This window comes from Lathyrus oleraceus, chromosome 6 (assembly GCF_024323335.1).
Source record: "Lathyrus oleraceus cultivar Zhongwan6 chromosome 6, CAAS_Psat_ZW6_1.0, whole genome shotgun sequence".
NCBI lineage: Eukaryota > Viridiplantae > Streptophyta > Magnoliopsida > Fabales > Fabaceae > Lathyrus > Lathyrus oleraceus.
In genome coordinates this window covers 22,422,921-22,495,009 of record NC_066584.1, presented here as the reverse complement: position 1 = coordinate 22,495,009, position 72,089 = coordinate 22,422,921, and the positions used below count along the sequence as shown (strand labels likewise).

The 72,089-nt window shown below is 35.9% G+C and overlaps 3 protein-coding genes across 3 annotated transcripts; 2 read left to right on the top strand and 1 right to left on the bottom strand.

Annotated features, from left to right (window-relative positions):
• The first annotated feature begins 19,420 nt into the window (after positions 1-19,420).
• Positions 19,421-21,509, top strand: LOC127096938 (uncharacterized). Its single transcript, XM_051035464.1, has 2 exons — positions 19,421-19,654; positions 21,233-21,509. The coding sequence occupies exons 1-2, from the start codon at positions 19,503-19,505 to the stop codon at positions 21,306-21,308; spliced, it is 228 nt and encodes a 75-aa protein (XP_050891421.1). The 5' UTR covers positions 19,421-19,502; the 3' UTR covers positions 21,309-21,509.
• Positions 21,510-42,398: 20,889 nt separating this feature from the next.
• LOC127092453 (uncharacterized) lies at positions 42,399-43,093 on the top strand. The gene has a single exon (XM_051031327.1). The coding sequence runs from the start codon at positions 42,575-42,577 to the stop codon at positions 42,941-42,943; it is 369 nt and encodes a 122-aa protein (XP_050887284.1). The 5' UTR covers positions 42,399-42,574; the 3' UTR covers positions 42,944-43,093.
• Positions 43,094-43,126: 33 nt separating this feature from the next.
• Positions 43,127-47,551, bottom strand: LOC127092452 (thermospermine synthase ACAULIS5). Its single transcript, XM_051031326.1, has 10 exons — positions 47,286-47,551; positions 47,108-47,174; positions 46,836-46,930; positions 45,870-45,972; positions 44,381-44,469; positions 44,140-44,296; positions 43,975-44,050; positions 43,806-43,864; positions 43,590-43,726; positions 43,127-43,459 (listed from the first exon to the last, which is right to left on the bottom strand). Exons 1-10 carry the CDS (start codon positions 47,432-47,434, stop codon positions 43,381-43,383), a joined length of 1,011 nt encoding a protein of 336 aa, XP_050887283.1. The 5' UTR covers positions 47,435-47,551; the 3' UTR covers positions 43,127-43,380.
• Between the last annotated feature and the right edge of the window lie 24,538 nt (positions 47,552-72,089).

Sequence of the window (72,089 nt, the reverse complement as noted above, 5' to 3'; positions counted from 1 at the left end):
GTCACAGGCTCACCTTGATCCATGAGTAATACATCACCTTGATCATTTATGAGATATCCATATCTCTCAGGTAGGTGACGTATCCTGCTTGACCTACGCTGGTCTTGTTCTACTTGAGCAGGTTGGTCTTCCACAACTACTTGTGTTTCCTGCTCTAATTCCTCCATAGGTGTATCAATGCTTTGTGATTCTTGAATTTCTTCAAGCTCTACTTTCCTCCCACTGATTCCTTTGGAAATAAAATCCTTTTCTAGGAAAACTCCAGTTCGAGCGACAAACACTTTGCCCTCAAAAGGATTGTAGAAGTAATACCCCTTTGTTTCTTTAGGATACCCTACAAATAAGCATTTGTCAGATTTGGACTCAAGCTTAGTTGAAATTTTTCGTTTCACATAAACTTCGCAATCCTAAATCTTCATGTAAGACATATGTGGTTTCTTACCACTTCATATCTCATATGGTGTCTTCTTAACCTTTTTGGATGGAACACGGTTAAGTGTGTAAGCTGCTGTCAATAGTGCATGTCCCCAAAAGGAGTTTGGAAGATCGGTGTGACTCATCATGGATCGGACCATGTCTAACAAGGTTCGATTTATTCTCTCAGATACACCATTCCATTGGGGTGTTCTAGGAGGAGTAAGTTGGGATAGGATCCCACACTCTTTCAGATGGTCATCAAACTCTAGGCTTAAATACTCACCACCTCGATCTGATCGAAGAGTTTTAATATTCTTACCTAGTTGGTTTTGTACTTCATTCTTGAATTCCTTGAACTTTTCAAAGGACTCTGATTTGTGTTTCATTAAATACACATAACCATATCTACCGAAATCATCAATAAATATGATGAAGTACTGAAAACCTCCTCTGGCTGGTATGTTCAGTGGTCCACATACATCAGTATGTATGAGGGCCAAATGATCATTAGCTCTTTCACCTTTTCCTGTGAATGGAGACTTTGTCATCTTTTCAATTAAACAAGACCTGCATGTCTCACATGATTCATAATCAAAAGAGTCCAAGAGTCCATCTTTATGGAGTTTGGAAATGTGTTTCTCATTTATGTGGCCTAATCGACAATGCCAAAGGTAAGTTGGATTTAACTAATTAGGTTTCATCCTTTTAGTATTAATGTTATAAATAAGCATTTCAAGATCAAGGACATATAGTCCATTGTTCATTTGTGCAGTAGCATAGAATATATCATTCATATAAATTGAGCAACAATTGTTCTTTATTATAAATGAAAAACCAAACTTGTCCAAACAAGAAACAGAAATAATATTCCTGCTAATTGCTGGTACATAATAATAGTTCTCTAACTGAATTATTAAACCACTAGGTAAAGTCAATACATAAGTTCCTACGACTAAAGCAGCAACCTTTGCTCCATTGCCAACTCGTAGGTCAACTTCACCTTTTGCCAAATCTCTACTCCTTTTAGCCCCTGCACATTGGTACAAATGTGAGAACTGCATCCAGTATCTAATACCTATTGAAATTCTGGTATCAGATATGAGATGTCAAAGGTAATGTCACGACACTAATATCTGAACAATATAAACAGGATAAAAGATAAAGAACAGTAATGCAAGAGACACAAGCAATTGTTAACCCAGTTCGGTGCAAACTCACCTACGTCTGGGGGCTACTAAGCCAGGAAGGAAATCCACTAAACAGAATCAGTTCAAAGACTCTCAGTAAACAACTTCAAGTTACAGTCTTCTCACCTAATCTCTACCCGTGTGACTTCTACCTAAGAACTCTTAGATATGAGATCCTACTCACTCCCCCTCAATCACAGCAGTGGTATACAACAAGAATTATAATGAAAAGAAGACACTCTTCAAGAACACATACTTGATCTTGCTTAAAAGCTTTAATCAAGTAAACACACACTCATGCTTCAAAGCTTAGAGTGGACAAATTACAACTCAAAAATCAGTCCAATTCAATCATCTATGGATGAATGAATGAATGGCTCACAATACACACGACCACACAAGACTAAAACCCTTATTCTCTCTCAACATTTCGTTCGTTATTTCTTGTGTATAAAACCAGGTTTTCCATGCCCTATTTATAGAATCATTTGGCTGGGCTTGGACATCATAAAACCCTAAAACTATTTTCCATTCATATCTTCTCACGACAGTTGATTATATCTCGTCAGAAAATAAGTCAATCTGGTTGTAATTACTAATTGAGGGCGCGTTCAATCATTACATCAATCACACATAGATTAGCATAAAAAACGCAATCACACAATACATAACATTCAGACTGAATGTTCTGTATACAAATGTCATGACATCGAGTCTGACATCTCAGTAAAATCCTGCACATTCACATTTTAAACACCCTGCAGGTACATGTTATCTTATGTCAAGACAACACTTGTGACATCTTGTGAACACTCTAGGTTTTACCAAAATTGCTGCCAACACATAGAACCAACAAACTCCCCATTTGGCAAATTTTGGCTAAAACATACATCATACCATTTGTTCACAAGAGTAAAAAACACATATCAGCAGTTTAGCAGCAGAAGTAATAAACCACATATTTACTAGCTATAATAGCAACTAGTAAACACATATTAAACACATATTAAACACATATGTGCTTCTTCTCCCCCTCAATCTGTCCAACACAGACATCTCCTTCAACAACACCTGTAACATACATCCCCCATCTGACATCACCTTCAACATCACTTGTACTACACACAACATCCTTTTCAACATCATCTGTCATCTGTTTATAGCATAGTTACTTTAGCTATAGCTCCTTTAGCTACTTCTCCCCATTTTTAGCCAAAAGAGGCCAAAGAGACCAATGAGACAAAATAAATGTCTATTAATCAAAGAGAATGTCACATAGAATGTCAAAACATATTGTTAGGTGTTACAGAACCACAAATATACACAGCTTAACAAGCTGAGATAAAAAGAATCCAGAGAAATCACAAAGAACCCAAGAAATACATCAAGGCATCCAAACATGACTGCCAAAAAAAACACCATCAGAACATCCAGAACAACACATCATCATAAAAGTGGGGAGCAATCTTCAACAAAACTTAGCCAGATGAGCTAGTATCTTCATCAGCTTAAGAACCAGAACCGCCACTTGATTTATCTTGAGATTCAGACCTCTCACTAGAGGTTTGGGCTTCTATTTCCTTGACCTGTCCAACATTGTCTCTATCACCTTGCTCTAAGCTTTCAATCAGAGCCTCCAAAGCTTCTTTCCTGGATTTAGCCACCCTTATCCCAATCTCCAATTCCTTACAAGTCTCTTTCAGTTCAGCAATCAGACCACCTTGAGAGGCTGGCTTCTTCACAGCAGATGTCATGACAATGTCATTGACATGACTGCCTTTAAATAATTTGTAATAAACTGACAGGGGAGGTTTTCTTCTACTAGGAAGATCATTTGTGCTTAGAATTCCAGGTTGTTGGCTCAGGATTATCCCATAAATCATTGAGGGAAAAGCTATGGGCAGCTTCACTGCATTTGTAGAAGCATGCTTGACAATTTGTTCAAACGTGAATTTACCATAATCAAAATTAAGCTTGGTTCCAACAACAAATATGAACCTTCCAAGAGCATTTGAGATTGTAGAGATGTGATTGGTTGGTACCCAGTTTGCTGACCATATCTTGTGCAAGATAGCATATTTCACAGTTAGCTTTCCAACAGGGAGATGCTTCTTGCTAGGCCACTCCTTGACCTGTCTAGCAGTTATTTCCCTACAGACCTCATCATCTGTAGCTTCTAGTTCACAAGCACCTTCTGTTCCTCTTCCTATGAACCTATTAATCACAGTTGGAGAAAAATTTACACACTTCCCTCTAACAAACACCTTACAAAACTCTTTGTTGTTTTTATCAGCAATATCCTCAGAGATGTTCACCATAAATTCTTTAACCAGACCTTCAAAACACTGAGATAGCCCAGTAACAGTTTTCATTAATCCAGCAGATTTAATCAGGTCCATGACCTCTTTAACCTCCACAACATCCTTGCCCAGATCTCTTTCCACAGCCACTCTCCTTTGGATTACAAACTTCCATTTTGCTGCTCCATCTTCAAGATGGAAGGAAATATTATCCAAGTGTACAGCAGCAACCTTTGCAGGGGATTTTCTAACAGTTGACCTCTTGACAGGAGAGATGTCAGGGACATCGTCTTCAACATCTTTATCTGAGTTAGAACTTTCTCTTACTTTTCTCTTCTTCACCTCCACTTTGCTCCAATAGTAGCCTTCTTAGCAGTTTTGGCTGTCATCATCTCAGCCACAGACCTACCCTTTCTGGTCTTCATCCTCTTAGCAACACTTGGCTTCAAGTGATGAAGCAAGCTATTATCTTCATCATCCGAGCTCTCATCTTCCAGATCAATCACCTTCTTAGGAGAGTCATGCTTCTTAGACTGAGAATCATTGGCAGTAGGTGATGCTATAGATTTCTTACTAGGCAAAGTTTTCCCTAAAGAGCATAATCCTTCAGCAACTATATCTTTTTCAAACCTAGATGAATCATCATCTTTCTCCTTGTGAGGTCCAACCTTAGGAGAGGGGTCCCTTCTTGATAGAGGAGTAGAAGCTCCCTTTACAGAGTGTCCTTCATTTAGGATCCTCGTGACAAGATTTCTAATGATACGATCAGTATGATGCATGTCGTCTTTAGAGCTAGGGGTATTAGAACTGTTACCTTGAGTATGGCCTGCAGTGGAGGATGAACTACGAGCGTCGCCTGGGATGAATGACAGGGGAATCACTTCCAAAATGTCTTCATTAAGAAAGTCCATAGAGGGCGTTCTAGCTTTGTGCGCAAGTTTGGTGTTTTTAGAACCAGATGGTGAAGGATGTTGTGACATCCTGTTGTTCTTGTGGAAAGTTTTTTGTTGCCCTAGCAGAGAAGGTTGATGAAGTTGAAGGAAGGTGTAAATGTTTGAGCAGAGGTTGCGTGTGAAAATGTTATTAATGGAAGTTCCAATACTAGGTGATGATTTACCATAAATGGGGCACTTTCTTTTAAGTGGGCAGACAATATTTTTATTACCTTTTCCACTCCAAATTAATTGCTATAAATTCTCATAGATACAAATCCCTAATTTCCCTCTTAGACATTCAAATTGATTAGCATCCAAAGCCTTTGTAAATATATCAGCTAATTACTTTTCAGTAGTAACATGCTCCAGGGCTATGATTTTCTCTTCCACTAGTTCTCTAATAAAATGATGACAAATATCAATATGTTTTGTCCTGCTGTACTGAATAGGATTCTTAGAAATATTTATAGCACTCAGGTTGTCACAGTACAATGTCATGACATCTTGCGTGACATTGTATTCAATCAACATCTGTTTCATCCAAACCAGTTGAGAACAACTACTTCCAGTTGCTATGTATTCAACTTCAGCAATGGACAGAGAAACATAATTTTGTTTCTTACTAAACCATGATAATAAGTTGTTCCCCAAGAAGAAACATCCTCCTGATGTGCTTTTCCTATCATCAACACTTCCAGCCCAGTCAGCATCATAATATCCAGTTAGCATAGATCCAGATCCATGAGTATACAACATCCCATAATCACTGGTGCCATTGACATATTTTAGTATCCTTTTCACTTGGTTTTTGTGACTGACTTTTGGTTCATCTTGATATCTAGCACAAACACCTACAGCAAAAGAAATGTCAGGTTTGCTTGCTATGAGATATAGCAGACTTCCTATCATGCTTATGTAGAGACTTTGATCTACACTAACACCATTTTCATCTTTGGAGACTTTCAGATGTGTAGGAGCAGGTGTCCTTTTATGACTTGCATTCTCCATGCCAAACTTCTTAATAATGTTTTTGGCATATTTGCTTTGAGATAGAAAGATAGAATCTTCCATCTGCTTGACTTGTAGCCCAAGAAAATAGGCCAGCTCTCCAACAAGGCTCATTTCAAATTCAGACTGCATTTGTTTAACAAAATGTTCGACCATCTGATCTGACATCCCACCAAACACAATATCATCCATATATATTTGAGCCACCATGAGTTTTCCTCCTTCATTCTTAACAAGTAGGGTCTTGTCAATGCCTCAATTCCTGTATCCATTGTTAGTGAGTAACACTGTGAGTCTATCATACCAAGCCCTAGGAGCTTGTTTCAAACCATATAGGGCTTTCCTCAACTTATACACATGCTTTGGAAGATTTGGATATGTAAATCCTTTAGGTTGTTCAACATACACTTCCTCATTTAAGTAACCATTCAAGAAGGCACTTTTTACATCCATTTGGAACAGTTTAAAATTCAGAATACATGCCACTCCAAGCAATAGTCTAATGGACTCAAGGTGAGCTTCAGGGGAAAGTGTTTCATCAAAGTCAACTCCTTCAACTTGAGTGTATCCTTGTGCTACTAATCTTGCTTTATTTTTAGTAACCACCCCTTGTTCATCAGATTTATTCTTGTAAACCCACTTTGTTCCAATGACATTTATTCCTTCAGGTCTTGGAACCAGTTCCCATACTTCATTTCTCTTGAATTGGCCTAACTCTTCCTGCATGGCATTGATACAGAATTCATCAGTCAAGGCTTCCTTGACATTCCTAGGCTCAATCTTGGGCACAAAACAGCCATGTGAGATCACTTCCCTTGATCTAGTTGTGACCCCTTTATTTGGGTCTCCTATAATAAGATCTTTAGGACGATCCTTCTGAATTCTGATAGAGGGTCCCTTATTAATTTTGTCAGTTTTAGGTTCAGCTTGAGTGAGTTCACTCTCATTACTTTTGTCTGGGAGATCAGCTGAGGGATCATTCAGGGATTTCTCAACATCGTCTGTGACATCAGTCTGTTGATCATCAACCACAACATTGATAGATTCCATCATTACTTTTGTTCTGGAATTAAAGACTCCAAATGCTTTGTTGTTTGTGGAGTAGCCCAGAAATATTCCTTCATCACTCTTGGGATCCATCTTCCTTCTTTGCTCACGATCAGTCAAGATATAACATTTACTACCAAACACATGGAAGTATTTGACTGTAGGTCTTCTCCCTTTACAGACTTCATATAAAGTAGTAGGAGTCCCTTTCTTCAAGGTTACTCTGTTGTGAACATAGCAGGCTGTGTTCATAGCTTCAGCCCAGAAGTGGTAGGGCAATTTCTTAGCATGAATCATAGCTCTGGTTGATTCTTGGAAAGTTCTATTTTTCCTTTCTACCACACCATTTTGCTGAGGAGTAATGGGAGATGAGAACTCATGACTAATTCCTTCTGATGCACAGAATCCAGCAAATTTGATGTTCTCAAATTCTTTCCCATGATCACTTCTGATTCTGATAACCTGACTTTATTTTTCTCTTTGAAGTCTTAGACAAAGATCTTTGAAGACTTCAAATACATCAGATTTTTCTCTTAGAAAATTGACCCAGGTGTATCTGGAGAAGTCATCCACCACCACATAAGCATACTTTTTCCCACCAAGACTTTCCACCTGCATGGGTCCCATCAAGTCCATGTGGAGAAGTTCCAGCACTCTGGATGTGGTGTCATGTCTGAGCTTCTGATGTGACATCTTTGTCTGTTTTCCAATCTGACATTCCCCACAAACTCTTCCTTCATCAATCTTCAAGTTTGGAATTCCTCTGACAGCTTCAACAGATATAATCCTCTTCATTCCTTTAAGATGTAGATGGCCCAATTTTTGATGCCATATCTTCACTTCTTCTTCTTCTTTGGCTAGAGTACACATTGATGAATAACCAGTTTCTTGAGAACTCCATATATAGCAGTTGTCCTTAGACCTGACTCCTTTCATGATCACTTCATTTTCTTTATTAGTAATCAGACATTCAGTTTTTATGAAGTTTACAGTTAGACCTTGGTCACATAGTTGACTGATGCTTATTAGGTTTGCAGTCAGTCCTTTAACAAGTAGGACATTGTCAAGGTTAGGGACTCCAGGGCAGTTTAGTTTTCCAATCCCCTTGATTTCACCCTTTGCTCCATCACCAAAGGTTACATAGCTGGTGGCATGAGGATGAAGGTCAGTTAGCAGGTTTTTATTTCCAGTCATGTATATGGAGCATCCACTGTCAAAATACCAGTCTTCTTTGGCTGAAACTCTGAAGAAAGTATGAGCTATCAGATTAGTAACACCAGCCCTAGGAACCCATTGTTTTCTGTTTACGGGGATGTGATGTTTGGGTCTAGGTTGATGATGAGAAGGACTAAGATAGTCATACAACTTATAGCAGACTAGTTTTATGTGGCCAAATTTTCCACAGTAATGACATCTCCATCTTTGGTGTTTTCCTTTATGTTGTCTTTCCTTATGATGTTGTGACATATGATGTGACATCTTTGGTTTGCTACCAGTGTGACTACACTCAGGTTTGGATTAATTTAACCCAAGGCCAGACTTGTCTCCTGCCATTTTTCCAGTCTGGAGAATTTTGTCTAAGGTGTCAGATCCATTGTTCAGCATTCTGACATACTTTGTCATCTCATCTAGTTTGGAGTTCAAGAACACTGCTTCAGTCTTCAACTTAGAGATGCTTTCCAAGTGTTATGCCTTCTCATTCTCCAGTTATGTTATCACTTTCTTCTGACTTTCAACTTGTTGACACACTTCTTCACTTCTGTGACACAACTTTCTGTAGGTAGTGGCTAACTCATCAAAGGGTTACTTCATCATCACTAGAGTCTTCATCAGAACCCTATCTTTCAGTCAAGGCAATCACAAGATTTACAGACTCTTCTGTTTCACTTTCATCAGACCAAGTAACAACAAGACTCTTCTTCTGTTTCTTGAGGTAGGTCCCACATTCAGCTCTAATGTGTCCATACCCATCACATTCATGACACTGAACTCCTTTTCCTTCTTTGGACTTTTCATCAGATCTTGTTCTTCTTCCAGCATTATTGGACCTACTGATGTCAGATGAGATGTTCTTGACATTAGACTTAGACCTTACATCCATCTTTTTCAGAAGTTTGTTGAACTGTCTTCCCAGTAATGCTACATCATTTGCCAGATCTTCATCAGTATCTTGACCACTTTCTTCCTCTTTCTCTTCAGTGTTTGACATGAAGGCTATGCTTTTGACTTTCTTTTCAGATCCATCACACATTCCCAACTCAAATGTTTGGAGGGATCCAATTAGCTCATCCACTCTCATATTGGAAATGTCTTGAGACTCTTCTATGGCTGTCACTTTCATGGCAAATCTCTTAGGAAGTGACCTGAGTATTTTCCTCACTAGTTTTTCATCTGACATCTTTTCACCCAGGGCTCCTGAGGCATTAGCAATTTCAAGGATATTCATATGAAATTCATGGATATTTTCATCTTCTTTCATCCTCAAATTTTCAAACTTGGTAGTGAGCAGCTGCAGTCTAGACATCTTCACTCTAGAGGTGCCTTCATGAGTAGTTTTGAGAATATTCTAAGCATCTTTAGCCACCTCACAGTTGTTCACCAATCTGAAAATGTTCTTATCAACCCCATTGAATATAGCATTCAATGCTTTAGAGTTCCCAAGGGCTAGATCATCCTCCTCCTTGGTCCATTGTTCCTCAGCCTTCTTCTCAGTTGTAACTTCTCCTTCCTTTGTAATAACTGGATGTTCCCAGCCTGTTAAAACAACCTTCCAAGCCTTATTGTCCAAAGATTTCAGGAAGGCTACCATTCGAGGTTTCCAGTAGTCATAGTTGGATCCATCCAGAATAGGTGGTCTATGAACAGATCCTCCGTCTCTAGCCATAGTACCAGAAAGTAACGTCCCTAGATCTCACCCAGAACAAGAGCAGGATGCCTGCTCTGATACCAATTGAAATTCTGGTCTCAAATATGAGATGTCAAAGGTAATGTCACGACACTAATATCTGAACAATATAAATAGGATAAAAGATAAAGAACAGTAATGCAAGAGACACAAGCAATTGTTAACCCAGTTCGGTGCAAACTCACATACGTTTGGGGGCTACCAACCCAGGAAGGAAATCCACTAAACAGAATCATTTCAAAGACTATCAGTAAACAACTTCAAGTTACAGTCTTCTCACCTAATCTCTACCCGTGTGACTTCTACCTAAGAACTCTTATATATGAGATCCTACACACTCCCCCTCAATCACATCAGTGATATACAATAAGAATTACAATGAAAAGAAGACACTCTTCAAGAACACATACTTGATCTTGCTTAAAAGCTTTAATCAAGTAAACACACACTCATGCTTCAAAGCTTAGAGTGGACAAATTACAACTCAAAAATCAGTCCAATTCAATCATCTATGGATGAATGAATGAATGGCTCACAATACACACGACCACACAAGACTAAAACCTTTATTCTCTCTCAATATTTTGTTCGTTATTTCTTGTGTATAAAACCAGGTTTTCCATGCCCTATTTATAGAATCGTTTGGCTGGGCTTGGACATCATAAAACCCTAAAACTATTTTCCATTCATATCTTCTCATGACAGCTGATTATATCTCGTTGGAAAATAAGTCAATCTGGTTATAATTACTGATTGAGGGCGCGTTCAATCATTACCTCAATCACACATAGATTAGCATAAAAAATGCAATCACACAATACATAACATTTAGACTGAATGTTCTGTATACAGATGTCATGACATCGGGTCTGACATCTCAGTAAAATCTTGCATATTCACATTTTAAACACCCTGCAGGTACATGTTATCTTATGTCAAGACAACACTTGTGACATCTTGTGAACACTCTAGGTTTTACCAAAATTGTCGCCAACACATAGAACCAACACCCATGATGCAGAAGTAGATAAATTAATTTCAATAACAAAAATACTGAAGTTGAAGTCTCCACTCCATTCTTCTTATCTTCCAAGTACTTTGGGCAGTTTCTCTTCCAGTGTCCGGTCTTACCATAATGGAAGCAGGTGCCTTCCTTTGCTATGTCTCCACTAGGCTTCAAAGCAGCAACAATGGGTTTGGGTTTGGCAACTTCCTTGCCTTTCCCTTTATCACCCTGCTTGGTGGGTCTTTTGTTCTGTCTCTTTCCATTTCCGATCATCAGAATGGACTTCCCTTTTGACTTCAGATTCTGCTCAACAGTTCTTAACATGGCTAGCAGTTCGAAAGAGATTTGTCCATATCATTCATATTGAAATTTAGGACAAATTAACTGAATCTATCTGGCAACGATTGCAAGATCAAATCAGTCGCAAGTTCCTTTTTGAGGGGAAAACCCAACCTCTCAAGGTTTTCCACATACCCAATCATCTTGAGCACATGGGGGCCTACAGGGGCTCCCTCAGCTAACTTGCCTTGAAAAAGGGCTTTTGAAACTTCAAACCTTTCATGCCTTGCTTGCTCTTGATAGAGCATCTTCAGGTGTTCGATCATATCGAACGCTGCCGTGTTCTCATGTTGCTTTTGTAACTCTGAGTTCATGGTAGCTAGCATGAGACAAACAGTTTCATTGGCATCATCGACATGCTTCTTATAAGCATCTCTTTCTGCCTTAGGTGCAGAACTAGGAGGTTCCTCTTCAGGAACAGGTTTCTCCAAGACATATAACTTTCTATCATGTTTGAGGACAATCCTCAGATTTCGGTGCTAATCCAGAAAATTTGTCCCAGACAATTTTTCCTTGTCAAAGATTGATCGTAAAATGTTGTTAGAGGTGTTTGTTGTCATGGTAATCGACATGAAAATAATGAAAATATAAGTATCAATAACATATTTAATTAGGCCTTTAATTAAATATGCTCCCACTATTTTATTTAAAACAAATGACCCTCACCATTTGATTCGGAAAATCCCATTGGAAGATTTTCTAGTGGGTCGAGATCCGCATTTCACTTTATTTAGGTAGGAACTCCTTCCAATTGTATCTAATACAACTCTAGAATATTTTAGTTGGGTGAATAACTCCTTATTCCAATCCATCACATGGATCATTTCCAACTCTTGCTTCTAAACATATATAATCTTATTATAACTTGTTTAGTTAAGTTTGACCCATTGTTTTAGCAATTGGATATTACAATTATCCCATCGCACCTTACTAATATAGAACATGCACCTCGCGTAGAAGAAACCTACATTATCCGATACTAGTCTTGATGAGTGCTAAAACTTGGAAAGCATAAACTTAATGCTTAATTTGAGGGAATTTGCAATTATTCTGATCTCACCGACTTATTTATCATATAAATCATCTTTCACATGCATCAACATACATTCACATGCATCAACATACATAATGAAACAGTTATGACCCCTAGCGCAATTGTTCTCCCAAGGCAATGAGAGAACCTAAGCTAACCTAATATTGATCTAAGCTTCTCCAAGTAAGATCTTCAAGGTTGTCCTCCTTTGATATTGAATTCTTCTCTTTCTTCATAATATTACATTACATAAAAGAAACTCGTTTTACATACGAGGGAGTGAGATGAGAAAAGAAGTTACATTAAGAGATTAAAAGAGAGGCCCGACACGCAGGTCGTATTTTAAAAACCCAAAACAAAATAAAGGAAAACTAAGGCCATAACCGATCACCACAAGACAATAATAATAAACACATTATTATTATTATTATTATTAATTTTAATTCTTTTAATTAATTAAAACCAAATTAAATTTCAGCGACCGATCACACTACGCAGAGTTAGCCGGGGGTCCGCTGCCCGGTCAGTCACAACCCTTATACTTTAAAGCACAACTCTTGCGCAGTCACAACCCTAATCACATAACTCTTTGACAACACAACCCTTGTACCGTCATTAACCCTAATGCACCAATTTCAGACCGACAAACACACCTCGATTGTTGATTCAGTATGATTGATCAACACGTCATTGCTTCACCATACTAATGTCGGATCAAGAAACAAACGACCATTGATCGCCCAAAGGAAAACAACCATTAAGTGTTTGAATGAACAAAGCAGAAACAGTATATCATATATACCGTATTTTGCATCAAGATTACTTATATCATATATATAACTTGATCGATCTCAATTGCATAATCTATGGACGGTCGATGTATCACTGCTTCACCATACTAATGTCGGATTCCGAAGCATAGTCAACATCAATAATCCAAATCATACACACATGATGCCAAATTTAATTACTCGTTTATTCTTTGATTCATTGTCTTTTAATCGTATTAATACAAAAAATACAGAAAATAAACAACTATCAAATGCATGGTTTCGTAAGTGGCTTTGATACCACTGTAGGAGAAGAGCAATCCAAAATGCAGCGGAATTTAACATTTCTCCTTTAGTGATCCTTACGAATGGGCATGATCAGTGATAGAATCATTACCTCTTGTGGTGATTTTAACCTTTGATGTAGATCTACGGAGCGATCACGAACGTTGAACGATGACAACGCCTCTACTCAGTCCACACAAATAGATTCCTTCAATCTCAGTGCTAGTTGCTACGAATGAAGGCTTTGAGTGAGAGAGAGAGAGAAACAAAATTGCAACTACACAAATGCTTCTGCACAAGGGTTCTATTTATAGAACCACTTGTGGTGGTTATAAGCTAAAAATCCCACTTAAGTGTATGTGACCCATATCTTATAATATGCCAAAATCACTTAAGCGCGTGGTACCTTACCATATTTCGTATTCTACTTAAGTACACCGTACCTTACGATGTTCTACAATTCACTTAAGTGCATCGTACCTTACAGTGTTTCTTAGTTACTCTATCTCTCATCAATTTGTCCTTTTGTGTGTGACCCTGTAGGTTTTCCTGGCATTGGCAATTATATTAAATCACGTATTTAACATAATAGACAGTGAGCGGTATCTAGCAACACATCACTGCTACCCAAGACACGAAAATGTCATGTGATATGACAAATCCTTTTGTGATAATACTTATGTGTACAATTACCCTTTTACCCTTATGTCTATATTGAACACAAGGCATAGACCACGTCATCCTTGTCCAGTTCAATATTGGGCCCATAGACATTTATCCTGTTACGCAGGATGGGCAAATTCCATCTAGGTCACTCATGTCCCTTAGCATGCTTCGTGGAGTACCCATCAACTGTCTTTATGGTCATCCAGTTACGGACAATGTTTGATCAATAATAAGGCACTTGACTCTACATCTAGGGTCCATAGTGGTTTCAGGTCGAAGGGTGGTATACACCATTATCACCATGAGAATAACTTATGACACTTTGCATAACATTCTATATAGTATTCTCATAGCGGGTCAATCCAGTATAAATATTACTCTTAATATTCATACCTATGTTTAAGACTTGATAACTCCTTATCCATGATCAATGAGATGTGATCATCAGTCTATATACATAATAGTCTTAATGCTTTAATGTTATCCCACTTCACAATAAAGCTCGACTATGGATACTTTAAGAATAATGTCCTTATGTTTAATGTGATCTCATGATTAAGTCACACTTGATACATTAAACGGACTATCTATTCTAGGGACTTTATTAGACAAACATAATAAAGAAAAAGCCTTTTATTATTAATAAATAATTCAATACAAGTACCAAAAGTATTGGCCTCTAGGGCTTACACCAACACGTAGATATAAAAAGGTATAGAGGTATGATAGGTTCCCTCCTCTATCTTACAGTATCTCGTCCAGATATTATGTTTAATGTATGTATGTGTGCTAGGAATTAATCATGTCCCAAAGAATCACACTTAAAGACCGTCAAGCGCATACTTAGATACCCCTATGGTACTTCAAAGTATGGGCTTTGGTTTTCTAAGGGAAGTGATTATTCTTTGGCTGGCTACTCTAATTCCAACTTTGCTGGTTGCAAATCGGATAGGAAAAACACTATTGGTACTTGTCATTTTTATTCAAATTCCTTAGTGAGTTGGCACAAAAAAAAGCAAGCTTTTGTTGCTTTGTCAACAGTCGAGGCGGAATACGTTGCAGCTGGTAGTTGTTATGCCTAAATCTTGTGACTCAAACAACAATTACTCGACTTCAATTTTCAACTTGAACGTATTCCCATTTTGTGTGACAATACAAGCGCCATTAATCTAACCAAAAATCCTATACTACATTCACACACTAAACATATTGAAATTTGACATCACTTCCTTAGGGATCATGTTGAGAAAGTTGATGTCGTTTTCGAGCACGTTGATAGAAAAAATCAACTTGCCGATATTTTCACAAAACCACTTGCGACAGAACCTTTCTTCCACATCCGTAGGGAACTTGGTGTTCTCTATATCTCGGATCACTTTTAAATTTATATATGATGCTTTCTTTATATCTATGCTTGTCTATTCTTTGATTAATCACATTGATAAGTGCGAGCTATGTGAGAGCATTCATAATTTATTGTCATTGGAGGTAATATCGTTCATATCTATTTGAACTATCTTGATCATTTATATATGTATGTACTTGTTCTATATAATGCACTTTCTTGATGTTTATTTTATGGTTTGGTCTAAGCTTTATCCATTTCTACGTTTGAAATATGTGTAAACTTTCTTAGGAATCATATTTAAGAGGCATTCATCATTGAGACCATTGTTGTATTTCATGTTGGCATGTTATTTATGTTTAGTTTATTTGTCTTGGAACTTATGTTGAACAAATTTGGCTATGTAGTGTACTAAATTTCTTTTTCTAGTTCCGTGTCTTATTTATCATTATATTTCTTACATTACTTCATTTTATGTGAATGGTTGTTGATGTTAATCTGTTGCAAAGTGGTTGATTACGTGCTTATGAATATATTTTGGTTCCGATTGACCTTGTCCTTATCTCTTTTTGATGTTGTCAAAGGGGGAGAAGCAATGGAAACACAACTTATGATTATGATAGCAAATTTTTTTTCAAAGGAATGCATAAAATCAGGGGGATGATGTCTATCAAAGTACGCGAGATATGAATGATTGTGCCACGGTTTGCCATCATAAAAAAAGGGAAGTATGTGAGAGCAAAGGTTCTTAGTCCTTGTTTTAATGATGTCAAACCTTTTAATAGCTCATACTGTGTACTTTGGAAGGTGTCATCATATCGTAGAGTGCATTCATTCTTTAACATGCTCAAAGTATCAATTCAACGTGTCTATGCGTATATGAGCATCTCATATATGTCAATATTGCACGTGATCATTGTTGGTACCTTAGGTCCATAAGAGAATGGTTTGGATTGACCAAAATACATCTTAAAAACTCATTTTTGACCATTTAAAATCTTTGAGTCGACTCACTTCTAGAAAAACAAGATGAGTCGACTCATGCTTTGGAGCGATCGACTTATTCATGCATGTCATTTTCTTTGTAACTCACGGGTCTGATTAGGTCGAGTCATAGGTCGACTCATTTCTGGAAAAACAAGACGAGTCGACTCATCACCCTGTTGCGGTCGACTCATAACCTATTTTATTTGAATTGTGTTACTGCGGGTCTAATCAGGCCGAGTCCCTAGTGTGAACAGGTCGAGTGGTCGCTGATTTCACTCATTTTTCTGCTGTGTATTTTTGCTAAAAGTTCTGTTGTATTTTTCACTTGGTCCATACATTATATATATATATATATATATATATATATATATATATATATATATATATAGTCTCATTTTCATAAAAAAAACAAGAAAAGTGAAAGATATAGACTAAAGTTCCTCTTCATCTTCATTCTTCATTGCATATTTTAACAACTACACATAACAATTTTTGTTGATCATAATGCATTGTTGTGGTGATAACGTCCAAATATGATTGTGTATCTTGGTTTGGATAGAGGTTTTTAGTGGGCTTTTCTTGAATAAAGTCTTAGGGTTTTGTCCTCCAAGATTTGAGTATTTTTTGCATAAATCTTTACTTCATAGATTCAGCCGAATGAAAGGTTTGAAGAACGGTGGGTTCTTTCGAACGAGTAACGGTAACCGGAGGATTGTGAATAAAGGTTTGGGTTCAAGCGTGCCACGATCTAAATCAGTCGAGCTAGAGTTTTGGAGAACTTGGAGTTCTTGCAAAAAGGCAGCTACAATGAGAGGTTTGTTTGGAACGTTTGAAGAACTTGGTTCAACTCGAACCAAGGGGAGAGAAGTGAATAGGATCTACAACAACACTTAGGTTTGTTTGATGGTGATTATTTTTTCTCTTGTATAAACTTTGCAATTGATAATAAATATCTCAATTCTAGTTTTAGAATTGGGAGTAGACGTACCCGAAGCGAGGACGAAAGGGGAACTGCCTAAACAAATTTGGTGTTGTTCTCTCTTTCTCTAACTCTTTAATTTTTGCATAAATTGAATCTTGTGTGAAACTAATTGGTAACTTCATCTCGCTTAATTATTGTGCATTAAAGTTGTTTGATAAATTGTTGCAATCACTTTGGTTGTAACTAAGGAAAATTGTACACAATCAATTCTAGTGAAATTAAGACTTAGTGTAGTATGCACACCAAGTGTTTGCTAAAATTAACTTCACACAAGTTTATCAATATTTTTCTTGTTTTCTCATTGTTTTAATTCATCATTGGTGGTAGTTATATCAAGGATTTGTGTATTTGATCGATTGATTAAGATTGTTGTTGATTAGCTATATCTTAGTCATTCCATTAGGTTTCACGCATATCCGATCTTTCTAGTTACAAATCGTTTAGACGATCGTGGTCTAGGGAGCTTTTGCAACCTTTAAAAACAATTTTAAAAAGTGTCAAATTTTTAAATACGTGATTTATTCAACTCCCCTTCTAGATCGGTACTATCATCTAACAATCTAATCTTGTGGCATAGCAAGAAGCAACATAGTGTTGCACTTTCTATTGCCTAGGAAGAATATGTATTCCTTGATAACTGTTATGCACAAGTCCTTTGGATAAATTAATAATTATTAGACTTTGATTTAAAATTAGGATGTGTTACAATCAAATGTGATTACATTAGAGCAATTAGTCTATGATACATTTTGAGAAACCACAATTTTCGGTAGGACCTTGTTATGGATGTCTTGTTCGATACATTTAGGCTGGAGGCAATATCTGTGAAGAAATAGGTGCCTATGAAGTTCTTGATTGACCCTCATGACGGAAGATTGACACTTAGGCCAACCGATGTTTTGGTATGCAGTTGGTTAGGAGGGAATCATGCATGTGTGGACTTGATTGAAGTTTCCCCTTGTGGGACTAAGGACTTGAGGTTTTATCGCAAGACAAACAACTCTTAAAGTCACTTCAAGTAAAGTGGCCAAATATGAAAAGTGTGTTCAGACCATCAAAATGCTCTCACACCATTTGCATTTGACACTTTTTACTTCATAGCACCAAAGACAATAAATAGATCTTTTATAGAAAGTCCAAAGACTCGTGCATAATAATGTTATCTCCATAGGCCTATGAAAATAGTTTTTAAAAGGATTGAATTTATCATCTAAGAAAAGATAGTGACACATCTTATTGTCTGTTTGCCTTTTATTTTTATAAATTACTATTAATATTCATAATTATTATATTTAGTAGTTTGATTATTAAATTGATTGAGTTTTAAATTTAATTAAATAATTTTTACAAATTTAGATCAAATTACTTTTGTTGTTGGGATTTAAGAGGGCAAAGGCCCAGAAACACAAACACAGAACAACTAGCCTTCAGGAGACAACAAAGCTACAATCTCTTCACTGCTAAGTAACTCACACACAAACTCAGGACAATTCTCAAAGACACACTAATATCTATTGATAGTTATACTAAACTTAGCTAAATAATCAACACATTTGTTGGTTTCTTGAAGAATATGCTTAACTTAAACTTCAGAACGCCTTTCCGGCCATTCTTAGATTTTACAAAACATGTTCGTATCTTGGCCTCACTTTATATTTTGGCCTCACTTTATATTAATCTTTAGAACCACTTCGATGTTATCCTGCGCCAATTGGATGCTAAGAGCCAAATATTTAAGATAAATATTTATAAATCAAAGTTTGTTTTTAAGGATTTAATTGATGTGATAATAATAGTATAATACTCTTTAAATTAAGAGTTTAACGATAAGAATATCATACAAATATTTTAAAATTTTCAGTCTGACTTGACGGAATGGATAGTCGTCATTGGTTGACAGTGTAAAATAAATTTATACTATCACACATCACTCATTTTTTTATTTAAAAGAATATTATGTACTTTTTATAAAAAATGAATTAAAAAATTGTTTTATATATTAAGTTAAATTAAAAAAATTGAAATCAAAATATTCTTCATTCTTAAAAATAAAATCTTGTGCCTTAAACATACATATTAAAACTTTTATAAATAAAACTTTTGTATTAAAAAATAATTACATATTTTTACTAAAAATTAATACACAGTTTTCTTAAGGCACAAGATAGTAAATGTTTTTTAAAAAACTTTCCACAAAGTATGATAACTCACTTAAAAAAACTTCTAACACATTTAACCAAAAAAGAGAGTAAAGTATATCGATTTCACGAATCGCGTGCGAAGAGGAGTTATGGGTCTGACGAATTTCGTACTGACGGTGGCCGGCGTAAGCGCCGTCGTTCTTCTTCTAAGGAGTGACGTGAAGCAATCTGCGTCGATTTTCAAACGCAACGTCAAACAAATTCGCCACTGGCTAGAAGAAGAAACCGCCAATTCTTCAAAGTAAGTATCCCTTTTCTATTTTTCTCTTTATTTGTTTAAAACTTTTAGGTTTTCTGAAATTATTGCTCGTATGTCAACATATTGGTGTCAATTTAGTGTTGACCTAAGTGATTTATATGATAGTGAGTTAGATTTAATGGAAAATCAAGGGGATCCAATCCAGTGTCATCAAATATCCGCTATGGAGGATATAGATGGCTGTAAATATTGCGGGTTTTTCCGACATAATCCGTTATAATGGTGCCGCATAGCAGCCTGTATGGCGGGATTTTGGCTCTCCGTGATGAACCGTCATCCGCCATCGACAACACTGATCCAATCTGATAAGTGTAATATCAAAACCATTACCTTACGGGAGATGTGCAATCTGAAATCGTGTATCTAAAATGTTTATCATTGAACTATTAAGCCATTTTTTCGCCGTTTGCTTGCTTGTTTAACAAACTTGTTGTAAAAATTCTGTTTTACATTTGTGTGATTAGAGCTTAAAACTAGTTTTTTACTTGAAAATTAGTGTAGTAGGGATTAGAATATTTGTAATGCGGGAATGACTTTTGTAGCTGCTGTTGAACTGGCCAGATCTGTCGTTTTTTTTGGTCCCTTGGGAGATTGATGAGAACTTCCAAGTGAAATATTGTACTTTGGCTTTAGATGTTTGAACGATATGCTTAAGTTTTTGTTTTGGGGATCATTTCGTTTGTTTGCGGATAAAACGACCGGAGGAATGCATTTAGTTTGACAATTTAGCCTAAATTTAGATGATTTCACATTTCTATTGATCATCAACTAAGTTTATTACAAAACTATTACTTTAACAGGAAAGTATTATGAAATGTAGCAAGTAGATGAAAGCTCTGTAGCACCAACCCTTCATAACGATGGTGTCTCTAGTGTCCAACAGCGATGCGATACTAACACATGTAGTTGAATTTTATTGCTTATTTTCGTTATCTATGTGTCAGTGTTGGCTTAGATGTTTCTGTCAGAGTATGAAAATAATGAAAGCTACTCTTACATGATTCATTATCTATTTTTCTTAAATCTTAAATAAGGTGTTTCATCATTAACTGATAGAGATTTAGCAATTAGTCTCAAACTCTTGTAAGAGAATGTGCTAGATTGGATGGGATTTGGAAAGGAAACAAAACATCCACAACTTTGCTTTCAAAACATTCAATAAACATGTTGGATTGTTGGTAGGATTTTGAAAAGGATTTTCTTCTCTTTTTCATGTGATGTTCTAATTCATTGAGTTAACCACAAGGAAAAAAAACATAAGCTATGAATATTTTCAGATAATAATTTGATGTCTTTGAATTTCTTGTTGTTTTCAATGAGATTATTTGTGCTATGCTGCATTTTGGATGTGTTACATTTTCATTTGAAGTTATTAGTTTCCGATATCATATTTTTTGTGGGTAAAACATACAGAATATCAATAGAATCGAGGAAGGGGTTTATGGACATATCTAGAGTGACATTCCTCAACTTACTAACCGGTTTTGTAGAGATGAATTAGATCAAACTCTAATTCTAATACCGACAAATTATTCTCATGTTTCATATGGTCTATTTCAGGAAAATGGAGCAGACTAAAAGGGAACTTGAATCAAAGGTCCATCCGCAAGACACTCATAAGGACGATAAGCACTAATGTTTATGTAGTTAATGTGATGGGTGGGGTTTAGTGTAGTAATTTTTCTGGTTCTCTGTGCTCATCTGTTACTGGATACAGGTTTTATTTTTGTTTTTTTATATACTAAAAGAATTCTTAATCAATCTCTTGATGTATTGAGAAAATGTATATTATGTTAGTGTTTTTTGAGCAATAATATGAAGTTATGGTTTTTCCACAGTCCGAGTTTTTAGCATATTTGCATTATTTGACTGCTGAGAGCCATATGATTGAAACTTTGAAAATGTTAACTTCTGGACTGTTGTTTTTGTGTCATTACTCTAAGGTAATGAAATATTCGACTTGAAATGCATTGGTTTTTCATGAAGTTCTTTTAATGCATTTTGAATCCTTCTTCTTCTCTATTTTCATATCTTTCTTCTTTGTTCCACACATGTGTACAACATTGTCCTTTTATTTTCTGAAAGATTTAGGTTCACGGGAAATGAGTACACTGCAAAGGATTTCAAATTTGTAATAGTTAATGTGAGAAAATGAAGAAAGAATATGGTAATAAAAGAAATTTAAGGTTTTGGAAAAATGTAGGGGTACACCAATATGATGTGGGGTACTCCATTTTTTTTTTCATGAGTTGCTCATTGCACCTTGGTATTACTCTTAAACCTTGTGGATTGCGGGAAATGTCCCTCTCATTTTGAGATTCTAACGCATAACATATTGGAAGAGAGTTAGTTCAATAAAAAAACTACATATAAAATTCTAAACCCTAACACTTATATGAGCATTGGATGCAATCAGGTAATGAAAAATTTAAGGATTTGAGAGTGATATTAAAAGCACAATGAGCAATTTCTCTTTCTGTCAAATATTTTTTAAATATTCAGCGTCAGCCCAGGTTTTAAAAGTCTGCACCAAGAAATCCTAAAATTACAGCCCAGACAAAATTGGGAGCCTTGCGCATGAGTTTTTTTTTTTATAATAATATTCAAGTTAGGTTTGTGTTAGTATATTTGAATTTTTAAATTTTTTTAGGATTCCTAATAAACTCTCTTCTATTTATTTTATAAATTTTTGCGGATTATTCATGAAAAGAGTTTAAAGCTTACATGAAAAGAATTTATTTTTATTTTATTTTTACTACAGAAATAGTTTAATCTCATACGAAATATTATAAATTTAAATATTGCTATGTTTATAAATATAAGTTTATCTGAAGGAAAATTATGTAATTATGTTAGAGCCGTATAGAGAAATTTTGCAGAATTATATTCTTCTTCTCCTTCATCGTTCTTTCTTCTTTCTCCATTGTTCTTCTCTTTCATTGTTATTGTGTGGGTGATAGTAATCTTGTTCATCAAGATTGATTGAAATTCTTCATAGGTTGTGGTGGATTTTCAGCATCTAGTATCAAGAGCTCCAGTTTAAACGATTTGTGGGAAGAAAATCACCATGGCAACGAATCATCCAAACGGACATTTTTCAGCAAATCTTTCGATTCTCAAGAACAACAATTATGAGAATTGGTGCAAGCAGATAAAGACTGTGTTTTGTTATTGTGATCTTGTGAAGGAAGGAGTAACAACGCTTGCAGAAGACACAACAGATCAAGAAAAGGCTACACATAAAGAATTGAAGAATAAAGATTATAAAGCTCTCTTTATAATCCATCAATGTGTTGATGCAGATAACTTTGAAAAGGTTAGTGATGCAGAGTCAACGAAAGAAACATGAGAAACTCTGGAGAAATCGTTTGGAGGCGCAAATAAGGTGAAAGATGTGAGGTTACAAACTTACAAGAGGACATATGAATTGCTTCAGATGGAAGACAATGAAAGCATAACTGATTTCTTCACCAAGGTTACGAAACTGGTGAATCAAATGAAGGTATGTGGAGAAGTGTTGACATCAAGATCTGTTGTTGGAAAGATCTTGGGGTCGTTGGCTCCAAAGTTCGACCATGTGGTAGTAGCCATAGAAGGGTCGAAAGATTTGTCAAAATTGACAAAGAAGAGCTTCAAGGGACGCTTGAATCTCATGAACAAACAATGGCTGAAAGAGTTGCAGGAAAGTCGAAAAGTGATATGGCTTTGTAGGCGCAATCAGCAAAAGACAGAAAAGGCAAAGGAAGTTGTAATGGCAACAAAGGCAGAGGAGGCTAAAAAAAGTCAACTAGTCGAAATCAGCAAGAAGGAAACTGGTCAAATCAGAGAAAACCCTGGAACCAAGGCAGTCAAAAAGAGGTATTGCAGGTAGAGGAAGAGGTGGTGGTCAAAAGCCTGACAAAAGTCACATTCAGTGTTACAATTGTCAGAAGTATGGTCATTATTCTAGTGATTGTCCAGAAAAGCAGAAGAATCAAGAAACTTATGCAAAGCTGGCGAAATATGAAGAAGAGACATTGCAGGTGGTTACAACGAGAGATGAAGAGATTCAAGGACCAGTGGTACTTAGACTCAGGATGCTCATCACACATGTCAAGAAAAAAGATTGATTTGTCAACATAAAGCCCTCAATGAAGAACATGGTGAAATTTTCAAATGACAACACTCTAGCAGCTGAAGGTGTTGGTGATGTTCTAATTATGAGGAAAGATCGCAAGAGATCAGTAATTTCAAATGTGCTATACATACCAGGCATGAAGAGCAATTTGCTCGGCATATGATAGTTAGTCGGAAAAAACTACAAGGTGTCGATCGAAGACAAGATGATGAGATTTCTCAAATCAAATGAGAGGTTGATCTTGAAGGCTCCAATGTCTCAGAACAGAACCTTCAAGATTGAGCTTAATGTGATGAAGCATAAGTGCATTGCAACAACAACCAACAAAGATGAGTGGATATGGCATTATAGACTTGGTCATCTCAATTTCAAAGAAATCAAATATTTGAAGAGAAGAAATATGGTTTCAGGATTACCAGAAATCGACATTCCAAACGAAGTGTGTGAAGAATGTGTGCAGGTGAAGCAACATAAGAATAACTTCAGTAAGGATGCAGGAAGCAGGTCGAAGGCAATTCTTGAAGTCATATACTCTGATGTATGTGGTCCACTCCAAGTGGATTCGATTAGAGGTAATAAATACTTTGTTACATTCATAGATGATTTCAGCCGAAAACTGTGGTCTTTCTGATCAAGAAGAAAAGTAAGTGATCGAGGTATTTGCCAAGTTTAAATCTATGGTCGAAATACAAAGCAGTCAAAAGATCAAGATTTTGAGAACTGATGATGGTGGAGAATATGTGTCGAAATACTTCGACGCGTTATGTATGAAAGAAGGGATTATGCATGAGGTGGTGTTACCTTACACTCTACAGTAGAATGGAGTCGCATAAAGGAAGAATAGAACTATCACGAATATGATTAGAAGCATGTTGAAAGGCAAGCATCTACCCAAAGAATTATGGGGAGAAGCTATGTCGACTACGACATATATCCTAAACAGACGTTCGACAAAGAAGCTAGAAGGAATCACGCCAAAAGAATGTTGGTCCAGTGTCAAGCCTAGCTTGAGTCATCTAAGGGTGTTTGGATATATAACACATAGACATGTGCCATATCAGTTGAGAAGAAAACTTGATGACAAGTCGAGTCGGATGATCCTGATAGAATATCATTCGACTAGAGGATACAAGTTGTTCGACCTAGTGAATAAGCAAGTGGTGATCAGCAAGGACGTGATCATAGATGAGCTTAAGGAGTGGGATTGGACTGAGAATGTTAAGAAGGATTCAGTGAGAATCTTTTATGACGAACCAACTAGTGAAGTCAAAAGAGAAGTTCGATAAGAAGAAGTCAGAGGGGAAGTAGGCCCAAGTAGATCTCAAAGAACAAGACACATGCTTGCAAGGTTGCAAGAATGTGTGATTATATCAAATGATGTGGTAAATGAAGAAGGTGAGCTGGTACATAATGCTTTCTTGCCTGATGTTGAACCAGTCAATGCAGCTGAGGCATTGAAAGATTCGAAATGAATGAAAGCAATGAACGAAGAGCTAAAGTCAATCGAAGTCAACAACACTTGGTCACTTGTCGAATTGCCCCAAGATAATAAGACAATCGATGTGAAGTGGGTATACAAGGTGAAGTTGAATCCCAGAGGAGAAGTGACTCGACACAAGGCGAAACTTGTGGCAAAAGGATTTCTTCAGAAATAAGGAATCGACTTTGATGAAGTTTTTGCACCTGTTGCTAGGATCGAAACAATCAGGTTGGTTGTTGGTCTAGCAAACATGAACAGCTGGAGGATGTGTAAGATGGATGTGAAATGTGCATTCTTGAATGACCCTTAGAAGAAGAAGTTTATGTTAGACAAACAGTTGGGTTTGTGAAACTAGGCAAAGAAAGAAAGGTGTACAAGCTGCATAAAGCTCTATATGGACTTAAACAAGCTCCAAGAGCTTGGAACAAGAAGATATATGTCTTTCTAAGGGAGAAGGAATTTATGAAGTGAAAATATGAACATGGAGTATATGTAAGAAAAAGCAAGAGTGAATTGCTTATACTATGTCTCTATGTTGATAACAAGTAGCTGCAATAAAGAGATCGAAAACTTCAAAGGTGATCTCAACAAGGAATTCGAAATGTCATATCTGGGTGATATTTCATATTTCCTTGGCATTGAATTCTACAAGAGTGGTAAAGGTTTAATGATGCATCAAAGAAGGTATGCAAGCGAAATACTTAAGAGATTCGAGATACAAGATTGCAACCCAATTTCGACTCCAGCTGAGACTAGATTACAATTGTCGAAAGATTCAGATTCAGATGATGTCGAACCAACCCAATATAGAAGACTTATTGGATCACTTCGATACCTTTGTCATACAAGGTCTGACTTAGCATATAGTGTAGGTATGGTGAGTAGGTTCATGCAGAAGCCAAAGGTATCACCTCTAGCAGCGGTGAAGAGGATACTAAGGTATCTGAGAGGAACTCTCGACTATGGCATTTTATTTCCTACAGGTGATGAAGGAAAAGAATGAAAATTAGTGGGATACACCGACTCAAGTTGGTGTAGTGATGTTGAGGATCGAAAATCCACAATTGACTATGTGTTTGTGCTAGGTGGTGCACCAGTTGCTTGGAGTTAGAGAAAAGAGCCAGTATTGGCATTATCATCATGCGAAGCAGAATACATAGATGCTTTCCTTTGTGCATGTCAAGCAACATGGATGGTGAATTTGGTCGAAGAGATGACAACAAAGAGTCATGGGGCAATTACCATGAGGATCGACAACATGTCAGCCATCAATCTAACGAAGAATCTGATAACACATGGCCAAAGCAAGCATATCGAGATGATGTTTCATTATCTTCGAGAGTAGGTAGCAGATGAGAAGATGAATGTGAAACACTGCAGAACTGAGAATCAGATTGCAGACATCATGACGAAGGGAGTGCAGGTCGAAGTGTTCAGAAGACTAAGAGCTATGATGAATGTAGATAGCTTAGACACAATGAATTATGTGATATGTTGAATTGTAATTCCTTGTGTCGAAGCAGGTTGCTCGATGTCACACCCTTCTAAAAATACCCCAAATATTTAATTAAAATAGCAATATATCAATCAGAGTAATTATGCAATTAAGGGTGTCACACAATCATTTCACACCATTCACCATAATAACTGTCATGCTCTTTATTTAAATCAAAACATAAAGTATTTGCACAATACGCAGCGGATATAGAGATCAAATCGATCATTCAAAACATGTAACACATTACATGTAAAATGGTTCACAACCAACAATAAAACAGTTAAAACATCCCATCCCGATGTTACATCTACCAGAGCATGACCCACTAAGGAACTACACTAGACTCCAAGCACTAGCTTCTACTCAATCACTGCTCGTTACCTGAAAACATAGTTGTAAGGGTGAGTTCCTCAATCGATATAATAAGCATTATAAAATATCATGTAATGCTAAGTAAATAACACATTAATCACCCTAATCATATCACACATTCGGTAACGGCACATCAACTCAAATATCATACTCAATACCACACAATTCATACTCATACTCAATGCCAACACAAACACACGTATAATATTGGAATACATCCATTCATATTATACGCCATACATACATTATGCAATGAGACTCCATGCATGCGGTACCGACTATTCGTGAACATATAGTTCAACCTCACCGATCAAATCCAGATACGGCTACCAAGCTCACTAGTCCCACTCATTTGAGACCTAGTGACTCACTCACTAATTCCTCACCATGGGAATTAGCTACCACCCCAAGGGCTATGCTATGCACGCTAATCACCTAGCATGCAAACATCTACAACAATCTACAATGATTTACTCACTAATTCCTCACCATGGGAATTAGCTACCACCATAAAGGCCACAAAATGCGTGCTAATTCACCTAGCAATGCAACATCATCAACAACAATCCACAATGGACATATGCTCACCCTCTAAGCCATAAAACAGTCCATTCACCAACACATGCATAATATATACATTCACAACATTATGCATATTTCCACACATCATCAGTATATTTATCACATAATCATATCATGTCATGCCAATTAATCCAACACGGTATTAGCACACTCTACTAATACCTATTCTACTCAAAACAACGGGAATTGATCCCTACTATATTACATACCGATATAGGTCAACCATCAAATATGTACACAACATTTAAATACCAATTATTCCAATTTCCAACAGTGTTAACCGGTTAACGCCCTGGGTTAACCGGTTAACGCAGGACAGAACACGCTTTCTGGCAAAACTCAACAGTGTTAACCGGTTAACGCCCTGGGTTAACCGGTTAACGCAGACAGAACATCAATATTTTCACAACTCACAACAGTGTTAACCGGTTAACGCCCTGGGTTAACCGGTTAACGCAAGCAAAACAGCAATACCTCACAATTCCTAACAGTGTTAACCGGTTAACACCCTGGGTTAACCGGTTAACGCAAGACAGAAAGCTGTTCCTGCGCTAACACGAAGCAGAATGCAGAATTCTCCGCATTTTCCGCCGTTGGAGGACTTCCGGACCTCCGATTCCGATTCCGTAAAAAGCTATACGTTCGGGAAATCGCAACTCACACTAATACAGATTCAATTACAGCCTTAACACAACTTATCAACACAATTTTTCAGCAATTCAACATCCCAATTAGGGTCAATTCAACGGTTTGTCACTACCCATTACATGTTAACCCATAATACCCATTAAACGACGATAAACCCCCCCTTACCTGAGTTAATCCGGCAATCCTTTAGCTTCAAGCTTTTCTCTTCTCCAACCTTCGTTCTCTTGCTCTTCCTCTTTGCCCTTTCTCCACTTCTCTGCCGCTTCTCTGTTTTCACGTGAAAACCCTCTTTACCAAAATGAAACTCTTTTTCTTATTCCAACTTATATATTCCAATAATAAAATCCAATAATATTCTAAATTATTTAATTAAATTAATAAATATAATATTAACTTAAATTAAATAATTATCTTATTTTATCGGGGTGTTACAACTCTCCCCCACTAAAAGAGTTTTCGTCCTCGAAAACATACCTCAAGCGAATAACTCGGGATAAGACTCCTTCATCTGACTCTCAAGTTCCCAAGTCACATTGCCACCTGCTGGTCCTCCCCAAGCTACCTTCACCAAAGCAATCTCTTTACCCCGCAACTGCTTCAACTCTCGATCCTCTATCCTCATAGGTGATGTTTCAACAGTCAGGTTATCTCTCACCTGTACATCATCTACTTGGACAACATGCGACGGATCAGGAATGTACCTCCTCAACTGAGACACATGAAAAACCTCATGCAAATTCGCAAGTGACGGCGGTAAAGCGATACGATAGGCCACCTCCCCTATCCTCTCCAAAATCTGATAAGGACCAATAAATCGAGGTGTCAACTTCTTCGACTTCAAAGCTCGACCAACTCCAGTTATCGGAGTGACACGAAGAAACACATGATCTCCCTCTTGAAACTCAAGTGACTTCCTCCTCTTGTCGTGATAACTCTTCTGACGACTCTGAGCAATTCTCATCTTCTCATGAATCATCTTAATCTTTTCCGTAGTTTGTTGAACAATCTCCGGTCCAACCACAACACTCTCACCGGACTCATACCAACATAAAGGTGTCCGACATCTTCTACCATACAAAGCTTCAAACGGTGCCATACCAATGCTCGAATGAAAACTATTGTTGTAGGTAAACTCAATCAAAGGCAAATAACAATCCCAAGCACCTCCCTTCTCCAAAACACAAGCTCTCAAAAGATCCTCTAATGACTGAATCGTCCTCTCAGTCTGACCATCAGTCTGCGGATGATATGCAGAACTCAATCTCAGCTTAGTTCCCAAAGCCCTCTGCAAACCTTCCCAGAACTTCGATGTAAATCTAGGATCTCTGTCCGAAACAATACTCGACGGAATACCATGCAAACTTACAATTTTCTCAATATACAACTCAGCTAATCTCTCTAACGGATAATCCATTCTGATCGGAATGAAATGAGCCGATTTTGTCAATCTGTCAACAATCACCCAAATAGCTTCAAAATTCTTAATTGTCCTCGGTAAACCAGAAACAAAATCCATACTGATACTATCCCACTTCCACTCTGGAATAGCCAACGGTTGCATTAGCCCAGACGGCTTCTGATGCTCAATCTTTGACTTCTGACAAGTCAAACAAGAATAAACAAAACTTGCAATTTCTCTTTTCATTCCCGGCCACCAAAATAACTTTTTCAAATCATGATACATCTTCGTAGCCCCAGGATGAATACTCAAGCCACTCCGATGTCCTTCCTCAAGAATACTCTTCTTAAGTTCGGTAACATCCGGAATACATACCCGATTACCAATTTCAAAACACCATTCTCATCAACCCTGAATTCACCACCTTGACCTTGATTCACTAGAGTCAACTTATTAACCAAAAGCACATCGGATTTCTGACTCTCTCTAATCTCATCCAGAATACCACTTGTTAACTTCAACATGCCCAATTTAACATTATTGTGAGTACTCTCACACACCAAACTCAAATCTCTAAACTGCTCAATTAAATCCAATTCCTTAACCATTAACATAGACATATGCAATGATTTTCGACTCAATGCATCAGCCACTACGTTTGCTTTACCCGGATGGTAATTCAAACCAAAGTCATAATCCTTCAGAAACTCTAACCATCTCCTCTGTCTCATATTCAGCTCTTTCTGATCAAACAAATACTTTAAACTTTTATGGTCACTGAAAACCTCAAATCTTGACCCATACAAGTAATGTCTCCATAACTTCAGAACAAATACCACAGCTGCCAACTCTAAATCGTGTGTCGGATAGTTCCTCTCATGAACCCTCAGCTGTCTCGAAGCATAAGCTATAACCTGCTTACCCTGCATTAACACACCACCCAAACCCAACAATGAAGCATCACAGTAAACCTCAAATGGTTCTGACGGACTTGGTAATATCAGAATAGGAGCAGTAGTTAACCTTCTCTTTAACTCTTGGAAACCTTCTTCACATTTTGAGTCCCAAACAAACACTTGCCCCTTTCTAGTCAACATCGTCAGCGGTAATGCCAACTTAGAAAATCCCTCAATGAACTTCCTATAGTAACCAGCCAAACCAAGAAAACTCCTTATCTCAGAAACTGACTTCGGAGCTTCCCACTTAGATACCGCTTCTATCTTAGAAGGATCAACAGCAACACCATCTCTTGAAATCACATGACCAAGAAAACTAACATCTTCTAACCAAAATTCACATTTAGAGAGTTTAGCAAATAACTTCTTTTCTCGCAGAACTCCTAAAACCACTCTCAAATGCTCAGCATGCTCTTCTTCAGATTTCGAATACACCAAAATATCGTCAATAAACACCACAACAAACTTGTCTAGGTACGGATGGAAAATCCTATTCATATACTCCATAAATACTCCAGGCGCATTAGTCACACCAAAAGGCATTACAGAATACTCATAATGTCCATACCTTGTTCTGAAGGCAGTCTTCTGAATATCCTCAGTTTTCACACGTATTTGATGATAACCCGATCTCAAATCTATTTTGCTGAACACACTCGCACCAACCAACTGATCCATCAAATCATTAATCCTCGGCAACGGATACCGATTCTTGATCGTCACTTTATTCAGTTGCCTGTAGTCCACACACAACCTCATAGTACCTTCTTTCTTCTTAACCAATAACACTGGTGCACCCCACGGTGACACACTCGGACGAATAAATTTCTTATCCAACAGATCTTCCAACTGACTCTTCAATTCAGTTAACTCAACAGCAGACATACGGTACGGAGCCATTGATATCGGCCTAGTACCAGGTACCAAATCAATCGAGAACTCAACTTCGCGCTCTGGCGGTAATTCATTCACTTCTTCAGGAAACACATCAGGAAAATCACACACCACGGCTAGATCGCAAATCACCAGTTTATCTTTAGCCTCCAAGGTCGCTAACAGCATAAACAACTCTGCCCCATCTACTACTGCCTCATTCACCTGCCTTGCTGATAGAAACAAACTCTTTCCTTCCTCAATCTCAGGAAAGATCACAGTCTTATCAAAACAGTTGATATAAACTCGGTTAAACACCAACCAGTTCATACCCAGGATAACATCAATCTGCACAAGTGGAAGACACACAAGGTCCATCCCAAAGTCTCTACCAAAAATACTCAAAGGACAATTTAAACAAACTGAAGTAGTAGTCACTGAACCCTTCGCAGGAGTATCAATCACCATACTTCCAAGCATCTCAGATATCTCTAATTTAAGTTTCGCAGCACAATCCAAAGATATAAAGGAATGAGTCGCACCGGTGTCAATAATAGCTACAAGAGGAAAGCCATTAATATAACACGTACCTCAGATCAAACGATCATCTGCAGAAGTCTCAGAACCCGATAAAGCAAAGACCTTGCCTCCCGACTGGTTCTCTTTCTTCGGCTTAGGACACTGTGGACTGATATGACCCACCTCTCCACAGTTGAAACAAGTCACAGTCTTCAACCGACACTCTGCAGCCAAGTGACCACCTTTGCCACACTTGAAACACTTCTTCTCATTACTGGTACACTCATGGATACGATGTCCAGCTTGACCACATCTGAAACACTTAGCAGGGGCACTGGAGTCTCCCCCACTAGGCCTCTTCATCCCACTCTGTCTCGGGAAACCTTTGCCAGCTGCATACGGTTTCCCACGATCATTCTGATTCTTGCCTTTTCTATCAACCCTCTGCTGATAGCTCTCCGCTCTGGCCTTGGTATCCTGTTCAAAAATCCTGCAACAGTCAACCAAATCAGAAAACACTCTAATCCGTTGATACCCAATAGCCTGCTTAATCTCGGGACGTAACCCGTTCTCAAACTTCACACATTTCGAGAATTCCCCAGTAGCCTCATCATAAGGAGTGTAATACTTCGACAACTCTGTGAACTTAGCAGCATACTCAGTAACAGACCGATTGCCCTGCTTCAATTCTAAGAACTCTATCTCTTTCTTTCCTCTGACATCCTCTGGAAAGTACTTCCTCAGGAATCTCTCTCTGAAGACAGCCCAAGTGATCTCAACATTCCCAGCAGATTCCAACTCAGTGCGGGTAGCAACCCACCAATCATCTGCTTCTTCTGACAGCATATGCGTACCGAACCTGACCTTCTGGTTATCGGCACACTCAGTCACTCGGAAGATCCTCTCGATCTCCTTCAACCACTTCTGAGCGCCATCTGGATCGTATGCTCCCTTGAACATTGGAGGATTGTTCTTCTGGAACTCACTCAGTTGACGAGCAACTCCCATTCCCACAACATTCGGATTCCCTCCAAGTACTCCAGCTAGCATACCCAGAGCCTCAGCAATCGCATCATCGTCTCTACCTCTTCTAGCCATCTCTATTCTGAAAACCCAATCAAGCTAAAACAATAAGTACTGATAGGGTCACACAACACCTATCCCGTACAGGGAACAGAATAATTCCGACTCGACTCGACCGACTATGCTCTGATACCACTAATGTAACACCCTTCTAAAAATACCCCAAATATTTAATTAAAATAGCAATATATCAATCAGAGTAATTATGCAATTAAGGGTGTCACACAATCATTTCACACCATTCACCATAATAACTGTCATGCTCTTTATTTAAATCAAAACATAAAGTATTTGCACAATACGCAACGGATATAGAGATCAAATCGATCATTCAAAACATGTAACACATTACATGTAAAATGGTTCACAACCAACAATAAAACAGTTAAAACATCCCATCCTGATGTTACATCTACCAGAGCATGACCCACTAAGGAACTACACTAGACTCCAAGCACTAGCTTCTACTCAATCACTGCTCGTTACCTGAAAACATAGTTGTAAGGGTGAGTTCCTCAATCGATATAATAAGCATTATAAAATATCATGTAATGCTAAGTAAATAACACATTAATCACCCTAATCATATCACACATTCGGTAACGGCACATCAACTCAAATATCATACTCAATACCACACAATTCATACTCATACTCAATGCCAACACAAACACACGTATAATATTGGAATACATCCAATCATATTATACGCCATACATACATTATGCAATGAGACTCCATGCATGCGGTACCGACTATTCGTGAACATATAGTTCAACCTCACCGATCAAATCCAGATACGGCTACCAAGCTCACTAGTCCCACTCATTTGAGACCTAGTGACTCACTCACTAATTCCTCACCATGGGAATTAGCTACCACCCCAAGGGCTATGCTATGCACGCTAATCACCTAGCATGCAAACATCTACAACAATCTACAATGATTTACTCACTAATTCCTCACCATGGGAATTAGCTACCACCATAAAGGCCACAAAATGCGTGCTAATTCACCTAGCAATGCAACATCATCAACAACAATCCACAATGGACATATGCTCACCCTCTAAGCCATAAAACAGTCCATTCACCAACACATGCATAATATATACATTCACAACATTATGCATATTTCCACACATCATCAGTATATTTATCACATAATCATATCATGTCATGCCAATTAATCCAACACGGTATTAGCACACTCTACTAATACCTATTCTACTCAAAACAACGGGAATTGATCCCTACTATATCACATACCGATATAGGTCAACCATCAAATATGTACACAACATTTAAATACCAATTTTTCCAATTTCCAACAGTGTTAACCAGTTAACGCCCTGGGTTAACCGGTTAACGCAGGACAGAACACGCTTTCTGGCAAAACTCAACAGTGTTAACCGGTTAACGCCCTGGGTTAACCGGTTAACGCAGACAAAACAGCAATATTTTCACAACTCACAACAGTGTTAACCGGTTAACGCCCTGGGTTAACCGGTTAACGCAAGCAAAACAGCAATACCTCACAATTCCTAACAGTGTTAACCGGTTAACACCCTGGGTTAACCGGTTAACGCAAGACAGAAAGCTGTTCCTGCGCTAACACGAAGCAGAATGCAGAATTCTCCGCATTTTCCGCCGTTGGAGGACTTCCGGACCTCCGATTCCGATTCCGTAAAAAGCTATACGTTCGGGAAATCGCAACTCACACTAATACAGATTCAATTACAGCCTTAACACAACTTATCAACACAATTTTTCAGCAATTCAACATCCCAATTAGGGTCAATTCAACGGTTTATCACTACCCATTACATGTTAACCCATAATACCCATTAAACGAAGATAAACCCCCCCTTACCTGAGTTAATCCGGCAATCCTTTAGCTTCAAGCTTTTCTCTTCTCCAACCTTCGTTCTCTTGCTCTTCCTCTTTGCCCTTTCTCCACTTCTCTGCCGCTTCTCTGTTTTCACGTGAAAACCCTCTTTACCAAAATGAAACTCTTTTTCTTATTCCAACTTATATATTCCAATAATAAAATCCAATAATATTCTAAATTATTTAATTAAATTAATAAATATAATATTAACTTAAATTAAATAATTATCTTATTTTATCGGGGTGTTACACTCGACAGAAGCAAGGAAGTGTCGAACCACCTAGTGTGTTGAGTTGTGTTAATGTGTCAAAGTATCGAAGCATGTTGCTTCACACAGAATTTCGACTTAGGTCTATTTTAGTAGTGTTAGTTATTTTGGGCTTTTATAGTTTTGAGTTTTGGCATGAGGTCCAAGTTAACCTAAATCTATAAATTAAGGGATTAACCCTTATTCTTATAATATAGAGAATATTGTATTCACAGTATTTTGAAGTTGCAAAGTGAATAAGAATTTTTCCATAATTTGTAGACAGAGATAAACTCTGTAGAATTATATTCTTCTTCTCCTTCATCGTTCTTTCTTTCTTTCTTTCTCCATTGTTCTTCTCTTTCATTGTTATTGTGTGGGTGATAATAATCTTGTTCATCAAGATTGGTTGAAATTCTCTATAGGTTGTGGTGGATTTCCAACAATGCTTAGGAAGTTTAAGTAGTGTTGGAACTTGCTACTTGACACAACCTTGATTAACATGTTTGTAGGATTCTCGTCAATGTGTACCTTTGCAAGAAAAATATGACCTTACTCTATGGTATTTTGAACAAAATGATACCTAAACATCAATATGTTTTGCATGTGCACGATGAATCTAATTCTTAGCAAGTGAATCACACTTTACCTATCATAACTCAGATCCACATATTCTTGCTTAACCCCAAATTTATCTAAAAGGATTCGTAACCACAATGCTTCCTTCACTCCTTCAGTTACATCCATGTACTCAGCCTCTGTAGTAGATAGTGCCAATTTCGATCGCCAACTAACTAGAGCACCGTATATTTTAAATACATAATCAGTAGTAGGTTATCGTCTATCTAGATCACCAGCATAATCAAAATCAATAAATATGTTTAAATGACATGTATCTCTACCAAAAACCATGTCAATGGTACCCTTTAAGTACCTTAAAACCCATTTAACTGCTTCACGATGTTCCTTTCCCGAATTTCTCATGAATCGACTAACAACATTAACCGCTTGTGAAATATTTGAACGTGTACACACCATGGCGTACGTTAAACTGCCAATTGCACTAGCGTAAGGAACACATTTCATGTATGCCTTATCTTCCGTTCTAGTAGGGGATTGTTTACTAGAGAGCTTAATATGTGGAGCCAATTGAGTCATCAATGACTTAGTAAATTTCATCCCAAACCTTTTAATACCCGTTCAATGTAGCCTTTTTTACTCAAAAACAATTTCCATTTTGATATTTCTCTTATAATCTTCATACCCAGTATTTTCTTGACAACTCCCAAGTCCTTTGTCTCAAACTCTTTACCATGTTGGATTTTTAACGGAACTATCTCTATCGTACTCTTCGAAGAAATAAGCATGTCATCCACATACAATATAAGATAAATATAATCACCTCCATGAAGCTTACAAATATATATACACAACAATTATAATCACTTCCAAAGAAACCTTGCTTTGACATAAATGAGTCAAATTGTTGTACCACTGGCAATGAGATTGCTTCAATCCATAAAATGATTTCCTTAGGAGACATACCTGACACTCATACTATCAATCTTATACTCCTCAGCTTTATACATATAAATCTCCTCATCCAAATCATAGTGTAAGAAGTTTGTCTTAAAGTTAAGTTGTTATATCTCAAAATCACCATGAACAACAAGACTTAATAGCACTCAAATAGAAGTATGTTTTATTCCTGGAGAAAATATCTCATTGTAATAAACCCCTTCCTTTTATGCAAATTCATGGCTACTAGTCTAGCACTACTACATTTTTTGTGCATATAATAACACATAATTAATAACGCTTTTTAATAAAATTCTTACACAAAAACCTATAATAACGTTTATTAGTCGGGTGCTATTTTAGAGTAATACATATAATAACGCTTTCTTATAAAGACTATTATAAGTTGCTTAGAAAAAGGAAAACAAAAATGTTTGAAAGACTTAGGCCCTGTTTGAATCCCTTTCTAAAAACAGTTTTTTTGTTTTTAAAAATTAAAAAATTAAAAATGTATTTGGCAAACTATTTTTAAATTATAATTTTTAAAAACTGTTTTGTGTTTTTAACTTTTAAAAACTAAAAAAGTAAAAGAGCTGAAACATGTTTTTAATTTTTTAATTTTGGTTTTTTAAATTATAATTCAAATATTAAAACACACTGGAATTGAAAACAACCTATTTTTATCTTATTCTTCTCTCTCTTAGACAAAATCCACACAATCTTCTCTCACACACACCAAAGAAAATGCAACAAAGAAAAAGTGAATCTTCGATTTTTCACTCAGCAATATCTGATTTATAGTTTATGATCTTCAATTTCTTCTCTACAATTTGTGATTCGGATTTTTTAGGTTGGTATTTTCACTTTTCCTTTGGTATTTTCTTCATCTTGAACTATTGCCAATAGATTTCACAGTATGTAATATTCAAGTTTAGATCTAGTAGAAATTATATGAATATTTTTGTTTAAAATTTTGTTGGATTAACCCAATTTGATATGAACTAGTTCTGCATAATCTATCCATTTGTGGAACTGAATTTAGAATTTTAGATCTAGTAAGATTTACATGCTAAAATGATAATAAAATCATTTTTGTTTTGATTAGTTGTAAGGAAATTATATTTTAGGATGTTGTTTTAGAGTAGAATAAAATTGCCTGTTCAATGATACTATCATTCATTTGAGAAAAGAGAAAAAAAATTCAACCAAAAATTCTCAATATTTATGAGTAGAAAATACTAGTGTAATTAGAATATTGATTCTTGTGATGATATGTATAGATATGGAAGGTGGTTTTATAAATGTAAGACAATAACTGAGGAGATGTGTTAACATTGCAGGTGAGAAGGTATGTTTATCATGACGTTGTTAGATTGAGTTGTCTTGAAAAGCTCATAGATTGTTCTAATATTCAAGTAAGTAAGAAGATTAATGTGAGTTTAAGAAGCAAATAGTAATGATTATAAGTAGAATGAAGTAATGTAGATTGTGAAATACAGGGGTATACGATTCTTGGTTGTAAGGAATTTTTTGTGATTAGTTCTAAATAGGTTTGAGATTTTGAAAAAACATGAAGAATAATAGTTATGTCCGTATTTTGCTGCGCCAGGCTCCTCCTCGACCAGACCCGCCTCTTCCTCGATTGCACCTACTTCTATTGGGGCACTTGCCATTGCTGCACAAGTAACAAACTCTCTGTTTCTATGCCATGATAATCTTGTATGTTCTTCAAATTTTTGAATAATTTATTTGTTGAGAAATAGTTTTCATTGGACTTGAGGCAATAAAATATATTTATGTTTTTTATTCTTATGAATGACTATGTGTGACTTTATTTTAGATTTCATAAGTTGCTTATTTTTATGATAGATGGCAACTAATGTTGACATTAGTGACTCAAAGCTTTGGCCTGATTTTGTAACTAAAGCTTTCATTAACATTATGGTTGATGAAGTTACAAAAAGAAATATGCCAAATGGTGTGTTTCATAATAGAACATGGACCTCAATGACTACTAAGTTGAGTTCCATAACTAATCGATCATTTAAAGTCGGACAACTAAAGGAAAAAATGCATAGGTTACGGGCCATGTATCGTGAGTTCTATTCACTCTTGCAAAATACCGGATTTGGATGGAACGCAGAAACAAACACAGTTACTGCAAGTGAAGAGGTCTGGAGAAATTATCTTAAGGTATGTTGCTTATAATTTATAATTTGGGATATTTGAATGTTTCAAAAGATGCTGTCAAATTTGTTTTTCAATATTTCTTGTATATATATCATTATACTGTGATTTATATTGGTTGGATATTTTTCTAAATTTATTATAATTAGGGATAAAGGGGGAGTGTGGTAACTCTTGAGCCTATTTTCCATGGTTCTTAAGAACTATTGTATTTTACTCTAGTTATAAGTTTCTATTAAGAACATGGTTGATATAATGTATTTGCTAGTTACAACAGAACTTGTACAATGCAGTATTGGAATTGATTTCTCTGTTTTCTCCAATCCAATAGAACTTCAACAACACAAGAGCAATCACAATTGTCAATAATATGTAACCTCATGATGAATTAGATTCATCTAGGCAGTACAAATTTTAAGATTTAAAAAAAAAGAAGAGGGAGAGCTATACTGTTATAAAGCTAGCTGTTATACATAATGGACAATTTGTTATACATAAAAGCTATATTGTTATACATAAGAGCTATACTGTTATATATAATGGACAATTTGTTATACATAAGAGCTATACATAACTTAAAAAAAAATCAAGTAGTCGAATACATAAGAGCTATACTGTTATATATATACCAAGAACCATTATTATGAAAGGATGCACAAGTTTGGAAATAATTCATGAAGCATTATTATGAAAAGATGTACAAGTTTGAAAAATATTCCATGAAGCATTGCAATGTGTTAGAAACATTTTTAAAATGAAAAAAAAATGCATTGATTTAGGTTGGTATTCGAATGCCAAAATGTGGTAATCGAATACCACTTCAAAAAGGTTTAAAAATTCAAAATCTGGTATTTAGATACCATATATGATATTCTAATACCACTCTTTTAAAAGTGAAAATTCTGCAATTTTTTCAACTCATATTTGAATACCATATATGGTATTCGAATACCATCAATATTGGTATTTAGATACCATATATGATATTCGAATACAATTAAGTCAATTTTGCTTATGTTTGAGCAATAATCGAGTACCAGTATATGGTATTTGAATACCATAAACAATTATGTTAAAAATTGACTTTTTAATGAATGACTTTATGCCTTTGAATGCAATATGTTTAGGAAGATTATATATGAAGTTTGATATATATTTCTGAGCATTCAATATGATTTTATATGAATTATAATATACCCTTAATCATGATTGTTTACTCGGTTCTTCAATTGGTTAGCTTCATCATTGATCTTTTGACATCCCACTTTTATTCTTTATCTTCTTTGATAACTTTTTGTTGTCATCAAAATCAAACTAAGATAGATGATGGACATCTTATTCACAACCCTCACATCATTTTATCTGCACATCTTGCTGATGATCCTAGACCTCCCCATAATGGTGACCTTTAGATGACGTGCCACCGCCTCCACCTCGTATAACTGATCAACAACGACTGCAGAGCTCATGGGCTTGGCAAATCCACATGGTGAGATGTATGCCAGGTTGTCTAAGATAGTACACAATGCTCGTGGTGGACATGAGTATATTTATTTGTTTGTTTATTTTTTGATGTTGCTGGAATTATTTGTATATTATTGATATTTTTATCTTAACATTTCATTAATTAAAATTCACATCATATTACTTAACATGAACATCGCTTAACATAATTTAACAAGAAAATAACATGAACAAAACTTAAAGAGTACTGGATGATTTAGGATGTTTCAACATCTTGATAATATCGATATATTCTGCAATTGTCGCATCCATCTCGATCAGACCCTTTGTTTCGTATCGATGATATGTGTTCCACATGACTTTTAAATCGTCATCCATCTTGAACTCAAACTTACTGAACCTAATTTCCCCTTCATTATCGATTAATGATGAACGGCACTCAATCTTAACCACCTTTCTATTTTCCGTATGGCACACAAGGTTTCAGGCAGTTGAAGTACACAAATGTGAGATACCAATATTGAGATTTTCTAAGATATTTTTTTAACAACATAGGATGCATATTTATACAAATTTGAAATCATTATGGACCACACAAAATTGTCGGTGCAATCACATTCTTACAAAAATGTCAACAAAATCCCAACCGTTGAAAATTAACACTATCCTATTTTTAGGGGTATGAAAAGAAATCCAATAATCATTAGTATTTTAAAAAAATGATAACCTTTAGGAATTAAAAAAAAGTTGGTGAATTAACACTTCCAAAATTTTCAAAGTTAAGCCAAAAATCTGATAATCTCTAATACCTTTGAAAAAAGACCGATAAATTTTAATATGCACCGATTTTTAAAAAATGCATATTAGATTTTTTTTTTGACCTACTAAATTTTTTGATTGGATTCCGCATTTTTTATTAACCTACTAGATTTTTTGTATGACATTTTTTAAAAGAAATGTTTTTTATATTAGAAAAAAATTGAAAGGGTGTCATGTTAAATTTTAATGGTGCAAGGACAAATTCTCAAGAGTAGCAAAGAGAAAGACCGAAATAGATAGTAAAAGTCCAATGTGCTTTAAGTGATTTGTGAGTCACACCTCACACTATCACTAAATAACTTTCTTTTTGTTTGAATATGTTTATGTTTCATTTTAATAATATGAATTGCTTTTGATTATATGTTATTATTAGGGAGAGGGTATACATCTATTGGTGCCCATTAATATTGATTACGATTATACTATTTTTTAACTACTTTAGAAATATTAAAGTAAGATAATTGATATTTTACACACAAGTTCATGATAATTAACTAATATAATAAAGTGACACAATTTATTAATTATCAATTGAATATAATTGAGTATAATTTTAAATACCGTTCAATTATTTTAAGTGTTTAAATATCCTAAAAAAATGTGAATTAGGAAATTAAAATTGCTGTTTATGAATTTAAAATTTTAACATTAAATTATATATTTAATTAGATTTCATTTCTGAAATAACATAATTGCCGTTTATGAAACTAAAAATTCCATTTATGAAATTAAAAATGTGACATCATAATTATGTGTGAAAATAACATAGTTTTTAAAATAATTGTATTTGTAAATTATTAAATAGTGGGTAAAAATGAGTACACTAGAAAGTTCTTTTTAGCAATTTATAATTTAATTTCTGATAATATTATTTCTTTGTATTTTTTTAAATGTATTCATATAAATAAATTATTAATATTTACAAATTAATAATTTTAATTTTTTAATCAATATTCATAATAAAAATTATAAATAAATTATATATAATTGTGGCACACATTTAGGCACCAAATAGAGAAAACACAACATGTTTTAAATTTAAAGTATCAAACAAACACCAAAACTATGTGGATTCAAAGAAATCAAATATTTTATGTACATTTTTTAAGGATAACCTTATCTCCAATCACAAGTAGAATATCTTCCACATGATCAAGAAAATCTCCATTTTCCACCTCACATCCAATTTCTTCAACCACTAATATCCAACCCTCACAAACACTTTTCCTAAACCAAACCAATAATTAATAATGTCTTCAGTTTCTGTTTCAATGTCTTTACCACTAACCCAAGCCACACACAAAAGCCTCACCACACCCTTCTTGAAACCCTTACCCTTTCCACAAGCAAAGAAGACACTACTAGTCAACAATTCAACTTCAAAATCCAATCTTGTTGGAGTTCAAGCGTCATTGAAAGACCAAACAGTGAAGGGTCTAACAGCTTTTGCATTGACAGCTTCTATGGTCCTTCCAGATGTTGCCCATGCAGCTGGAAATGACTTTTCACCTTCTCTTAAAAACTTTTTACTTAGCATTGCTGCTGGTGGTGTTGTTCTTACAGCTATATTAGTTGCTGTTATTGGTGTTTCCAACTTTGATCCTGTTAAGAGAACTTGATTCAACTATGTTGTCTCAATCTTAAAACTTCACATTTTTCTGCCACTTGTAATTTATGTAATTGTTTCTAATACAAGAACAAGAATCATGCCACCAACCATACTTGTGTAACTGTTTCTACTTAAATTCATATTATATGTTTTTCACAAATTTATCGTCTTCTGATCGAAGACATGTCTCGTGTTTCATGAAACAATTGGGAACTAATTTATTGAATAATTTGATATAGCAGTGTAACTATGTTGTCATGCTTTATTGAGTCCGAACTGTACAGAAAATTCATACACACACACACTCTAACCGTATGCAAATTAAAGAAAACATGCACGTATTACATAAATTGAATTTCGTACAGATTAAACTTAAAAGTGAAATCTGTACTATGATGTTGTGTAACACTTTTGAGGTGAGAGCATGGAAGAGTGATTTCATTTCTTTTAGCTACGAACAGCTATGCCATGTCCAGGAATAAATCTAGCATTATCTTCAGTGTACACATGAGTTTCATTCTGAAGCCTGAAAAAATAATAATTTTGATGTCAAATACTGATATTGTTAAGTCAGATACTTTGTCTGACATTTGAATATGAGACTTTAAAATTGTGTGTGAGTTTATCGTGATTATTTTCGCTTCTTCTGAACTTACGATTTGGAGACGGTCTTATTCATGATAGTTGATGAATGGAACCAAACACCATCTAGATAGAGCAATTTTCCATGGATTCTTGTATCAATTCTTTTGTCCATTTCCACAGCATCAATCAAGATTGGTTGATCTGAAGCCTAAACTCAAAACAAAGGAAAATTATATAAAAAAATCAGAAAATAAAAAACTAAAGTATATGATTTTTGGCATATATACCATAACCCATCCCCATGAATCAGCAAATGATGGTACATGAGTTGCATATGCCACCACATCTGCACATGAAAAAAAAAATCTTAGTAAAACTAAAGAGTCTCAAAATAAATATATGAAAATTGATTAAAGTAAGAATCCTAGAACAAAAATTGAGTTAGTATATTCTTACATTTGAAGACCTGTTTTATGGTGTTATGAATAGAGGTGAAGACCTCTTTGTGTGAGAAGATACCTGCTGGTCCAGCCTACATCACAATAGAATGATGGAGCAAAGAGCAAAGTCAGATACATTTTGTCACCCCTAATTACAATAGAATGTTATTTAAAAGTGTACCTGTGTGACAAAGATGCCATTCTTATTGAGTTTGGGTTTGACGACATTCTCATAAAAGTCCTTAGTATAGAGTTGATAACAAGGCCCATCTTCAAGTGGGTCAGCCAAATCTCCAACAATTACATCATACTTTTCATTTCTCTTCTCTAACTCAGATCTTCAACAACAAATACTTGTTAAGAGTTTAACATATGAATTTCAAAATAATAAATAAAGAACAATAGAAGAACTAGCTTCTTACTTGGCACAGTTGATGACAAGGTCAAGCTTATTGTCAGCAAATGCATCCCTATTTGCAACCAGGTATTTTCTACAGAAATCTACCACCTCCTGCAACAATTAAATCTTTAGTAAAACCTAATTATCTTAATTTGACCAACACATATACATCATTCTTAGACTAAGTTTTACATCAACAATGTCTTAATAGCATCTTATAAATTTACTCTATGTTCCATTTTGTTTGTGATTTTAACAAAACAAAAATTATTCATTTTTAATTGAAATTTTATGATTTTAATGAATAACAACACATTTTATTTTATATTATATTATATATTATATATTCGGGATTTTTTTAAAATATATTTCTCAAAAATAATCTAAGAGTAGACTCCTTCAATTTTAAATAAAAAAATAAAGTTTACAATATTAGAATTTTTTTATATTAAAATTTATAAAAAATAATGAGATTACCATACCTATATTAGATACTCTCTCTCTATCTATCTTTTATATATATATATATATATATATATATATATATATATATATATATATATATATATATATATATATATATATATATATATATATATATATATATATATTTTATTGAGAGAGAGATATCAACTCATTTTAGAAAACTGAAGTCATTTGAGAAATGTAAAGAGAATATTGAGAAAATCCATGATTAATTGGTATGCCTTGATAGTGTAATCTTTAGACGGTCACTTAATCACAACATTAATTTATTTGTAGATTGATTTTTATTTTTATTATTTAAAAAATAATACAAACCGATGATTATGATATATTAACGGTGTAAATTTTTTTACACCAATAATATATACCAATTAATTTCATTAATATATACTCTTTTTATTTTATTTTTAATTTTGAAAAATTTGGTCATAAGAACCCGATAAATTTGGTGATCCGAGTTCAAATATGTATAAACAAAAAAGTTCAAAATTAATATATCATAACCTTAAAAAATGAAATGAGACAAAATGAATGTCAAACTTTTATATTTTTTAATAATTTAATTTACATACACTATAAATATAAAATCATTTTAGACACCTATGTAATCATATTATTATTATTATTATTATTATTATTATTATTATTATTATTATTATTATTATTATTATTATTATTATTATTATTATTATTATTATTATTATTATTATTGATAAACATCACATCTTACTATGTAAATATTTGTAAAATATATTATAATTAACTATAATGTGAACTATAACATCTTTTTTTTTTATAAACTTCTAAAATTTATTATGAAATTGACAGTCAACATTAATATTATATAGTTGAGTGTCCTTGTTTATATATTTTTACAAAATTGTCCCTTTTTATTTTGGGAAAAAACAGAGTGACTTTGTTTTTTTATTATTAAAAATTTCCAATATAAATATGGAAATTATTAAATTTTCAATTTGCGGGACGGCTAAAAAAATATGAGTTATAAATATTTGTAGTAGCCTAACCTTGTCAATATCACACATAACCACTTTCTCCATTGACTTGTGTTTCAAAGCTTCCCTAGCTGAAGAACCTTCACCACCTCCCATAATATACACTGTTTTTGGGCTGCCATTTTATTACCTCTTCATATTAGTTAAAGGTTTCATCAAATAAAATTCCATTCAACTCTATAAAAAATATATTTCCATAATTCTCACTATTTAAAAATAAATTTTGAATTTCAGTTTATAAAAATATAAAATACTAAAGAGTATAACAATGTGGTGTTTATATGAGTTGTTAAATATTGATTAATTATTAATGAGTATATTCCAAAATACACATGAGTTATAAAATAATTGAAGTGGTTGATTATTTATTTCCTTGTCACAAGATATTATAATGCAATGAAGAACAAGGAATAGAAAAAGGGAGAATATTACATCAAGGAATAAGAGAGTGCATAAAACAAAGAAAAAGGAATTTGAATATATGCACATAAATTATATGGACATGCTACTTTTTTCAATTTATTATAAAAAATATGTTGAAAACACTATCTTTTTAACATTTTTATATTAGATGGAATTCATATCATTTCTACCACTTTATCTAGATCTCATTTTTAAAATGTGAGGCTCATATGGATTTTATTAAATAAAAAATAAAATGTTGGAAAAATGTAAAAAAAAGAAAATGGTTATAAATTATAATTGTGTTCTATAAAGGACCGGGCTAAATCTAAATGTTTAAAAATTTAAGAAAAGACTAAACCAAAACAATAATAATACAAAGTTGTATTTTACTAGTTTAATAAAAAACATTTATAATCATTTCACTATATTATATATTCATAACTACATTAAAATTTTAAAAAATATAAAATTTTAAATTTTAAGAAAAGTTAAATTTAAAATTTTGAGGTTTAAAAATACCGGTTAAATTTTTTAATTTTTATATATGTCTTCCTCTATAATATTGAAACTTACTTGGGATGACATAAAAGAGGAGGATGAATTAAACATTCATGGTAAATGAATTCATCTGCTTCAGAACTCTGCATCTTTCCATCAAGCATCAAGGCCTATAAATAGCAATCATATAACATAATTTCATAAATTTAATAGAAAACAAATTCAGACCAATTTCATATTTAGTGGTCACTTTAATTTCTATGATTTTTTTTTTCATATTTAGTTGCCACTTTAATTTTCTATGGTATTTTATTTGTGTTCATATTTTAGTAGCAGAACTTGCAAACCTTTCCAAAACGCTTTGTATCTAACAGAGCAATGTCCTGGTATTCACTAATAGCTTTATGCAGCACACTGTTGAAAATAAAAATAAAAATAAAAACAAATGAAATGAATTAATTGATGTGATTAAACAAAATAAAATATAAAAAACAGAGGAAATTAATTGAAAAGAATGTAATATACCTGTTGAGTTTAAAAGACCATTTGAGATCTTCATCGATAACTTCCTCGTACCATGTGGAATCATCAGCATCACCAACAACGTTGTTGTTGTTGACATGGTTTTGTTGAGGTTCTCCCATGGTTTTTGTTTTTGAAAAAACCACTCCCATTGTTGGAAAATAAAAAAAGATGAATGAATGAAAGAAACAAATGAGAAAGTGCAATGTGGATTGTGGCAAGAGTGGGTAGCATCTGCTTTATAGCAACAGGGAAAATCAAAAGTGGATAATATCTTTTTTATTTTCAGACATACTCAATCAAATTAATTATTTTTTAACATATTTTTATTTTTATAATATTAGTCAAATTAAAAGTATACTAATTATTATTATTGTTATTTTTTAATAAGCAAAGCAATAGCATTAATAAAATAATGCTGTTAGCTATTCTTCTCCTTTCAAAGTCTTATATTCCCCCCACACACCAAATAGAAATAAAATCTAAGAAACATTCCTAATATTATATTTTATTTTGTTGTTTTATCAACTTCAATGTTTAATAAAAAATATCATTATAAAGATACATAATAAATAATATATTAATTATTTTTATGTGATAAACTTGTGTTCATTAGTATATTAAATTTTTTGGGCTAAATTAGAGTTTTCATCGGGTTTTATTTTACTGAGATAACCCAGTTTTTCAAAAAAAATCCCAAAATACCCCATGTTTCAGAAAAATTTCCAAACTACCCCACTTTTTGGAGGAGGCGCCAACTGAATTGGCGACTCCTCTTAAAACTTGAATGGAGGCGCCAATTGGATTGGCTAGGGCAGGTGCCCTAGCCAATCCAATTGGCGCCTATGTGTAAGGTTTAAACGATGCGCCAATTCAATTGGCGACTCCCTTAAAAAAGCCTCAAATGACAAAACCTCTAACATGAAAGTTGTAGATCTTTTCAAGACAATGAATTTGCACATAAATTTTGCATCATTTGGATTTTTTATGAGAAAGTTATGGGCAGTTGAAGTTGGACTTCTGAGTTTTTCAACTGTTATCTGACCTATAATGTTTTGTATTATCGCATGTGTTTCTTTTAGAATTATGAAATTTTGTCCAACATAACAATTGAATTAGACATATCAAATTTTGCAATGCACTTGGTCCCACCTCAAAATAATTAAAAATGAGTGAGTTAGATCCTTGCGAACTTGACCCAAAATTAGGGTTTCTGTCAAAATGACCTATAATGTTTTGAAATGAATGATGAGCTTCCAAGTTTCAAATGGATTTTTGATGAACATGAAAGTTGTTCATATGGCGACTCTTCTTAAAACTTGAATGGAGGCGCCAATTGGATTGGCTAGGGCAGGCGCCCTTGCCAATCCAATTGGCGCCTATGTGTAGGTTTTTAGAGGAGTCGCCAATTCAATTGGCGACTCCCTCATAAAATGCCCTTTTTGTCTTATAAATAGATGCATTGTGTGACCAATTGTTCCACAGCTCATATAATCATTTAGCTATCATGTTTGGTGTTCGTCGCCGATACGGTAAGGTGATTTATGCGAGAGACAAACCTCAAATGTTGATGCTGTTTTGGAACATCACCACGTTCGATCAACTGAAGAGGGAGATGGTTCGATGGTTAGACGGGAAAATACCAGAAGGGGAAAAAATCAGAAGTATTGAGAGACTTGACAGTATCTTTGGTTGGGTGCGAATGAAGACTGATAAGGATGCTAGGAAAATGATGTTCGGTCGAGACGACATTAATTTGATTGTTGTAATCAGTTAGAATTATTTATGTTTTCAGATGTTTTGTACTGATGTTTGTTATGAAACTCATTGTAACAAGAACTTAATGATATATAATGATTGATTGTTACAGAAATACAATGTTACAAAAAGCTTAAGATCTAGATGATGCTCCTTGATTGGGACAGTTATTTTTGTTGTGTCCTGGTTGACGACAGATACTACATAATCTTATCATTTTATCTGTGGAATCCATCTCTGTTCTGATACGTGTGCTGTTTGGCCTTCCTTTCTTCTTTCTACGCATCTTTTCATTGTGCCAAACAATATCTCCTTCATATGGAGGCCAGTAATCCTCCATTGGTAGTACTGAGAAGCTTTGACTATATACATTCATGATGGTGTTGGCCTTGTACACATCAGATAAATGGTTGTAAGCGTCTTGACGAGTATAAGCGCATGCTGCAATTACATGGGAGCAAGGTATGCGGAAGGCCTGAAATTTTCCACAATCGCACCAACTTCTGTGTAGTCTAACAACGTAGGCTAAATTTGGTATCCCCTCGTTGTTGCCCATTGTTTCCTGGACGCTGAAATTTTGTCTATGACGTTCAAAGACTGTTACAGCGTGTGTCGTAGCTTTGATGCTCTTCTCTTTCATGACCTTCATGCAACACTCACTGAATACTTGTCCGGACATTAACACTGCACTCCATCTTTCACCTCTGGTTGTGAACATAGAAGCCAACCTATAATAGGTTGATCTTACCAAGGCGGTTATCGGCAGATTTTGAATTCCTTTGAAAACCCCGTTCATGCATTCCACAATGTTTGTTGTCATGTGGCCCCATCTACAACCACCATCAAATGCTCTTGTCCACTGCTCTACCGGTATGTTATTTATCCATCTCCCTGCATCTTCATTAGACAGTCTAATTTCATCATGATAATATTGAAATGACGGTTGAGTTAAAGCATACCCAACATTCACCACCTTCTTGCGAAGATTCTTATCTTTTATAGCACGCATGAAGTTTTGTGCAATGTGTCTGATACAGTAGACATGTGTCGAAGGAGGATCATGCCATTCGTTGTCATGGTTGTTGTAGGCACTCTCAATGGCAGCATGTCTATCAGAAATCAAACATAGATTGGCTTGTGGAGCCACATGCATTCTGAGATGTCGAAGAAAGAAACCCCATCCACCAGCCGTTTCACCTTCAACAAGAGCAAAGGCAATGGGAAAGACATTGTTGTTACCGTCTTGTGCAACCGCCATGAGCAAAGTACCCTTGTATTTTCCGTATAACCAAGTGCCATCAATTTGCAAGATAGGTTTGCAGAAAGCGAAACCTTTGATGCACGGGTCAAATGCCCAAAAAAGACGGTGAAATATTCTATTACCTATAGCACAGGTTCCGTCTGGCATCATTGCTGGCACTGTCTCCATAATTGCCACAGTTCCTGGGACATATGTTTTTAGTGCCCATAAAAACCGTGGAAATTCCTTGAATGAATCCTCCCAGTTGCCGAAAACCTGTTCAACAGCCTTTGTCCTCGCAATCCATGCTTTCTTGTAAGATGGAGTATAATTATATGTTGTTCGGATATGGGATATAATTATACTCACCTTCACTGATGGGTCTTTATTTACCAATGGCAGAATGTCTTGACATATCAAAGTTGTGCTCAGTTTACGGTGATCTTGTTCAACGTTAGTTGCAACGCAACTGTGTGGTGGGTCTATTGAAGCGGTCTCCCAAGAGTCATTTTTCTTCTTGTAAGACGCAGCCAAACGAAACTTACAAAGCATGTTACGACATTCGATAACATACCTTCTAGAATCAGTGCGTTTCACTGTAAAGTCAGCAAAGTTGTTCATGTGGAATTTTTTTATTGCCAAAACACATTCTTCTTTGGTACGAAACATGTCTCCCCCCTTTAATTCGCCTACTGGTCTCAGGTACGGATTATAGAAGACATTGTCGGATGTTTCATCATCGTGAAGATCCATATTTGTCATATGTTAAGGCGGATTGTAGACATGACTAGGAGGTATTGGTGGTGGTTGATCATCATCTTCATCGTCGTTGTTCAGCATGTGATTAACCTGTATCTCGGTCTCCTCTTCTTCTTCATCAACAACGTCGACTTCTACTTCTTCTTCTGGGTTGAGTTCATCTGACCATTGTGCATCATCTGCATAATCTTCACCAGCTTCATCCTGATCAGTTAGTTGAGACTGTTGAGATGGTATACATGGTTGTAGAGTAATGTACAACTCGATACAATTGTTACCTGAATGTTCATGACTAACAAACATGTTTTCAACATCTTCATCGTCTCGTACCTTAAGGGGGAAAAACTTGCATTGACCATTCTCAAAAAATATTGGATTTTGATATGTGATCTTTGACACAATACCTGATCCTATAAAGGATTGTATTCTTTTTTTCAAATGCAAAAAGGTTGCATTTCTCTTGGTTGTGATTCTAATGGTATCAGTGTTTCGAAAACAAAAACCATGAAGCTCAGACTCAAAAGTTTCACCGTTGCAGTGAACGTTGACACTGTATAATGATGAAGATGACATTGTGGAGATGAAAACTATTTTCCTACTGCAGATGAATGTGAGTGAAGTGTCTTGGATGTTGATAGTAAGACACTTAAATAGATGGTATCAGTGTCTTACATGCTAGCTAGTTCTGAGATGATGTGTCGGACATTCAAGCTACTCTGAGATGATGTGTCAAGCATGCAAGCTAGTTCTAAGATGATGTGTCAGTCATGCAAGACAGTGTGAGTTGATGTGTCAACCATGCAAGCTATCAAGAAGTGACTCTTCAGCATGCAGGAGACAAGACAACCACGTGTCTTGTAACACCCCGATGAAATTAAGATAATTGTTTAAATTAAGTTAATATTTTATTTATTAATTTAATTAAATAATTAGAAAATTATTGGATTATTAATAATATTATTGGGTTTTATTATTGGAGTATATAAGTTGGAATAATAAAAAGTCCTAATTTTTGGAAAAAGGGTTTTCACGTGAAAAAGGAAAAGAGAAGCGGCTGAAAGAGAAAGGGCAAAGAGGCAGAGCAAGAGAAGAGGAAAAGCTTGAAGCTAACGGAATTTCCGGATTTACTCAGGTAAGGGGGGTTTATCATCGTTTGATGGGTCTTATGGGATAGCATGTAATGGGTAGTGATGAACCTCTGAATTTGACTCTGATTGAAATGATATGTGATGAATTTGTGAAATATTGATGAACGAAATTGGATGATAATTGATGAAATTCGTAGGAATTAGATGTAGTAAGGTTAGCGATTTGAGAAGTTGAATGTATCTGAGTTGTAATTGATAAAACGAACGAACGTGTATGAAAAATTGGACTGTGAGAGGTTGGATCTGAAGGATCTCGTAGCAGAGAAAGCCATAGCAGATCTGGGAATTCTGGTTTCTGGTCATACGCGTATGGCACTAGGCAATACGCGTATGAGATGGCTGGTACGCGTATGGATGAGGCCTTACGCGTATGAGTGAAAGAGATGATGTTTTGAACGTGAAATTGTCTCTGTTGGTACGCGTATGAGGATGTGGTACGCGTAGCATACGCGTATGAGAGTGGGCAATACGCGTATGGACTTGGTCAGGTTTGGGCAATACGCGTATGAGCATGGGCATTACGTGTATGGGCAGAATTGTGATTTTCCTGAACAGTGGTCGTGCAGTTTTTGGTTGTTTCGGCTGAGTGATGTACTTAGCTGAGGTATGATGTTGTAGGGGTCATTTCCCGTTGTTTTGAATAGTATAGGTATTAGTAGAGTGTGCTAATACTATGATTGATTATGTGGCATGATATGATATGCTTTTGTTGATGATATGTGATGGTATACATGATGATGTGAATGTATGCATTTGTGAATAGACTATTTTATGGCTTAGAGTGTGAGCACATGTCTATTCTTGAGTTGTTGTTGTTGTTGCATTGCTAGGTGATTAGCATGCATATTGTGGCCTTATGGTGGTAGCTAATTCCCATGGTGAGGAATTAGTGAGTAAATCATTGTGATTGTTGTTGTTGATGTTTGCATGCTAGGTGATTAGCGTGCATAGCATGGCCCATTTGGGGTGGTAGCTAATTCCCATGGTGAGGAATTAGTGAGTGAGTCACTATGTCTCAAATGAGTGGGACTAGTGAGCTTGGTAGCCGTGCCTGGATTTGGACGGTGAGGTTGAACTATATGTTCACAAAATAGTCGGTACCGCATGCATGGAGTCTCATTGCATAATATATGTATGGCGTGTAAAATGAATGGATGTATTCCAATATTACACGTGTATTTGCGTTGGTATTGTTGTGTTGTTATTGAGTATGATGTTGAATTAATATGCTGTTCCTGAATGTGTGTTTTGATTAGGGTGATGAAGTGTGTTGAATCACTTAACATAACATGATATTTTATAATACTCATTATATTGATTGAGGAACTCACCCTTACAACTGTTTTTCAGGTAACGAGCAGTGAGTTGAGTAGAAGTTAATGCTTGGAGTCTAGTGTAGTCTCCTTAGTGGGTCGTGCTCTGATAGATGTAACATCGGGATGGGTTATTTTAACTTGTTTTAAATGTTTATTGTTGGTTGAGAACCATTTTACATGTAATGTTTTACATGATTGATGAAATTTACATCCGCTGTGTTTTATGCAAATGTTTATGTTTGGAATTAATAAAAGAGCATGACCGTTATATTGTTGAAAAGTGTGGAATATTGTGTGACACCCTTAAAGGGCATAATTACTCTGATGTTATATTTTGATATTTAATTAAATTATTGGGGTATTTTAGAAGGGTGTTACATTAGTGGTATCAGAGCATAGTCGGTCGAGTCGAGTCGTAATTATTCTGTTTCCCTGTATGTGATAGGTGTTGTGTAACCCTATCAGTACTTATTATTTTAGCTTGTTGGGTTCTCAGAATAGAGATGGCTGGAAGAGGTAGAGATGATGCTGCGATTGCTGAGGCTCTGGGTATGCTGGCTGGAGTACTTGGAGGGAGTCCGAATGTTGTGGGAATGGGAGCTGCTCGTCAACTGAGTGAGTTCCAGAAGAACAATCCTCCAATGTTCAAGGGAGCATACGATCCAGATGGTGCTCAGAAGTGGTTGAAGGAGATCGAGAGAATCTTCCGAGTGACTGAGTGTGCCGATAACCAGAAGGTCAGGTTCGGTACGCATATGCTGTCAGAGGAAGCTGACGATTGGTGGGTTGCTACTCGCACTGAGTTGGAAACTGCTGGGAATGCTGAGATTACTTGAGCAGTGTTCAGAGAGAGATTTCTGAGGAAGTATTTTCCAGAGGATGTTAGAGGAAAGAAAGAGATAGAGTTCTTGGAATTGAAGCAGGGCAATCGGTCTGTTACTGAGTATGCTGCTAAGTTCACAGAGCTGTCAAAGTATTATACTCCCTATAATGAGGCTGCTGGAGAATTTTCAAAGTGTGTGAAGTTTGAGAACGGGCTGCGTCCCGAGATCAAACAGGCTATTGGATATCAGCGGATCAGAGTGTTTTCTGACTTGGTTGACTGTTGCAGGATTTTTGAACAGGATTCCAAAGCCAGAGCAGAGAGCTATCAGCAAAGGGTTGATAGGAGAGGCAAGAACCAGAATGATCGTGGAAAACCGTATGCAGCTGGCAAAGGTTTCCAGAGACAGAGTGGGATGAAGAGGCCTAGTGGGGGAGATTCTAGTGCTCCTGCTAAGTGTTACAGATGTGGTCAGGCTGGACATCGTATCCATGAGTGTACCAGTGCTGAGAGGAAGTGTTTCAAGTGTGGAAAAGGTGGTCATTTGGCTGCAGACTGCCGGTTGAAGACTGTGACTTGTTTCAACTGTGGAGAGTTGGGTCATATCAGTCCACAGTGTCCTAAGCCGAAGAAAGAGAATCAGTCGGGAGGCAAGGTTTTTGCTTTATCGGGTTCTGAGACTTCTGCAGATGATCGTTTGATCCGAGGTACGTGTTATATCAATGGCTTTCCTCTTGTAGCTATTATTGACACCGGTGCTACTCATTCCTTTATATCTTTGGATTGTGCTGTGAAACTTAAGTTAGAGATATCTGAGATGCGTGGAAGTATGGTAATTGATACTCCTGCGAAGGGTTCAGTGACTACTACTTCAGTTTGTTTGAATTGTCCTTTGAGTATTTTTGGTAGAGACTTTGGGATAGACCTTGTGTGTCTTCCACTAGTGCAGATTGATGTTATTCTGGGTATGAACTGGTTGGTGTTCAACCGAGTCTATATCAACTGTTTTGATAAGACTGTGATTTTTCCTGAGATTGAAGAAGGAAAGAGTTTGTTTCTATCAGCGAGGCAGGTGAATGAGGAAGTAGCAGATGGGGCAGAGTTGTTTATGCTGTTAGCGACTTTGGAGGCTAAAGATAAACTGGTGATTGGCGATCTAGCAGTGGTGTGTGACTTTCCTGATGTGTTTCCTGAAGAAGTGAATGAATTGCCACCAGAACGTGAAGTTGAATTCTCGATTGATTTAGTACCTGGTACTAGACCGATATCGATGGCTCCATACCGTATGTCTGCTGTTGAGTTAGCTGAATTGAAGAGTCAGTTGGAAGATCTGTTGGATAAGAAATTTATTCGTCCGAGTGTGTCACCGTGGGGTGCACCAGTGTTATTGGTTAAGAAGAAAGAAGGTACTATGAGGTTGTGTGTGGACTACAGGCAACTGAATAAAGTGACGATCAAGAATCGGTATCCTTTGCCGAGGATTGATGATTTGATGGATCAGTTGGTTGGTGCAAGTGTGTTCAGCAAAGTAGATTTGAGATCGGGATATCATCAGATACGTGTGAAAACGGAGGATATTCAGAAGACTGCTTTCAGAACAAGGTATGGACATTATGAGTATTCTGTAATGCCTTTTGGTGTGACTAATGCACCTGGAGTATTTATGGAGTATATGAATAGGATTTTCCATCCGTACCTAGATAAGTTTGTTGTGGTGTTTATTGACGATATTTTGGTGTATTCGAAATCTGAAGAAGAGCATGCTGAGCATTTGAGAGTGGTTTTAGGAGTTCTACGAGAAAAGAAGTTATTTGCTAAACTGTCTAAGTGTGAATTTTGGTTAGAAGAGGTTAGTTTTCTTGGTCATGTGATTTCAAGAGGTGGTGTTGCTGTTGATCCTTCTAAGATAGAAGCGGTATCTAAGTGGGAAGCTCCTAAGTCTGTTGCTGAGATTCGAAGTTTCCTTGGTTTGGCTGGTTATTATAGGAAGTTCATTGAGGGATTTTCTAAGTTGGCGTTACCGTTGACGATGTTGACTAGAAAAGGGCAAGCGTTTGTTTGGGACTCAAAATGTGAAGAAGGTTTCCAAGAGTTAAAGAGGAGGTTAACTAGTGCTCCTATTCTGATATTACCGAATTCGTCGGAACTATTTGAGGTTTACTGTGATGCTTCATTGTTGGGTTTGGGTGGTGTGTTGATGCAGAACAAGCAGGTTATAGCTTATGCTTCGAGACAGCTGAGGGTTCATGAGAGGAACTATCCGACGCACGATTTAGAGTTGGCAGCTGTTGTATTTGTTCTGAAGTTATGGAGGCATTACTTGTATGGATCAAGATTTGAAGTTTTCAGTGACCATAAAAGTTTAAAGTATTTGTTTGATCAGAAAGAGCTGAATATGAGACAGAGGAGATGGTTAGAACTTCTGAAGGATTATGACTTTGGTTTGAATTACCATCCGGGTAAAGCAAACGTAGTGGCTGATGCACTGAGTCGGAAATCATTGCATATGTCTATGTTAATGGTTAAAGAATTGGATTTAATTGAGCAGTTTAGAAATTTGAGTTTGGTGTGTGAGAGTACTCACAATAGTGTTAAATTGGGTATGTTGAAGTTAACAAGCGGTATTTTGGATGAGATTAGAGAGGGCCAGAAATCCGATATGCTTTTGGTTGACAAGTTGACTTTAGTGAATCAAGGTCAAGGAAGTGAATTCAGAGTTGATGAGAATGGTGTTTTGAAATTTGGTAATCGGGTGTGTATTCCGGAGGTTACCGAACTTAAGAAGAGTATTTTGGAGGAAGGACATCGTAGTGGCTTGAGTATTCATCCTAGGGCTACGAAGATGTATCATGACTTGAAAAAGTTATTTTGGTGGCCGGGAATGAAAAGAGAAATTGCGAGTTTTGTTTATTCTTGTTTGACTTGTTAGAAGTCAAAGATTGAGCATCAGAAGCCGCCTGGGCTAATGCAACCGTTGGCTATTCCAGAGTGGAAGTGGGATAGTATCAGTATGGATTTTGTGTCGGGTTTGCCGAGGACAAGTAAGAATTTTGAAGCTATTTGGGTGATCGTTGACAGATTGACAAAATCGGCTCATTTTATTCCGATCAGAATGGATTATCCGTTAGAGAGATTGGCTGAGTTGTATATTGAGAAGATTGTAAGTTTGCATGGTATTCCGTCGAGTATTGTTTCGGACAGAGATCCTAGATTTACATCGAAGTTTTGGGAAGGTTTGCAGAAGGCTTTGGGAACTAAGCTGAGATTGAGTTCTGCATATCATCCTCAGACTGATGGTCAGACTGAGAGGACGATTCAGTCATTAGAGGATCTTTTGAGAGCTTGTGTTTTGGAAAAGGGAGGTGCTTGGGATTGTTATTTACCTTTGATTGAGTTTACCTACAACAATAGTTTTCATTCGAGCATTGGTATGGCACCGTTTGAAGCTTTGTATGGTAGAAGATGTCGGACACCTTTATGTTGGTATGAGTCCGGTGAGAGTGCTGTGGTTGGACCGGAGATTGTTCAACAAACCACGGACAAGATTAAGATGATTCAGGAGAAGATGAGAATTGCTCAGAGTCGTCAGAAGAGTTATCATGACAAGAGGAGGAAGTCACTTGAGTTCCAAGAGGGAGATCATGTGTTTCTTCGTGTTACTCCGATAACTGGTGTTGGTCGAGCTTTGAAGTCGAAGAAGTTGACACCTCGATTTATTGGTCCTTATCAGATTTTGGAGAGGATAGGAGAGGTAGCCTATCGTATCGCTTTACCGCCGTCGCTTGCGAATTTGCATGAGGTTTTTCATGTGTCTCAGTTGAGGAGGTACATTCATGATCCGTCGCATGTAGTCCAAGTAGATGATGTACAGGTGAGAGATAACCTGACTGTTGAAACATCACCTATGAGGATCGAGGATCGAGAGTTGAAGCAGTTGCGGGGTAAAGAGATCGCCTTGGTGAAGGTAGCTTGGGGAGGACCAGCAGGTGGCAATGTGACTTGGGAACTGGAGAGTAAGATGAAGGAGTCTTACCCAGAGTTGTTCGCTTGAGGTATGTTTTCGAGGACGAAAACTCTTTTAGTGGGGGAGAGTTGTAACACCCCGATGAAATTAAGATAATTGTTTAAATTAAGTTAATATTTTATTTATTAATTTAATTAAATAATTAGAAAATTATTGGATTATTAATAATATTATTGGGTTTTATTATTGGAGTATATAAGTTGGAATAATAAAAAGTCCTAATTTTTGGAAAAAGGGTTTTCACGTGAAAAAGGAAAAGAGAAGCGGCTGAAAGAGAAAGGGCAAAGAGGCAGAGCAAGAGAAGAGGAAAAGCTTGAAGCTAACGGAATTGCCGGATTTACTCAGGTAAGGGGGGTTTATCATCGTTTGATGGGTCTTATGGGATAGCATGTAATGGGTAGTGATGAACCTCTGAATTTGACTCTGATTGAAATGATATGTGATGAATTTGTGAAATATTGATGAACGAAATTGGATGATAATTGATGAAATTCGTAAGAATTAGATGTAATAAGGTTAGCGATTTGAGAAGTTGAATGTATCTGAGTTGTAATTGATAAAACGAACGAACGTGTATGAAAAATTGGACTGTGAGAGGTTGGATCTGAAGGATCTCGTAGCAGAGAAAGCCATAGCAGATCTGGGAATTCTGGTTTCTGGTCATACGCGTATGGCACTAGGCAATACGCGTATGAGATGGCTGGTACGCGTATGGATGAGGCCTTACGCGTATGAGTGAAAGAGATGATGTTTTGAACGTGAAATTGTCTCTGTTGGTACGCGTATGAGGATGTGGTACGCGTAGCATACGCGTATGAGATTGGGCAATACGCGTATGGACTTGGTCAGGTTTGGGCAATACGCGTATGAGCATGGGCATTACGTGTATGGGCAGAATTGTGATTTTCCTGAACAGTGGTCGTGCAGTTTTTGGTTGTTTCGGCTGAGTGATGTACTTAGCTGAGGTATGATGTTGTAGGGGTCATTTCCCGTTGTTTTGAATAGTATAGGTATTAGTAGAGTGTGCTAATACTATGATTGATTATGTGGCATGATATGATATGCTTTTGTTGATGATATGTGATGGTATACATGATGATGTGAATGTATGCATTTGTGAATAGACTATTTTATGGCTTAGAGTGTGAGCACATGTCTATTCTTGAGTTGTTGTTGTTGTTGCATTGCTAGGTGATTAGCATGCATATTGTGGCCTTATGGTGGTAGCTAATTCCCATGGTGAGGAATTAGTGAGTAAATCATTGTGATTGTTGTTGTTGATGTTTGCATGCTAGGTGATTAGCGTGCATAGCATGGCCCATTTGGGGTGGTAGCTAATTCCCATGGTGAGGAATTAGTGAGTGAGTCACTATGTCTCAAATGAGTGGGACTAGTGAGCTTGGTAGCCGTGCCTGGATTTGGACGGTGAGGTTGAACTATATGTTCACAAAATAGTCGGTACCGCATGCATGGAGTCTCATTGCATAATATATGTATGGCGTGTAAAATGAATGGATGTATTCCAATATTACACGTGTATTTGCGTTGGTATTGTTGTGTTGTTATTGAGTATGATGTTGAATTAATATGTTGTTCCTGAATGTGTGTTTTGATTAGGGTGATGAAGTGTGTTGAATCACTTAACATAACATGATATTTTATAATACTCATTATATTGATTGAGGAACTCACCCTTACAACTGTTTTTCAGGTAACGAGCAGTGAGTTGAGTAGAAGTTAATGCTTGGAGTCTAGTGTAGTCTCCTTAGTGGGTCGTGCTCTGATAGATGTAACATCGGGATGGGTTATTTTAACTTGTTTTAAATGTTTATTGTTGGTTGAGAACCATTTTACATGTAATGTTTTACATGATTGATGAAATTTACATCCGCTGTGTTTTATGCAAATGTTTATGTTTGGAATTAATAAAAGAGCATGACCGTTATATTGTTGAAAAGTGTGGAATATTGTGTGACACCCTTAAAGGGCATAATTACTCTGATGTTATATTTTGATATTTAATTAAATTATTGGGGTATTTTAGAAGGGTGTTACATGTCTGACATGTAAGACAGTTCTGAGATGATGTGTCAGTCATGCAAGACAGTGTGAGTTGATGTGTCAACCATGCAAGCTATCAAGAAGTGATTCTTCAGCATGCAGGAGACAAGACAGCCACGTGTCGGACATGTAAGATAGTTCTGAGATGATGTGTCTGACATGTAAGACAGTCTGAGATGATGTGTCAACCATGCAAGCTATCAAGAAGTTAGTCATCAGCATGCAGGAGACAAGACAGCCACGTGTCGGACATGTAAGATAGTCAGAGTTGATGTGTCAACCATGCAAGCCATCCACAAGTGACTTGTTCAGCATGTAGGAGACAAGACAACCATGTGTTAGACATGCAGATGGTGTCGCCAAATGGTTTGGCGCCTCCACTTAATGCTTGTACATGGTCGCCAATTCAAGTGGAGACACCATACAATCAGACCTCGAAACTAAGCATTCAGACCTAGCCTTGCATGCATGTCCCTATGGAGGGGCCAATTTGAATGGCGACCCCTCTTTAGGATTGTACATGGTCGCCAAATGAGGTGGAGACACCATGCAAACACAAATTTTTATGCTCTCATCCATTTGCCTATAAATACATCCACTCCTTCAACACTTCTTCCACACCAACATTCTCACTACTTCCTCTACAATATTGTTATTACAATTTCATCTTCAATAACATCTTCCAATTTCATCTACACCAACTCCCCAACAATATGTCTTTACTCACAATGGGCGAAGCACACAGAGGAACAGTTGCAAACATCGCAACATATATAAGTTTTTTCTTTTGTTAACTTTTTATCTTTCATCTTCACCAACCCCATTTTATTTTGAAATACCAACTTAGTCAAGTGTTATATTATTTCTATTATAGGATGTATCAAGGTTTCGAACTCGAGTCCACGAATTTGTCCCAATGGACCCGATGATTCAACTTATGTTGAACTCGCCGGTTTTGGTCATATTAGCAAGATTATGTCTTGGTCTATAGATAACAAGTTCATTCTAGCCTTATGCGAAAGATGGAGGCCAGAGACACACACATTTTGGTTTTCAACCGGTGAGTGTACCGTGACGTTAGAAGACGTCTACTTGCTTTTAGGACTACGAATTGAAGGCAAAGCTGTTAATGGTAAGACCAACTATGCAAATTCAATTTGCATGGAGCTTTTAGACACTGATTTGTTAGATGATAATGCTAGAGGTCAAGGTATACTACTCTCACGCCTAAAGTCATATTATAATAGTTTATATTTAGATGAGCATTCTACCGAAGATGCTCGAATAATAAAAACTAGGTGTTACATTATGCTGTTAATAGGATCCTTTTTATTTCCCGAAGGTAGTGGTTCTAGCATGCATATTATGTACTTACCTCTACTTAGACATGTAGATAGAATAGGTAGTTACAGTTGGGGATCCGCTTGTCTAGCCTATCTCTATAGTTCGTTGTGCAAAAACTCCCACAAAGACACATCTACATTTTCTGGATGTGCTGTTTTGCTACAAGCATGGGGTTGGTCAAGACTACCGTCTCTAGCACCGGTCAATAACAACCCTTTCACTTTTCCATATGCAAAAAAGTAAGTTGTTTAAATTGCTATATCTTTACTTACTTCCTTAAAGTTTATTACCTCAAACTAATTTTTTTAACTTTTTGGTGTAGATGGTCGGCACGTGGTATGAGTTACAGCAGATGTCCGAGACACTGTATTACTCAGTATCGCAACCTGTTGGATCACCTTCGACCGACAGACGTAAGCAAAATAACTTCATTATTTCGTCATATTATTTTAACTTTTTCTACATTCATTATAATCCTATCTTCTTTAACATTTCAGTTCATTTGGCGTCCATACCTTAATCTGGATCATGACCATGAGGTCAACACTGAAGACGCAGTCGTATGGACAACATGCACACCGATAATACGGTTCACAACTGTGGAGATGCACAACACCGATCGTGTGAAGCTGCAGTTCGGTGTGGTCCAGAATATCCCAGATCCCCCAGCTAGCCTAGGAGAATGGCATATGCGTAAAGTGAACGACCAATGGAACTTCAACCCTTGGCAAACCTTCGCAAGATCGGAGTGTCGCAAGTGGAAGCACCGTCATGACCATGTCTTAACTGACGCCGTCATGCCAAATGAGGTAAAACCAAGTCGTACTTATATGGCTTGGTACAGATCGATTGATTTTCAATTCATCGCCGATGATATGTACCTCTACGACCCACGCCAGACAAGTTACACACAAGAAGGATCAACATCTAACCCCCAACAACATTCTCAGCCCGGTTACTCTCAACCCCCTATCCGTCAAACTTTCTGTTCCACAAACACACAAACATACAACCAAAACATGTCATTCACCCAACCCCAATACCAAGAACATACCCCATACCACCACCAACAAATTGACCATCAACCTCAGACCAAACATCGCTTCGCACCCACACCATCACCCTACCAAAGTCGCCTTAGCCAAAACACTAACTGCCCATCCTCCTACCGTAGCCAAGAAGCCCAAACATCACAAAACCAAAACATCCCACAACCCTATCTCTTCCAAACACCCCAACAACCTTTCCAACCTTTCCTAGACGCATCATTCACACCCATGTCTCCCTTCAACCGTCCCAGTCGCCCATCCATGAGTCAACCACATCCCAACTTCTCTGGCATGGGTCATGAGCTTAGCTACGCCGGTACACCATCATTGAATACTGAAGACTATGCTGACTTGGCTGAATACCTCAACGGATCTTCTCCTGTAGGAAATAATGACGCTCCTGGCCCCTCAGATGAACAAACACCGGTGTAGAATCGTCAATGTGGGTTAGGGCCAAGGGTTAGGGTAGCTAGGGGATGTGGGACCGGAGGTCGGTTAGGTGATCCCGGTCATCACCATTAGGTTTATTTGTGTAAATTCCAAATTTTATTAATATCAAGTCGTATCATATCAAACTTATCTTTGTGTAAACTCCAAACATTAGGTTTCTTTGTCTAAACTCCATTTTGGCAAAATTCACATACACATGTTTTGACTGAAACCCTAATTTTGGGTTAACTACCCAAGAACCTAACTCACTCATTTTTTATGATTTTGAGGTGGGACAAAGTGCATTGGAAAGTTTGAGATGTCTACTTAAATTATTATGTTGGACAAAATTTCATAATTCTAAAATAAACACATGTGATAATACAAAATATTATAGGCCACATAACAATTGAAATGTCAAAGAGTCCAAGTTCAGGTGCTCATACCTTTCTAAAAAAAAATACAAATGATGCAAAATTTTAGTCCAAATTTATTGTCTTAAAAATATCTACAACTTTTATATTGAAGGTTTTGTCATTTGAGGCTTTTATCATTCAAACAGAAGGGCTTGAAGTTGGTCCCTTTTGGCAAAATTCACATACACATGTTTTGACAGAAACCCTAATTTTGGGTCAAGTTCGCAAGAACCTAACTCATTCATTTTTAATTATTTTAAGGTGGGACCAAGTGCGTTGCAAAATTTGATATGTCTACTTCAATTGTTATGTTGGAAAAAATTTCATAATTCTAAAAGAAACACATGCGATAATACAAAATATTATAGGTCAGATAACAGTTGAAAAACTCAGAAGTCTAACTTCAACTGCCCATAACTTTCTCATAAAAAATCCAAATGATGCAAACTTTATGTCCAAATTCATTGTCTTGAAACGATCTACAACTTTCATGTTGGAGGATTTGTAATTTGAGACTTTTTTAAGGGAGTCGCCAATTGAATTGGCAACTCCTCTTAAAACTTACACATAGGCGCCAATTGAATTGGCTAGGGCACCTGCCCTAGCCAATCCAGTTGGCGCCTCCATACAATTTTAAAGAGGAGTCGCCAATTCAATTGGCGCCTCCTCCTAAAAGTGGGGTAGTTTGGGAATTTTTCTGAAACCTCGGGTATTTTGGGATTTTTTTTGAAAAACTGGGTTATCTTGGTAAAAAAATCGTTTTCATCCCTCTTATTTGCTTTATTCTCGAAATCAATTTCCCTATTTATTTCAAAGATTCTATGGATGTGAGTTATATAAGATATGTGTTAATCTCTAATTTTTTACTTTGGGTATTCATCTTCTAAATCCTTAATTTTTTAGTAATCTAAAATTTTAATGTAACAATTATTCCTTCTTTTTCGTGTTATTCAGTTAAAAGGAAGGAAAGGGTGTTCATTTTTTGACTAGTGTGATGACATATGACAGAACATTCATAGAAACAGATTAATTCATTTTTGAAGAAGATTAATGTTTTTAAGAAGAAAGATGGTTTAGCGAGGAAGATTGATGATATGTTGAAGAAGAAGACCAAATTTTTAATTATTTTTTTGATCTTGTCTTAGTTTTTTATCACAAAATTTTTGATTGGCTAATGTAATTTTATTTTATTTCACTTAGTTAATGGAATTTTTGTGTGGATATTTTGTTATGTTGTAACAATTTTTAGTTATCTTGTAACGTTGTTATCGTTGTGAAACTGTATTGGCTAATGTTTAATTTATAATGAGAAGAAGTATATAATTGTAAAACTATGTTTGAACGATAATGAGGTAAGCAAAATGTGTTTGAATTGTGATAATGTAAATAAAGTTGGCTCATAGAAACAATTTCATTAATAATTGATCAATTCGATAGTAAAAAATATTGAATTGTAATTCCTTGTGTCGAAACATGTTGCTCGACAGGAACAAGGAAGTGCCGAACCACCTAATGTGTTAAGTTGTGTTAGTGTGCCGAAGTGTCGAAGCATGTTGTTTCACACAGGATTTCGACTTATGCCTATTTTAGTAGTGTTAGCTATTTGAGCTTTTATAGTTTTTGGCTTTGGCTTGAGGTCCAAGTTAACCTAAATCTATAAATAGAGGGAGTAACCCTTATTTTTGTAATGAGGTGAATAAAGTATTCATAACACTTATAATTCACAGTATTTTGCAGTTGCAAAGTGAATAAGAAGTTTTCCACCGTTTGTGGGCAGAGAGAAACTCTGCAGAACTTTAATTCTTCTTCTCCTTCATCGTTCTTTACACACTTTCTTTCTCCATTGTTCTTCTCTTTTCATTGCTATTGTGTGAGTAATGACAATCTTTTTCATCAAGATTGGTTGAAATTCTTCATAGGTTTTGGGGGATTTCCAACATCTGGTATCAAGAGCTCCGGTTGAAATGATTCATGGAAAGAAAATCACCATGGCAACGAATCATCCAAACGGGCATTTTCCAGCAAATCTTCCGATTCTTAAGAACAACAATTATGAGAATTGGTGCAAGCAGATAAAGGTTGTGTGTTGTTATTAAGATCTTTGGGATCTTGTAAAGGAAGGAGTAACGACACTTGTAGAAGCCTCGACATATCAAGAAAAGGCCGCACATAAAGAATTGAAGAATAAAGATTATAAAGCTCTCTTTATAATCCATCAATGTGATGATACAGTTAACTTTGAAAAGGTTAGTGATGCAGAGTCAACGAAAGAAGCATGGGAAATTCTGGAGAAATTGTCTGGAGGCACGAAGAAGGTGAAAGAGGTGAGGTTACAAACTCACAAAAGGACGTATGAATTGCTTCAGATGAAAGACAATGAAAGCATAACTGATTTCTTCACCAAGGTTACGAAACTGGTGAATCAAATCAAGGTATGTAGAGAAGTGTTGACATCAAGATCTATTGTTGGAAAGATCTTGAGGTCGATGGCTCCAAAGTTCGACCACGTGGTAGTAGCCATAAAAGAGTCGAAAGATTTGTCAAAATTGACAAAGGAAAAGCTTCAAGGGACGCTTGAATCTCATGAACAAAGAATGACTGAAAGAGTTGCAGGAAAGTCAAAGAGGGATATGGCTTTGCAGACTCAATCAATAAAAGAAAGAAAAGGCAAAGGAAGTTGGAATGGCAACAAAGGCAAATGAGATTACAACAATTCGACTTGTCGAAATGAGCAAGAAGGAAACTTGTCGAATCAGATAAAACCCTGGAACTAAGGCAACCAAAGAGGTGGTGTTGCAGGTAGAGGAAGAGGTGATGGTCAAAAGCCAGACAAGAGTCACATTCAGTGTTACAATTGTCAAAGGTATGGTCACTATTCTAGTGATTGTCCAGAAAAGCATAAGAATCAAGAAACTTATGCAAAGCTGGCGAAACATGAAGAAGAAGAGACATTGTTGATGGTTACAACAAGAGATGAAAAGAGATTCCAGGACCAGTGGTACTTGGATTCAGGATGCTCATCACACATGTCTGGAAGAAAAGATTGGTTTGTCAACAAAAAACCCTCAATTAAGAACATGGTGAAATTTACAAATGACAACACTCTAGCAGCTGAAGGTGTTAGTGATGTTCTGATTATGAGGAAAGATGACAAGAGGTCAGTAACTTCAAATGTGTTTTACATACCAGGCATGAAGAGTAATGTGCTCAGCATAGGACAATTGGTCAAAAAGAACTACAAGGTTTTTATCGAAGACAAAATGATGAGAGTTCTCGACTCAAATGGAAGGTTGATCTTGAAGGCTCCAATGTCTCAGAATAAAACCTTCAATATTGAGCTTAATGTGATGGAGCATAAGTGCCTTGCAACAACATCCAGTAGAGATGAATGAATATGGAATTATAGACTTGACCATCTCAATTTCAAAGACATCAAATATTTGAAGAGAAGAAATATGGTTTCAGGATTACCAGAAATCGATATTCCAAACGAAGTGTACGAAGAATGTGTTCAGGCGAAGCAACATAAGAACAACTTCAGTAAGGATACAGGAAGCAGGTCGAAGGCAATTCTTGAAGTCATATACTCTGATATATGTGGTCTTCTCCAGGTGGATCGATTGGAGGTAACAAATACTTTGTTAAATTCATAGATGATTTCAGTCAAAAATTATGGTCTTACCTGATCCAAAAGAAAAGTGAAGTGATCGAGGTATTTTCCAAGTTTAAATCTATGGTCAAAAGACAGAGCGGTCGAAAGATCAATATTTTGAGAACTGATGGTGGTGGAGAATATGTGTAAAAAGATTTCGATTCATTATGTGTAAAAGAAGGAATTGTGCATGAGGTGGTGTCACCCTACACTTCACAGCAGAAGGGAGTTGCAGAAAGGAAGAATATAACCATTATGAATATGGTTAGAAGTATGTTGAAAGGCAAGCATCTACCCAAAGAATTATGGGGAGATGTTGTGCCAACTGCGACATATATCTTGGACAGATGCCCGACGAAGAAGCTAGAAGGAATCATGCCAGAAGAATGTTAGTCCGGTGTCAAGCATAGCTTGAGTCATCTAAGGGTGTTTGGATCTATAACACATAGACATGTGCCAGATCAGTTGAGAAGAAAACTTGATGATAAGTTGAGTCAGATGATCCTGATAGGATATCATTCGACTGGAGGATACAAGTTGTTCGACCCAGTGAATAAGCAAGTGGTGATCAATAGGGACGTGATCATAGATGAGCTTAAGGAGTGAGATTGGACTGAGAATGTCAAGAAATATTCAGTGAGAATATTTTGTGATGAACAAGCTAGTGAAGTCAAAAGAGGAGTTCGACAAGAAGAATCCATAGATGAAGCAAGCACAAGCAGACCTCAGAGAACAAGATGCATGCCTGCAAGATTGCAAGAATGTGTGATTACATCAGATGATGTGGTCAATGAAGAAGGTGAGCTGGTACACTATACTTTTTATTCAGATGTCGAACCAGTCAATGTAGCCGAGGCATTGAAAGATTCGAAGTGGATGAAAGCAATGGATGAAGAGCTAAAGTCAATCGAAGTCAACAATACTTGGTCACTTGTCGAATTTCCCCAAGACAAAAAGGAAATCGATGTGAAGTGGGTATACAAGGTGAAGTTGAATCCCAGAGGAGAAGTGACTCGACACAAGGCGAGACTTGTGGCAAAAGGATTTCTTCAGAAAGAAGGAATCGACTTCAATGAGGTTTCTGCACCTGTTGCTAGGATCGAAACATTCAGGTTGGTTGTTGGTCTAGCAAACATGAACAACTGACAGATGTTTCATATGGATGTGAAATATGCATTTCTTAATGGCCCTTTAGAAGAAGTTTATGTTGCACAACCAGTTGGATTTGTGAAACATGGCGAAGAAAGAAAGATGTACAGGTTGCATAAAGCCCTCTACGGACTTAAACAAGCTCCAAGAGCTTGGAACACGAAGATAGATGACTTTCTAAGGGAGAAGGAATTTGTGAAGTGCACAAGTGAATATGGAGTATATGTAAGAATAAGTAAGAATGAATTGCTTATACTATGTCTCTATGTCGATGACTTGTTGATAACAGGTAGCTGCAAGAAGGAGATCGAAGACTTCAAAGGTGATATCAACAAGAAATTTGAAATGTCAGATCTGGTTGACATTTCATATTTTCTTGGCATCGAATTTTACAAGAGTGGTAGAGGTTTGATGATGCACTAAAGAAGGTATGCAGGTCGAAATGTTCAGAAGATTAAGAGCTATGATGAATGTAGATAACTTAGACACAATGAATTATGTAGTGTGTTCAATTGTAATTCCTTGTGTCGAAGCATGTTGCTCGACAGGAACAAGGAAGTGTCGAACCACCTAGCGTGTTAAGTTGTGTTAGTGTGTCGAAGTGTCGAAGCATGTTGCTTCACACATGATTTCGACTTAGGCCTATTTTAGTAGTGTTAGCTATTTTAGGGTTTTATAATTTTGGGCTTTGACTTGAGGTCCAAGTTAACATAAATCTATAAATAGAGGGAGTAACCCTTATTTTTGTAATGAGGTGAATATAGTATTGATAACACTTGTAATTCACAGTATTTTGCAGTTGTAAAGTGAATAAGAAGTTTTCCACAGTTTGTGGGAAGAGAGAAACTCTGCAGAATTTTAATTCTTCTTCTCCTTCCTCATTCTTTACACTCTTTCTTTTTCCATTGTTCTTCGCTTTTCATTGCTATTGTGTGAGTAATGACAATCTTTTTCATCAAGATTGATTGAAATTCTCCATAGATTTTAAGGGATTTCCAACAAAAAACTTTACCAAAACGAAGTGATCAATTACAACAAATTTTGATCCATTACATAATAAAAACCTTAAGCAAAAGTATTCAAAACATACACAAAGAGAAATTTTACTAAATGTTCAATCTAGTTGACTTTTGTGTATAGCACTTGTGATCCTTGAATCAAAATGGTAGGTGCTTCTTTGGTTGATATTCTCTTTAGGTTCTTAGACTTGTTACTTCCTTTAGGCAAATGTCAATCAGTCATCGTATTCCTTTTGCACGTACTTGAGTTGTTCCTAAAAGTCCCACAACTATGAAACTTGTTTTCCTATTTAGTTTCAAATTTCAAAGCATAACTTAGTCAACACAATTGCATACAAACGAGTGCACAATTGCATAACAATCCAAGTTCAACACAAATGCATACAATCAACATAACAGTTCAACACAAATGCATACAATCAGTCCACAACAGTCCAAGTATTATCAACATTCATTTCACAATTGCATATAATCAGTCCATAACAGTTCAGTTCATATCAAACCAATTGAAAACATATCAGACCAATTAAAAACATAACTCAGTGCACAATTGCATACAAACTAGTGCATAACAGTTCTAGTATTACTAGATCACAATTGCATACAATCATTTTGAATAACTCATAACATAATCCAACATAGTCATAACACAATCATAATTCATAGGGCAAATCTTTGATCTGCAAAGATGGTTGAACTTAGATTACAAATATATGACCAAAATATGAAAATAGAGATAAGAAACTAATAATGAGTTGCGGTAATTAAACAACATCTGAAAACTATCAACACCTTGCCACATGCAACGTCAAGTACTACATTTCCTCGACGTACGTAAAGCTGAATTAAGACACTCTTAATATCTTAAATAACAAAATTAAAAAAAATGTTGATAAAAAATATCCAATACTACGGTGACGACAAAACCATATACTATGGTGTTTTTATTTGGTTTCAAACAAGAATTTGAAATTCATTGTATTACCTAGAAATGATTAAGGGGTTCAAAATCTTCTTCTTGCTTCGTTTTTAATCGAGTCTTTTTCGTTTCTTACTGAATCCTCTTCATTTCTAGGTGGTCTGCATTTCTTTATTCGTCTTCGTGTTCCACTCTATTCGTCTTCCTTTCTCATTGTGTTTGTCGTTGCGTTTCAATTTTCCTTTAACAAATTTGTTTTAATAACGATTAATCAATTTAATTAATTTGTTTTAATAAGTTTAAGTTTAATAATAAAATAATTAGGTGATAAAAATGACATGGCTAATGAAAACTCATCATGTCATGTGCCACATAAAAAAATGTCACGTATGAAAAAGAAAATGCACATCAACGTTTTTAAAGTAAATTTAGGAATGAAGAATCAAAACTATTTAAAAAATAAATAAATAACTGATTTTGTGAGCAAGGTAAAATAATATATTAAGATTGTAATTTAGTCTAATTTTTTTAATATCAACTTTAAATTAAATACATTTTTTGTTTATTTATATTTTATTACGGAAAGAGTTGGTGATAAAGGATAATATGACATGTTGGTTTTATTAGATAAATTGTCTTTTTAGTTCTTTAATTTTTTTACAAATTAGTATCTTTAGTATTTTAATGTCTAGAAAATCTAAAATTAAAAAGTTGTAAAAAATATGCAAATATGTGTCCTTTTTTTCTTAAGATAAAAGTAAAAAGGTTAAAAGACAATTAGGGGTATAAGTGTTTAATTTATGACATTTTTCTTTTGTCCCTTAGAAAGGTTAAAAACATTTTAAATTAATTTTATTTTTAAAAAATAAATTATAGATAAAAGGATCTAAATCGACATAACTATATTATTTTTTAATGTATTCGTTCAAATCTAACAAAATAAAGAATGGGGATAAAAGAAATAGTTTCAGTCACCGAATAAAATTTTGGTTAGTCAATTTATTTCATAATTTTTTTTAGAAAGAAGACAAAACGGTCATAACTAGTTAAATTGATCAATTTAATTCGTTATTTTAAATAGGTTGAACTAAAGTTTTTAATTCGATTTTATTGATTGACTCGTCTCATTTGACTCACTAAAAAAATAGTCAGAATAGACTAACCATCGAATTAAATAAAATAATTATATTTATTTTATATTATCTTTTAATATCTAATTCATTCAACAATGTAATATGGTGACCCGTTATTAAATTAGCCTAAAAGAAAACAAATGCTAGAGTTTTTTTGTAAGAGTTTACGTTCCCTTTCTTTATTAGAAATTATAATTATCATTTAGTGTTCACACAAACTTAAAATTTTGTATAGATTTGTTTATTTTACTCATTATTATTTTCAATCATAAGAATATGTCTCTTTATGCTCATCATTACTGTTAATATAAAAGAAAAATATCTAAATCACGAGTTGCAGTTGCTCTGACATTCTAAACTTTAAAACTTATTATAAAGCATTATTCGATAATTTAAGGTGTTACCAACGATAACCCAAAACACAATTCAACAATTATCAACATGCAACGGAAATCATGTAATAAAAACCTCAATAAAACTTCATAAATAGTTAATGAACTTCTCAAGCACCAAAGTCAACGTTAACGCAGAAACATACCAAACTCCCGTCCTCGATGTTACACGATCA

Coding starts and splice junctions, on each gene's coding strand:
- LOC127096938 (XM_051035464.1), top strand. CDS start 19,503: ATGGGTCTGACGAATTTCGTACTGACGGTGGCCGGCGTAAGCGCCGTC. Junction 19,655..21,232: donor GAAACCGCCAATTCTTCAAA/GTAAGTATCCCT, acceptor GGTCTATTTCAG/GAAAATGGAGCAGACTAAAA.
- LOC127092453 (XM_051031327.1), top strand. CDS start 42,575: ATGTCTTCAGTTTCTGTTTCAATGTCTTTACCACTAACCCAAGCCACA.
- LOC127092452 (XM_051031326.1), bottom strand. CDS start 47,434: ATGGGAGTGGTTTTTTCAAAAACAAAAACCATGGGAGAACCTCAACAA. Junction 46,931..47,107: donor ATACAAAGCGTTTTGGAAAG/GTTTGCAAGTTC, acceptor TGCTATTTATAG/GCCTTGATGCTTGATGGAAA. Junction 43,865..43,974: donor CATAAAACAGGTCTTCAAAT/GTAAGAATATAC, acceptor TTTCATGTGCAG/ATGTGGTGGCATATGCAACT.